The sequence below is a fragment of the Neoarius graeffei genome, chromosome 17 (genome assembly GCF_027579695.1).
Source record: "Neoarius graeffei isolate fNeoGra1 chromosome 17, fNeoGra1.pri, whole genome shotgun sequence".
Classification (NCBI taxonomy): Eukaryota; Metazoa; Chordata; class Actinopteri; order Siluriformes; family Ariidae; genus Neoarius; species Neoarius graeffei.
The window spans coordinates 67397676-67469764 of NC_083585.1; the positions used below are offsets into that span (position 1 = coordinate 67397676).

A 72089-nucleotide genomic window follows, 5' to 3' on the forward strand; every position below is an offset into this window, starting at 1 on the left:
GGACAGCCCGGCGAAGATCAGCGTAGGCCAGCCTGCGGTCGGCGGGGAGCTGTAGTGCGGCCAGCTGCGCCTCTCCCATCAGGAGGGGGAGGAGGCGCGCCGCGCGCTGCTCCATCGGCCACCCCGAGGCTTTGGCGACCTGCTCAAACAATGTGATGAAAGCCTCGGGGTCGTCCTGCGGGCCCATCTTGGTCACGGTGAGGGGAGACGGGCCCGCGGCCGGGGCGCTGGTGGACCCCGCCGCCGCGAGGAGACGCCGGAACGCCTCTCGATCTTCCTGCTGGGCCAGCACCAGGGCTTCGAAGCGGCGCTCCTGCTCCTTTCGGAGCGTGACAAGTGCCTGGTGCTGGCTCTGCTGAGCCGTGGCGAGGGCGTGGACCAAGTCCGCGAACGGGGAGGATTCCATGGGGCTGCTGTGTTGGTGCTCCACCTTTCTCCCGGGTTTCGGCACCACTGTAGCGCGTTTCGAGTGTGGGTGGAGCACAGAGGACGGCAGGACAAAGCTTGGAGGCAGATAAATTATTTATTTTAACAACTTTTCAGTCTAAGTATTTCCTTCCATACACACACACGCATACTTGTCTGGTCCCGGGTTGCGCTCCCTCTCCTCTCTCTCTGCCTCCTTAAATAGGGAGCGGTTACTGGGAAAACACACACAAACAGGTTAATTATCCTCAGGTGTCACGATTCTGCCACTCACCTTCCCCGGCTCCACCCTCCTGTCACAGACCGGCGCTTGACCATGCCCCCGCTGCCACATACTTCTTCACATTTTTATTCAGTATACAATCATCTAGGTGCCTGCCAATTTCCCTGTAAATATCTTGAAAAATAGAAAAGTTATTAAGTGTCAGATATGCGAGGTAGGCAGATGAAAGTGCAGAAGTAATCAGTTTAATAATAACAGTGCCGTTTATTTACAAAGTGCACAAACACACACAAAGGCAAACAGTCCAAGAGGGCAGGCTAAATCCAAATTATCGAACAGACAAAAGGGTCAGGCGAGGTGCAAACAGGATATCAGGGGCAAATCGAAAACTGAAATGAGAAACAGGCACAGGAATCAGGAAATAAAGAACATTGGTAGAAAGGCTCAGTAATGCGTATTGATGTATCGTAATACTTCACACTGATTGTGCATAAGCACAGTTCTTAAATAAGTGCACACATAGTTTCTTAATTGAGTTCAGGTTCACATCGTTAACGGCGCATGTGCTGGAGTCTGCTCAATGCACGCGCAGACCAAGGCACGCCTTCAGTTGCACGTGCCACAGCGAGCAGGACTGGCAGAACCCCCTCCCAAAGACCTCCCTCCAGGAGCAAAAATCCACCATACTTGGCTCCGGTGGAGGTTCGTGCTTAAGCTCAGTACAAGACTTGGACTCTGGACTAGGAGTGGGTTTGAGCTTGGGACTTGACTTGGGCTCTGGGCCTGAATCATGCTCAGACTCCAGACTTGACTTGGGTCCTGGACTTGGCTCGGATCCAGGATTGAAAGTTGACTCAAGCTCCGGGCTGGATTCGAGCTCTGGAGATGACTTCAGCTTTTGGCTGGACCCTGGCTCCTACTCAGGAGATGACTCAGGCTTGACCTCTGGATCTGGCTTGGACTCAGGTCTGGGCTCGAGCTCTGGAGACGACTTGAGTTCTGGCAACAACTTGAGCTCTGGGCTGGACCCTGGCTCCAGCTCAGGAGATGACTCAGGCTTGACCTCTGGATCTGGCTTGGACTCAGATCTGGGCTTGAGCTCTGGAGACGACTTGAGCTCTTGGCTGGACCCTGGTTTCCGCTCAGGAGATGAGACAGGGCTGAGCTCAAGCTCTGGAGATGACTTGAACTCTGGTGATGATTTGAGCTCTGGGCTCAAGCTCTGGAGATGACTTGAACTCTGGTGATGATTTGAACTCTGGGCTCGAGCTCTGGAGACAACTTGAGCTCTGGCGACAACTTGAGCTCTGAGCTGGACCCTGGCTCCCACTCAGGAGATGACTCAGGGCTGGGCTGAAGCTCTGGAGACGACTTGAGCTCTGGTGATGATTTGAGCTCTGGGCTGGACTCAGGCTCCAGCTCAGGAGATGACTCAGGCTTGAGCTCTGGATCGGGCCTGGACTCAGGGCTGGGCTCGAGCTCTGGTGATGACTTGAGCTCTGCAAGCAAGCAAGCTGAAAAGCTAAATAAAGTGGTTTGTTTAAACATCAACTCTCGCCTGCTGTGCTTCTGTGCTCCACCCACATCAGGAACTGTTACACCGTTATTGTACTGTATTGCACAACTGCTTTTTTGTACATTGATTTTAAAGTGCATTTTTATCTATATTATCTATATTTATATATATTGTTTTTCTTAAATTTTTATCTATAGTAATAACTATATATATTGTTTTTTTCTTTTGTGTGTGTGTGTGTGTGTGTGTATATGTGTAATCTTTATCTGTTTTTTACAAGTAAGGTGAGAGAGAAATTACATTTCGATTCTCCTATATGTCCTAGATATATAGTGAATTGACAATAAAGAATTTTTGAATCTTTGAGAGTCACTGAGCTGGAGCAGCTTTCACACACACACGATCACATCCACTTCCTCCAGGTAACACTCACTGTCTGATCTACAGAGGGTGCTGTTCCTCACAAAGTTTCCTCCTAAAAGCTCATTACAGCAACAATAAATGTTCCTGTCTGAGATCCCAAGTGTGTCTTTGGTCTGATTCAGTCTGAGATTCATTCGTTCCTCTCCTACACTTTTCTCTTGTGAAGCGGACCAGTGACAGAGCACGGGAACACCGCAGCAATAACCGGCATCTACTACCGGTTACAGATTTTAAACTAAAAGTGACGGTTACGCTGGGAATTAAAAAGACAGCTCGTGCCACCTCTGTGCAAAAATTTGTGCACCCTGGCATGAAATTAACAAAATGTAATCTGTACAAGTAATCTGTCTTTTTGATTTCATTTATTTGGCAATAAAAGTACAGATATATAAAATACATTAAAAAACAATACATTGCAGAGGATAAACACAAAAAAGCAATAAACTTATTTCCATTGTGGTCCTCTGCTCTGGAAAGAAAAAAGAAAATGACAACCAGCAAAAGGCACATGAACACATTAAAGCTGGACTGCCTTTCAGGTTTTTCAAGTGTAGGTCATAAAAAGAATTTTCCCCGACACCCAATTATTTTTGTTGAGTGACCAAAAGCTACTGAATTCGACTCACAGACTCACAATTTTATTCATTTTTTTTAATCAAATAATTGATGAATTTAAGGCCACGTGGCCCAAAATTCTCCACTATTTTTTCCTGCTTCACCATGACCCAATTCAAGATACTATGTCATGCATCACGTGGTGGGCTTTCCCCGTTCGCACAAGGCATTGTAGGATAATGTCATGGTGTGTGAGTGTGACAGATGTAAGTGCGGATATGTTCAATACTACACAGTGCGATTTGAACATAAAGTGCATGAAGCACAAACAAAGCAAACAGTCCGAATCAACAAGCGAGATAGAAAATGACGAAACAGGCAGGAGGTCAACTGAGGCACGAACAGGATATCGAAGGCAAAACTAGACAAGATCAAGAGACGAGAAACAGGAGTCGAGAAACCAGGAAGTCAATAGGAACAGGAAACAAGGCTCAGTAAGGCACACGAGACGTAGCGTAATACTTTGCATCGTCCTTGCATCAGCGCAGTCCATAAATAGACAAACATAGTTCGTTGATTAAGTGTGCCTTGTTGACGGTGCGACTGCCGGAGCTCGTAAGGAGCGTGCGCAGCCTGAGGCGTGTTTTCAGGTGCACACGCCAAGAAGCGCAGGACTGACAGATACAAATTTGAAACAGGAGAGAAGAATGGAGGACGTGAGTGTGTGAATGAAACGTGAAAGACTGACTACAGTAAGAAAGCGAGAAGAAAAGACGTTATATACAAAGGAAAGGAAACGCAGGACCAAACTAATAAATATGGGCGCTCAGCGAGCACCTCGGTGTGATCAGCTGTTCGTTTAGCGACAGAATGATGGAACTGTCAGTGCATGCTCAAAGGGAAACCTGTAGATGGCAGTAATGCAACACTGTGGATGCCAGCTGCCGTAAAACCCAAAAGAAGAAGAAGGTAAACCTGCGCATGCGCACACGGACTTCCTCTGTCTGCTTGACTGCGCAAAGCGAGCAATTTCATGCACATTATTTGCTTTAAGATATTTTGTGAGATATTACAGAAATAAACATATATCACAATGACCACATTTCAGAGGGAACTAAATTTCACCGAGTTTATGAAATCGAAAAGCCGTCTACTTTTAAGTTCATCAGTAAAACTATTAAAAATATTTTCTTTGTACTTTTGTCTGGTAAATAAAGGTTCACACCAATTAAGAAATTACAGAGTTTTGTTTTTATTGCATTTTGGAAAATATCCCAACTTTTCTGGAAATGAAGTTATGAATGAAACACCATAATTCATCATGATTTAGGTTAATAATTACAAATTAATTATTCAGAATAGAAATGTTGGACAATTACAACCAACAGACTTGATAAAACATTCAGGAGTAAATAATTGTGGAGGTGATGGAGCTGGTTCAATGAATTATCATGCAAAATTGATCACACACACACACACACACACACACACACACGCACACACACACACAAGCCAAACATAATCTCATCTCATCTCATTATCTGTATCCGCTTTATCCTGTTCTACAGGGTCGCAGGCGAGCTGGAGCCTATCCCAGCTGACTACGGGCGAAAGGCGGGGTTCACCCTGGACAAGTCTCCAGGTCATCACAGGGCTGACACATAGACACAGACAACCATTCACACTCACATTCACACCTACGCTCAATTTAGAGTCACCAGTTAACCTAACCTGCATGTCTTTGGACTGTGGGGGAAACCGGAGCACCCGGAGGAAACCCACGCGGACACGGGGAGAACATGCAAACTCCGCACAGAAAGGCCCTCGCCGGCCATGGGGCTCGAACCCGGACCTTCTTGCTGTGAGGCGACAGCGCTAACCACTACACCACCATGCCGCCCTCAAACATAATCTGATTTATTATAATATATTTATTACTTTCAGAGGGTACTGTATATTAAATGGAGACTTGATCAGAAAATGGTTAAAGATATAAAATAATTTTTTTTTTTTACACACAGTAGGATGTGCTTCCACCAGCAGCACAGAAAGACACAGAATTTTGAGGAAGTTTTATTATTTCTGAAGAAGCATTCTTTACCAAAGCACAGATTGTGAGACATTGTACATTTTTCATATCAATAAAATAAATCTCCTAACACTGGAGACAGTTAAATAATCTGTTTGATAAAATTTCTTCATTTCTAGAAAAATCCTACATTCGTTTGCGTTACAGTTTCTCCACACAAATTTATCATTGAAGTTCAGGGAGAAAAAGATCTTTACTTTTTGATCACACAAGAGATCTATTCCTGAAATTACTTTTAATGGTGTTTGAACTGAATATCATCAGTTTTGAAAAAAAATCATGTATGTGGCAAGAGTAAGAATAATTTAAGCTTGTTTAATGGTTTGATCTGGCCCAAGCAATGAGGACAAAAGATACTTTAACCATGTAGCCTATGTAAGTAAGATACATTAACAATCTGGCATCCATTACACCTACACAAAAAAAAAAAAATCTGGGAAAAAAATAAGTATACACCACCATGTTTGAAAAAGGAGTAGGGGTAACAGCTTCATGAAAGTGCACTGATGGTTACCATGAAAAAAAAATGTGTCTACTGCACTGCGTTCCTCCCCCGAGTCGCACACTCATTCGTTTTTTTGTTCTTGGTCTCAGAGCACACGCACGAAACAGACACAGAAGACAGAATCAACGTTTAACATAATTAACAATGCACTTTTTACGGAGACGTTTTAATGTTATTCTTTATTTTTTTATCCAGTTGAATATTTAGTGTACAAATGTATTTTCAGCTCTTAAAAATGACCGCAGTCCAGACCTCAGTGGCCTCATAGCTGGCTACGGCCATGATTTCATGGATACCGCCATTGAAAATATTTTAACCAATCAGAAAAATCCCCCTGATTGTTTCCAACAATTCTGACGTCATTTGGGTGCAAGACACGGAAGCTCTGCATAGCAAGTAAGACGTGAAGCTTACAAACGAGACAACACGGTCAGTAGTCCGCAAAAGAGAAATTCAAAGGGTAAGAAAACACTTTTTATGGCTTCCCTAAGTTTTTATTAAGCGTGATGTTATTTTCAGTTCCTTTGGGCGTAAACGTAATAATTGCTGATGCAGCTAAGCAGCTCGATGTTTGTTGGGTGTCTTGCTTTGATTCAGTGTTCTCAGAAAAGCCTCAGTAATGACTGACTAAAACAACTCTATAAACATTGTTCACTTGTGTGTAACTAATTGATACGGTAATGCTTGTTTATCATGATCCTCATCGTTATTCGTGTCATTGTCCGAAATACTCGAGGAAATCAGTGAAGAAATGTCGCTGGTGCTGTGGTCCATTTTGTCGAATACGGCCGTGTATTATAAGTGACGTCAAACACATGATAATTTTAAGAAACAGGTGAAACAGTTTTTATGGAGTAAATTCCAAACCCAGTTTTGTGTGTGTGTGTGTGTGTGTGTGTGTGTGTGTGTGTGTGTGTGTGTGTGTGTGTGTGTAACTAATTTCTAATCATTTTGGTGCTATTTCTGTAATCTAGTTGTACTCTGTGATAATTACACTTAGCATATTTTTGTTTATGACTTTCATCATTGTTTATAGAATTTTGTCAATTTATTATTGTCTGGTATATTTTATTGTTTCCTGCTGTCATCAAGAGGACCACATTGGAAATAAATGTATTTTATACTTTGTGTTGTCCTCGGTGCTATTTATACTGTATCCTTTACATGGATGAATTTTACCAGATAAATCCATCCCATACCAGCAGCTCGGGGGTTTCTGGCAATATTTCTGCCTTTTCTCGTACAAGTGCATCCTGCTGTAATGTTCAGATGAATCCTGTATAGTAAAGCAGTGTTTGTTTACCCTCTTTCTGCGTTGCTGCGGGAGTTGGACTGTCTACCACGGTAATTACGGTCGGCTAGCCTGGGGAAGTCTCGATGAAGTTTTTCATGAATGAGTCGAGCGCATGCTAAGCATGCTAACGAGTAGTATAACGCAGTTTCAGCCTCGTTTTACAGGTAAAGAGTTCAGGTTTGTCCAAGAGTCAGGTTCACAGCTCATTAATACACTATTTCAGATGTATAGTGAAAAAAATCAACATTCTCACCTTAGCAGACCTTTCGCTTTGCTCCTTCAGTACTGAAGAGCTACACTCAGCCTTGCGCCCAAATGACATCACGCATCGCCCTTCCAACAGGCAACATGGCGGCCTCCTGGTGGCATTAGAGCAGCGATACAAAAACGCTCCCAGCTTTATTACAAATGGTCAAACATGCCTGAAACGTTTCTTACAGGCTCTCAATATTACAAGCTACCAACCCATGCATGCATTTACTTTACATTTTCTATTCCTTTCAGTGAGCAATGAATGCATCTCTCTCTCTCTCTCTCTCTCTCTCTCTCTCTCAGGAACAGGATTCTGAAGTGATTGAATTGATCTGACCATCCATCCATCCATCCATCCATCCATCCATCCGTCCATTATCTGTAGCTGCTTATCCTGTGCAGGGTCGCGGGTAAGCTGGATCCTATCCCAGCTGACTATGGGTGAGAGGCGGGGTTCACCCTGGACAAGTCACCAGATCATCACAGGGTGACACACAGAGACACACAACCGTTCACACTCACATTCACACCTCCAGTCAATTTAGAGCCACCAGTTAACCGAACCTGCATGTCTTTGGACTGTGGGATTGATCTGACCAAACACTGCTATTCCTTTAGACTTTTCCCCCATGTGTACTTTTCTTTTGTCATTTATTTTATTTGTTGTCACATATGACTGGACAATTAAAAAACATCTTTTATATTGAATTTGTTGTAATGTTTGCACATAGTTTACTTACATTATGTTTAAATTTCTGATCCCATTCTGAAACCATAATAATCTAATAAGCTACAAAATGGTCAAGCAGTAAAAATAAAATGATCCAAAAAATGCCCAAGGATAAAATGAAAAAGCAGAAGGGGAAAAGAATGTGTGTGTGTGTGTGTGTGTGTGTGTGTGTGTGTGTGTGTGTGTGTGTGTGTGTGTGAACGATATTCTAAAAATAAAATCTATAAATACCTCTACAGTGGAGGTGTTTTTGATCAAAAAGTTAAAAATTAAAACATAATTTCTCCTCTTATCTCATTTCCTGACTTCTTGTTAACACCCACTGAACACATTATACTAAAATTAAAGTCAGAAATGGCCCTGATGCTCCTGAAGATCTTTCCAACACACTTAGCACTTTTTGACTCTATAGTGTCCAGTTATAGAAGACTTATAAGAAGAATTAATGTTCTAGTCATCCAAACAGTTCATAATGAAATCACTTCATCCTTTTCCACCTTGTTGTTTAATTCACCTCTTCAGGTTTCGACTAGGCGTGGGCCGATCTTAAGTCTCATCATCGTATCATGATTTACACCTAATTATGGCATTCCTTTAGAACAGGACTGGATCCCAGGCGTCCTTCTCCTGATCATCAGCCCTTTTCCAGCTGTTCCATCTGAAACTGTAGTTTTATTTTGCTTTTTGTTGTTTTGTACTGTATATTTGTGTCTGAACAGAGAATCCTGACGATACTGGATCGGTGGCGTTTGTGGTTTTTCCCCGTACGCTAGCGCATGTGTGGAGCTGCACATTAGTGAAGGCCTCACAGGAAACCAGTGTGTGGTGTGTGAGGCCTGAAGTGTGTGCAGTTCCCAGTGTGTAGTGATGGAGAGAGACACGAGCACTCCCTCTGGGATTTAAACTGATCTCTGTTTAATAAAGTTTTGTTTCGACACAGTGTTTGGATCTTGAGTTTATGAAGCATCTTTTATAAACCTGAGTTTGATTAATAGTCGTCATTTGGCCTTTAATGGAAATAGAAAAGTAGCAACACAGAAATGTTCAAATTTTAATGCCCTGGTAATTAAACTTAACACTATTTTATTGTTTTAATTGATTGCATCATCTATTAGTTTTAAAGTACAAGGAACTATGACAAATGAGTTTAAAACATGGGAAAAAAAACCATCACTGACATTAAATCAGGCATCTGAGAGGATAAACAGCCCCAAATCAGAAAAAGCTGATATCGTATGTTGAAATTAAAACTGAAAACAATGATTTGTAAATAATCTTTATATGGATAGGTTCCAAAACCTGCAAAATGAGTCTGTATTTATTTTATATATTATTTTTTGAAGGGGTCTGAATACATTGAGTGCATTTTTTTGAACAGAAAATGGTTCAGGATGCAACATTTAAAAAAATGTTCTTACACGCAGTAGTTTGAGGAAGTTTTATTTCTGAAGAAACAGATTTTGCCAAAGAAAAAACAGAATTTGAGACATTCTAAACTTTCATATCAGTGTAATAAATCTCATAATAGTGCATACATTTAAAATAGTCTGATAACATTTTTTTCTAGAAATATCTTACATTCTGCATTAAGACATTTATTTATGGAACTTATTCATGATTAATCTATAAAACAGATGCACTTTGAAAATAATAATTCATTAGTGCCACAGTTTCTGCACACAAAAGTGTCTTTGTATTTCAGGGATAAATTCAATTTGACACCTCAGTTATAATTTTACTAAACATTTCAACTTTTACCAACATTTCATTTTTTCATCGGATCACAAAACCTCGCAGATGCGTCAGAACCAGTCCCGACCCCAGCGTATAGAGGCCGAGTGAATGTGGTGTGGACTCTGTGGAGGAGCCTCATCGTGTCAGAGACGCTGTAGAAGGACAGAGTTCCTGCACTGTGATCCACATACACTCCTATTCTGGAGGGTGATGGACCTCGGAGATCAGTCTTAATGTTGTTGTGTCGGAAACAGACAGAGGAAGAAAAACAATACAGACTCCAGGACTGACTGTTGAATCCAAACACACACTCATAACCCCGTCCTTTCCTGCTGATCTCTTTATATGAGACTGATATGGACACATAACCCCTCCACTCCACCTCCCAGTAACAGCGTCCACACACACTCTCCTTACACAACACTTGAGGCCAGGAGTCAAATCCCTCTGGATGATCAGAGTATTCCTGTTCTGTCTCACTGTGTGTCACCGCTCTGTTCTTCTCAGACAGAATGAGGTTAGGATGTGCTGTGTTTGGATCCAGAGTCAGATAACAGAAATCTAAAAGAATAAAATATCCACAGGTTAGATGTTAATCACAGGATTTATAAGAAGTGTGTGTGAGACACCTGTCTGTCATGAGGCTCCGAAGTGCGTATGGAGTAGAAGGGGGTGTGGCATACGAAACCACGTGACCGATGACGAACGAGGCCTCTGCTCTCTATAAAATCTGGAGGGCTCCGAACCCATTCCCCTCTGTAGAGACAAGTGAAGCCATCTGGACGCCATCTTACCACTCACATCCCGTGGATTTGGTTTGTGTGTTAAACCGTCGTATCTGATCAAATTTCTCATCTCATTCATCTCATTATCTCTAGCCGCTTTATCCTTCTACAGGGTCGCAGGCAAGCTGGAGCCTATCCCAGCTGACTATGGGCGAAAGGCGGGGTACACCCTGGACAAGTCGCCAGGTCATCACAGGGCTGACACATAGACACAGACAACCATTCACACTCACATTCACACCTACGCTCAATTTAGAGTCACCAGTTAACCTAACCTGCATGTCTTTAGACTGTGGGGGAAACCGGAGCACCCGGAGGAAACCCACGCGGACACGGGGAGAACATGCAAACTCCGCACAGAAAGGCCCTCGCCGGCCACGGGGCTCGAACCCAGGACCTTCTTGCTGTGAGGCGACAGCGCTAACCACTACACCACCGTGCCGCCCTCTGATCAAATTTGCCCCAAGAAAAGTATCTCCTGAGTTTTTCCTTTCATTCCCTCCTCTTATTTTCTCAGCTTCACCCCCCATTCCTTATGTAACCCTGTTGAAATTTGTTCATGAGAATATAAATGAATAAGTTCCTAGTTGAATAAATAGAATTTAAGATTAAAATGTTAAGATTCATTGACCAGCAATGAAGTAATGATGTTGCGGAATGAGAGAAATGCATACTGTATTGGGTAATGTTAATGTTTTAGTGAATACAGCATTTAATATGTTAAATATTTGTTGTGCAATAATATAGGTGAAAATGCTTTAAATATGCCTGTAAGAATAGGAAGAAGGAGTTAAATGTTTTTTTTTTCCCTAACGAAGCGGGTTTTTTCAGTTATTTATTTGAGGTAAACTTTTTTTTCTTTCCAAAAAAAAAATCCTTATTTTATAGTTAAAACGTTTGAGTTTTATATTGTGGTTTGTGTTCGTCAGAATTGTGAATTAACGTGTGTTGGAAGCGGCGCGTGTGTGTGCTGTGTGTATTTTTCTCCTGAGGTATTTTCGGTTGTCATGACGACAGTTTGCCTGAAGTAGCTGTTAGCTAATGGTTTTGCTGACTGACTTCACAATTCATTTTATTTCTGGAACTTTGGTGAATGAGCCAATCACTTTCGAGGTCAGAGGACAAGGAAGTGAGGGGAGAAAAGTGAGAAAAACGGATGGAAAGGAGCGAGACGAGGAGTGGAAAGAGAGTGATGACCGAGCAAGACGTGAGAAGCGTGTTGTTTGATATGGAATGAAACACGAAGTTTTAAGTGATATCTACACCATTTATAGTGAAAGTATTCAACCAGGACTCTTAGAGAAACTTTAATGGTGGTAGTTCTGTCAGTTTGAGTGAAATGCTCATCACAAGAAGACAGAAAGAAGTTTAAGTTAGCTGCTGACTTAGTGGCTAGTATTTTTGCCCGGACTTTGCTAACAAGCTAGCGACCAGCGACCTCAACTGGTAAAGCCGGTGTGGAACGACTGCGAACACAAAGACCCTGACGGAGCCGGCTAGCGCTGCCAAATGGTGGACTTGGCCAAGATCGTCAACTGCGTGAGTCTTCTTTTCATCCACGTGTTTCTTCTCGCCATCTCTCCTCCTACTCCTGCTGCCTTGGAACCTGCGTGTATAAGGCGACATTACAGTTGAGTAAAGCTATCATTTTTTTTTTGTTTTTGCCTGCATGGTGAAGCAGCCATTTTGTTTAAGGTTACAACGCACACGAGCTACATTCAGGCCTGCACCGATTGAACTGGGTATCCGAAATTAGGCTGCTTTATTGCCGGCTATTTTCTTTTCTTGGGCCCTGTTTTTTTTCTTTTCTTTCTCTTTCCCTTTCTTTTTTGATGTGTATGTGAATGCCAATTGAAAAGAGATTTGAAAAGCCTTTAAATGCTGAACTATTTTCTAAGTAAATCTTTCATACTTTGTTCTAAAACAGTTGCACTTACTGACTACTTGCACTTACTGCATACTTTGTTTTCTTTCTCTCCCCCCCCCCCCCCCACCCCAAATCTGTCCCTCTGAGTTACATGGAGTCAACAGGAAATCTTTTGGTGGAGACGGTGGGGACCTCGACTGGCTATCGTAGCCTGCAGGGAATCGGCCATCAGACATTCTGTCGCATGTCCCAGACCCGGTGAAATGTAACTGAATTGTCTTGGCCAGGCCTAAGGGTCCCATCTGCATCTCATCATTGCTGAGGAGTGTGCTCCCATCACCCAATCAAGCATCCAGCCAGAGCAGGTCATGATATATTTTTTACCATATTAACATGCCATTGTGCGTCATGCCTGATGTAAAGACTCTCGTCTCTGCGAGCCTACCACACAGATTTAATACTTGTCATTTTTAGGGCATACCTAACAACGTGTTCCCCCCCCCCCCCCCCCCCCCCATCTGTCCCTCTGAGTTACATGTTGATCCTGGGATTGAGATGCTGGCCTCTTCTGCCCCTCGGACCTGCTTGATCCATCCTGGTGCCCTGTGTCTGGTCGGAGTTTTATCGCCCCACTCCTGTGAAGGACGGCCCCATGAGGACAGTTGAGGGTTATACCTGTTAAAACTGTTAATATTATAGTCAGGCTGTCTGTTGTTGCCCAAATGAGGATGGGTTCCCTTTTGAGTCTGGTTCCTCTCGAGGTTTCTTCCTCATGTCGTCTGAGGGAGTTTTTCCTTGCCACCGTCGCCACAGGCTTGCTCATTGGGGATAGATTAGGGATAAAATTAGCTCATGTTTTAAGTCGTTCAAATTCTGTAAAGCTGCTTTGCGACAATGTTTATTGTTAAAAGCGCTGTACAAATAAACTTGATTTGATTTGATTTGACTACTCAGTTGATATTTTAAGTTAAGTAAGACAAGTAGTAATTTTGTTTAAGCTGAAAAGAGTATTTAAAGGGTAAGTGTTAATTAAAAAGGGAAGTACATTTTAGTTAATGGTAACATGTTAGAACTGATGCTTAAATGCTGATTTAAGTGAAAGACATTTAAATGCATGGTTTAAATGAATAATTCCTATTAACACTGGTTAAAAGTAAGAGTATTTCATTTAAAAAGAGAGTAGTTCTACACACATTAGGTTGACACTAATAAGTTGATAAGTGAAACCCCAAGCTATATATATATATATATTTTAAAGAACACAGGTTAGCCACCTCTCACATTAGTCAGTACACGCTCGAGAGGCGCTACACTTACATATCTTTATAGCGCTTCCCTTCACTGACACTGATTTTTTCCTTTTCCAATCCAGTCTCTGATCATTTTTCTTTTTGAACGCCTCTTTTCCTACTATAATTATTTTAACAGAGATTATTTCAGGTTTTGTCTTATACAGTGTATTTTTCTCTTCCGTATAGTTTGTCTTCCTTTCAATCAATTAATTAATAAATCAAACACAAAGGCTGTACAATACTTCCTTTCTATTTAGGACAGTTATTGAAACAGGATTATTTTCTCATGTTATTTGCCATTTTCACTTCATTCTTCACATGTTTTAACAGTATTTATTGGTCACATTTTAGACACAATTAGCAAAATTGTGACCAATAAATACTGTTAAAACATGTGAGAATGAAGCTTTTTCTTTTTAAGCCCACGCACTGTTCAGCAAATGGGGTAACTTTTAATGTGGTAAACAAATGCAACTTTAATCAGAATTATGAATGATGCATGCTTTGGAAAATAAAATAATTCACGCCTATGCAAGATGAGTTTTGTTAACTGCTTGTGGAGTGTGGGATCAGTCCAGTCGTCATCTCACTGAAGCATTTGGCCAGATGGTGCATCCGGCATCCATACTGTCAGACGCTGTATTTCTTATTACATTTGTTTACCACAGTAAAAGTTACCCCATTTACTAAACACTGTGTCGTCTTACAAAGAAAAAGCATCAAAATTGAATCGTTTGTGTCTAAAATGACAGTGAATGATGTGATTAATAAATACTGTTAAGTCATGACTGTGAGAATGAAGTGAAAATGGCAAATAACATGAGAAAATAATCCTGTTTCAGCAGCTGTCCTAAACAGAAACGAAGTATTGTACAGCCTTTGTGTTGGTATATTCTTCTTCTTTTTCCTCTTCTTTTTTTACTTATTATTAATTAATTAAATGGAAAGAAAGAAGAAATGTACAAAAGAGAAAGATACTGTATAAGAGAAACTGAAATAATCTCTATAAAAATAATTATAGTAGGAAAAGAGCCGTTCAAAAAAATGACCAGAGACTGGACTGGAAAAGAGAAAAAAATAAGAGTGAAGGGAAGCGCTATAAAGATATGTAAGGAATGGGGGGTGAATTTGAGAAAATAAGAGGAGGGAATGAAAGGAAAAAATCAGGACATACTTTTCTTTGGGCAAATTTGATCAGATACGACGGTTTAACACACAAACCAAATCCACGCGATGGGAGTGGTAAGATGGCGTCCAGATGGCTTCACTCGTTTCACGAAAAGATTCATGACTCGGAGTGTCATTCAACAGAGTTCACTAGCGACACCTACTGTTCAGAGAAATGTACAGCATGTTTTAATTCCAACATCACAACAGTGTTCTGAAAGGAAAAGCACAAGAAAGAAAGAAAGAAAGAAAGAAAGAAAGAAAGAAAGAAAGAAAGCACAACTTTTATTCATCACACACTTGTGAAATTTCCTCTCTGCATTTAACCCATCTGAAGCAGTGAACACACGCACGCACACACACACACACACACACACACCCAGAGCAGTGGGCAGCCATGCTAACAGCGCCCAGGGAGCAGTTGGGAGTTCGGTGCCTCGCTCAAGGGCACCTCAGCCCAAGGCCGTCCCATATTAACCTAACCGCATGTCTTTGGACTGTGGGGGGAAACCGGAGCACCCGGAGGAAACCCACGCAGACACGGAGAGAACATGCAAACTCCACACAGAAAGGCCCTCGCCGGCTGCTGGGTTCGAACCCAGAACCTTCTTGCTGTGAGGCAACTGTGCTAACCACTACACCACCGTGACACTTTACATTATTATTTACACAATTTTCCATTTTAAAATAACGTCATAAGTTTTTTTTACATACCTTTTTGTTATTCAGTGTGTACTCTTATTTCTCTCTCACTCACACACACACACACACACACACACACACACACACACACAGTCTCTTTGTATGAATTTATGCTCAGTATAATTGTCTGCACAGCAAAAAGGTTTAGATAAACATGAAGAGGATAACGTGTGTGTGTGTTGGACTCTGAGTCCTGCTGTAGCCATAGTACCGTAACATTTCAGAGAACCTTTATTGATCGAGGATAATGTACATTTAATCCACACATCACGAAAGTCGAGGCAAAAGAAAGAAAAAAAAATCAAATGTTTATGCATTAATAACCAAGTTAATGAATAAAATCTTGCTTTTAGCGGTCCATCTTCACCCACTGCACCTCATCCCCTTTAGATTCTGCAGTTGCTGCCCCCCATCGTGAAAAACAGGCCCTGGGGTCGCTTCACATTCCTGATGGAACCACTCCAAGCAGCTTTCACATTCAGCCATTTTTTTTCTTTTCCTCCCTTTTCCCTCAGCATTCTGTACACACAAAATACTTCAATCTTTAGTGTTGTATCGTGGCGTCTTTTTCTTTTTTGACTTTAACTTTGTCAGTATAATTTTGCATGACTCAAGCTGACATTGTTACTGCTTAGAATTATTAGATTAATTATGATTATTAGAATTATCACCAAACCTAAATGATTTCAATCCTGACGTTAATACTCCTTGTCACATTAATTCTAGGTACTATTCCCCACACGAATTTCATTCTTCTCAAGAACTTCATAATTATCCCACACCCAAACGAAGGTTGGCGAAGGATATAGAAACAGGTTCTGTCCATCCATCCGTCCATCTGGTCACGTTTTCGTTTCCGGGCCATATCTTTAAAACTACTGAAGGTATATTCATGAAACTTTGTATACATATCGAGCAACATGTAAACTGGTGCCTTTTGCTATTTTTGATTTTTGGAAAAAAGTATTTTTCAAAATTTTCCTAAAAATAGGTTTTGACTTAGTTTCTAAGAGCAATGTTAGTTTCCAGAGCATATATCCAAAACTATTCACGATACAGATTTGAAACTTGGTATATGTGTTAACAAGGTGATGTAGATGTGCCTTTTCATATTAAGAAATTTGAGAAATTTTAATTTTTCATGTTTCCATGGAAACAATTTCAGACTTAGTATCTCAGGTTAGTTTAAGGGGTAGGTTTGGTTTTCAGAGCAGAACTTGAAAACTACGAGTGGTATGGTCTTGAAAGTTGGTAGATGTGTTGATTAAGTAATGGATATGTGCCTTTTGATACTAAGAAATGTGAGAAAATTTAATTTTTAGCTCACCTGGACCAAAGGTCTGGTGGGTTTATGTCATGGGCTGCTGAGGTCAGTGTAAAGAGGTAGGGTTGGTTTCCTGCAGCAGAACTTGAAAAACATGACAAATAATATCTTGAAACTTGGTATATAGTTGGTATATAGGGCGGGGGATATAGATGACTCTGTCTTCTTGTTTATCTGACAAGTTGCTCTCTTTCCTTCACTATGGAGCGTCTCAGCTAAATTTGATGAATTTCAAGACATACTCAGTATTTTAGATCATCTACTGAAGATTCATTGCCTTTCAGAAAGCTGGCATTCAACTCATATAGTTTTGTCAACTTTTACTTACCTGGCTTTAATTACATCTCCCAACACTTTAAATATCCCCAGTTTGGGTCAACAGCTCCCCACCCACACTGTAAACAGTGTTGGCAGAGTACTGCTTCCCCTTCCTGAGGCGCCGGACGGTTTGCCAGAATTTCCTCGATGCCGACCGATAGTCCTCCTCTATGGCCTCACCAAACTCCTTCCAGTTCCGAGTTTTTGCCTCCGCAACTGCCCAAGCTGCGACACGCCTGGCCTGCTGATACCTGTGAGCTGCCTCAGGAGTCCCAGAGACCAACATTGTCGGGCGGTGGAAGGAATACTTCGAGGATCTCCTCAATCCCACCATCACGTCTTCCACTGAGGAAGCGGAGGCTGATGACTCAGAGGTGGACTTGTCCATTACACAAGCTGAAGTCACTGAGGTGGTTTGCAATTCCTTGGTGGCAAGGCACCGGGGGTGGATGAGATCCGCCCTGAGTATCTCAAGCCTCTGGATGTTGTGGGGCTGTCTTGGCTGACATGCCTCTGCAACATCACGTGGTGGTTGGGGACAGTGCCTCTGGAGTGGCAGACCGGGGTAGTCGTCCCTCTTTTTAAGAAAGGGGACTGGAGATTGTGCTCCAATTATAGGGGAATCACACTTCTCAGCCTCCCCAGAAAGGTTTACTCCAGGGTAATGGAGAGGAGAATTCAGCCAATTGTCGAGCCTCGGATCCAGGAGGAACAATGCGGTTTTCGTCCTGGTCATGGAACACTGGACCAGCTCTATACCCTTCATAGGGTGCTCGAGGGTTCATGGGAGTTTGCCCAACCAGTCCACAAGTGCTTTGTGGATCTGGAGAAGGCATTCGACCGTGTCCCTTGTGGTATCCTGTGGGGGGTGCTTCGGGAGTATGGGGTTCAGGGCTCTTTGCTAAGGGCTGTCCGGTCCCTGTACGAATGGAGCAGGAGTCTGGTTTGCATTGCCGGCAGTAAGTCAGACCTGTTCCCAGTGTATGTTGGGCTCCAGCAGGGCTGCCCTTTGTCACCGGTTCTGTTCATAATTCTGTTTGGGAACCACAGGATTTCATCTCTGCTTTCTGTGGATGATGTTGTCCTGTTGGCTTCTTCAAACCAGGACCTTCAGCATGCACTGAGGTGGTTTGCAGTCGAGTGTGAAGTGGCTGGGATGAGAATCAGCAGCTCCAAGTCCGAGGCCATGGTTCTCGACCGGAAAAGGGTTGCTTGCCCTCTTCAGGTTGGTGGAGAAGTCCTGCCTCAAGTGGAGGAGTTTAAGTATCTCGGGATCTTGTTCACGAGTGAGGGAAGGATGGAGCGTGAGATCGACAGGCGGATCAGTGCAGCCTCCGCAGTGATGCGGTCGCTTTACCGGTATGTCGTGGTGAAGAAGGAGCTGAGCCAAAAGGCGAAGCTCTCGATTTCCCCGTCAATCTATGTTCCGACTCTCACCTATGGTCATGAGCTTTGGGTAATGACCGAAAGAACAAGATCGCGGATACAAGCGGCTGAAATGAGTTTCCTTTGCAGGGTGGCTGGGCGCTCCCTTAGAGATAGGGTGAGAAGCACAGTCTATGTCTCTCGGCTGTCCTGGGAAGGCCTTGGTGTTCTTCCTGAGGAGCTGGCCGAGGTGTCTGGAGAGAGGTAAGTTTGGGCTTCCATGCTCAGACTGCTGCCTCAGCGACCCGGCCCCGGATAAGTGGAAGAAAATGAGATGAGATTAGATCAGATGGGAACGCTCTAAATTGGACTCTTCATAAATTCCTGAAGTTATAATCTAAGAGATGGCCTTAATACTTCTTCTGGTCAAGATGAATCAGTCTGTGTTGAGCTCCATAATGAAGGCAGTAAGAACATAGTTTGTGGTGTGAGATACAGACACCGAAACAGTTCTTTTCAGCCATTTCTGGATAAGCTTTCAATAATTGATAAAATCCATGAGGAGTCAAAGCTTTGTATTTTTGTGGGCAACCTAAACTTAAATCTGATGAATTCAGACACCCGGATACCTACAGGTGAATTTATCAATACTTTATCTTCCTATTCTTTTCAACCATGTTTATTGACAATATATATTTTAATTCACTTAAATATCCTGTGCAGGGTCGCAGGCAAGCTGGAGCCTATCCCAGCTGACCCTGCACAGGATAAGCGGTTAAGGATAATGGATGGTTGGATGACTTAAATATGCTACATATAGTGGGAATATTTTATAATGACCTAACTAACCATGTCATGGCCATTTCTGTTTTTTGTTTAGTTCACTATGACCTGTGATTTGGAAACGCCTACCTAGGCGCAGGTGTAAGTATTTAGGTCACGCCCGCCTCTTTAATTTAGTTTGGAAGCAATGTCGGGCGGCATGACATGGTTTTGGGGAGATAAAAGATTTTTACCACACATTTTTACCACGAATTTTGAGTTTAATCATTATGTCAGACGCAGAGGAGGAGGAAGATTTGGAAATGGAAAGAAAACTTTTAAGTTTGATTAAGACGCGAAGAGGAAAACTAGGCGCTCTCACAAGAAAGCGGAATGAAATTCATGCTTTAATTGATAGCGGAGAAACCACCACTGTTGTTGAAGAGCACATGAAAGTTTATACTCGTTTTCTGGAGGAGTTTATGGAGCTACAAGTGTCCGTGCAAAGTTTATTGAATGAAGATGAAAGAGAATCTGACCATAGTGACTGGTATGAACCCAAACTGATAAGCTGCAGAGAGTTTATTGATGACATCGAAGCGTGGCTAAGAGGAGGTGACTCGCAAGGCGCCGCTAATAATTTAGACCAGGTGGAAAATGTCTCGCATGCTGCACATCCCCAAAGTGATGACGTAGAGCCCAACGATAGCATCTCACAGGCTGAGCAAAAGGTTGGCCCCAGCAGCAGGCAGCGAGTCCTCTAGTCCATCCTCTGCCAGTAAAAAAAGCAAAGTCTGTTCCGACATGGAAACCAAGGTCAAGCTGGAACGCGCAACTCTGCAAGCGCAGGCTGACACGTTGCAAGAAAAGCACGCGCTTGAACTAGAAGAGGCTAAATTAAAAGCAAAAAGGGAAGAGCTGTCTGTTAAAACAAGTTTGGCCATCGCAAATGCAAAAGCGCAGGTGTTTAAAGAACAAAGTGTAGTGTGCTCTAAATCCTCATCATCTACACAATTCATACCGGCTGGTCCATCTACAAAACCGACAAAAGTTTCACCCGCTCCTGTTCCGCTGTCAACTATTGGACCAATTACGGCAGCTGCTCAACCCACACATGCAAAAAGCAAAGCAAAAACACGTCATCTCCAGCAAAGTACAGGTAGTGATAATGACCAACATGATTTGGCTGAAGCAATGCGCAGGCAAAATGAGATCACTGCAATGTCGATTAAGCAGCAGAGACAGTCTCTTTTACCACCCATACAAATTCCAGTTTTTGATGGCGACTCCCTGCAATTCAGATCCTTTATCAAAGCATTCGAGCAAGGCATTGAGAGCAAGACAGATGACATGCAGGATAAGCTTTATTATTTAGAGCAATTTACTTCTGGGCAGCCCAGAAAACTGGTGCAGAGCTGCATGCACATGAGCCCACAAACAGCTTTTGGAGAGGCTAAAAGACAATTAGAGTGGAACTTTGGAAGCAGAGTAAAAATTACAGCTGCATTTTTGAATAAGGCATTGGATTGGCCAGTCCTGAAAGCAGATGACACTGTGGCATTAAGATCATACACATTCTTCTTAAGAACCAGCTATAACACAATGGAGGAAGCAGGATTTCTGGACGAATTGGAAAACTCCTCTCACATGAAGGTGTTCGTCTCCAAGCTGCCATTCAGACTGCGTGAGGCCTGGAGGATGAAAGTGTGGAGCATCAGAGAGGAAAAAAAAAATGCAGAGTCAAATTTAAAGACCTACTTGACTTCCTGGAAAAACATGTGAGAGCTGCAATGGATCCTGTCTTCTGTGAAAATCAAAACTCAAAAGTAAAAGTCACAACACCACCACCCCCCAAATCAACTGGAAAAGCCAAAGGCAGCAGTTTCGCCACCTCTGTTGCTCAGGTGTCACACCAGAGTGACATGCCCAACCAATCCAGTCAGGATGCTGGAAATGCAGGTGAAAATCAGTGCTTGTTTTGCAGCAAAAGCCACATACTTGACAAGTGCACTGCATTCAGAAAGAAACCAAACAAAGAAAAAATTGAATTTTTAAAGAACAAAGGCATGTGCTTTGGATGCTTGACAAAAGGGCACATGAGCAAGAACTGTCAGGAATGCCTAACCTGCCTCACCTGTAGTAAAAACCACCCAACAGTACTGCACATAGAACCAAAACCTCAGACCACCCCAGCTGACCATGAAACACAAACAGTCACAAACGCACTTGTGTCCTTGGACTCTGAAAGCTATACTGGGGCCGGTTCTAAAGAATGCTCACTGTCTGTTCTGCCAGTCAAAGTAAAAGTAAACAAAAGTAATTGAGACATACGCTTTTTTGGACCCAGGCAGCTCAGCAACATTTTGTACCGAGTCTCTAATGGCCCAGCTGAACGCACCGGGACAAAGAATGGACATACTGCTGAAGACGATGGGGCAAGAGAAGTCTGTGAGTAGCTATAAGATCTCTGGCTTGGAAGTAGCTGCTTTAAAAGACAACAACTTTTTGAGACTACCAGATGTGTACACTCAAAAGTCAATCCCTGTCACCAGAGACAACATACCCAAGACAGAGGACCTCAGAAAATGGCCTTACTTGCAAGAAGTGGAACTCACACCAATTGATGCAAGTATTGGGCTGTTGATTGGTGCAAATGTGCCTAAAGCGCTGGAACCTTGGAAAATCGTCAACAGTGAGGGTAATGGGCCCTACGCTGTCCAGACGTGCCTTGGATGGGTCATCAACGGCCCACTTGGACATGAAGAAGATGGCGATGTTCATGACACAACTTCTGTGCAGGTGAATCGCATCTCTTTAGGAAAGCTGGAAGAAATGTTAATTAGGCAGTATAATCAAGATTTTGTGGAACAGCAATATGATGAACATGCTGAAATGTCTGTGGAGGACAAACAGTTTATGGAAATAATGTCAAGCTCAGCAACACTTACCAATGGTCATTACTACTTGAAGCTGCCATTCCGTGACTCCAATGTAGTGATGCCCAACAACAAACAAGTTGCCCAGCAGAGGGCGCAACACCTGCTGAAAAAGTTCAAGAGGGACCATTCATTTTTTGAGGAGTACAAAAGCTTCATGAATGATGTGAATTTGGAAGGATACTCAGAGATCATACCACAAGATCAGCTGAGCCATGAAGAAGGGGTGGGCGTGGTTTTTGCCACATCATGGTGTCTACCACCCCCACAAGAAGACATTACGCGTGGTGTTCGATTGTGCCTCAACTTTTGCTGGAACCTCATTGAACAAACAGCTGCTCCAAGGGCCCGACTTAACAAACGCCCTGTTAGGTGTGCTCATACGCTTTCGTCAGGGTCCAATAGCCCTAATGACTGACATTAAAGGGATGTTTCATCAAGTCAGAGTAGCTAAAGAGCATGTGAATTACTTGCGCTTTCTATGGTGGCCTGACGGTGACCTTACCAAAGACCTTGCTGAGCACAGGATGTTGGTCCACATCTTCGGAGCGGTGTCCTCCCCCAGCTGTGCTACATATGCCCTGCTAAAAACTGCTGAGGATAATGAACATCTATATCCAGAGGAGGTCATTAACACCATCAGAAAGAATTTTTATGTCGATGATGCCCTCAAGTCAGTTCATTCAGTTGGACAAGCCACCTCTCTCTATCAGCAACTTACTGAGGTATGTGCAAAAAGGAGGGTTCAAATTCAATAAGTGGATATGCAACGACCGCTCTGTTCTCTCTCAGATCCCTGAAGCAGATCGAGCCAGTGGAGTGAAGACGCTTGACCTAAGCCGAGACCAGCTGCCTATGGAAAGGGCCCTTGGGGTCCAGTGGGATGTTGAACAAGACGCCTTCACCTTCAGCATTCTAAACAAGCACAAGCCACTGACAAGGCGTGGAATTCTGTCAAGTGTGAGCTCCATTTATGATCCGCTGGGGTTCTTAAGCCCAGTGATCCTCCCTGCAAAGCAGATTCTGCAGCATCTGTGCAAGATGAAGTTGGCATGGGATGAGGTAATACCACCAGAGATGGCACAAGCATGGCAAAGGTGGGTGGATGATTTAGTTCTGTTACACTCATTCAGTGTCAGAAGATGTTTCACACCTAGTGGTTTCGGAATGATAAAAATGGCACAGCTGCATCACTTTTGTGATGCCAGCGAAGTTGGATTTGGTGCTGTATCATACTTACGGCTAACTAACAGCGAAGAGGAAGTGTGTGTTGCTTTTGTTATAGGCAAAGCAAGGGTGGCGCCACTCAAACAAGTCACCATACCTCGCTTGGAACTGGCTGCAGCCGTCATTGCTGTGCACCTGGACAAGATGCTGTCAAAACAGCTGGAGCTCAACCTCAATGAGTCAGTCTTTTGGTCCGACAGCATGACTGTCCTAAAATACATTGCCAATACCACCACTCACTTTAAAACATACAATGGGGCAAAAAAGTATTTAGTCAGTCACCAATTGTGCAAGTTCTCCCACTTAAACAGATGAGAGAGGCCTGTAATTTTCATCATAAGTATACCCAGTGTTGGGTAAGTTACTTTAAAAATGTAATTCGTTACAGTTACAAGTTACCTTGTTTAAAATGTAATTGTAGTGTAACTTTTTCAATTACTTTTAAAAAGTAATGTAACTAGTTACTTTTGGATTACTTTTTAATTACTTTAAGGTTTTAATGAATATTGACCCATGTTCACCATTTAATTTTTGAAAACCGACAGTGTGAACCTTAAAGCAGTACTAAGCTGAGAGGGAATTGCTGACAAGCAATCACAGGAGGTCCATAAGAGATGCTTGCACCGTGCATGTGATTCTCAGACTCCTGTCATAGGGGCCATACTCTTCTGTTCCTCCCCTAGGCTCTACCGTTTTCACAGTTTGCAGACTACACAAGCAGGTTCAGAAACCACTTCTTTCCCACAGCGGTCACCTTATTGAACTCTTCCCAAAGACCAGTCTTTCGTTCCCCTCTATCCACACCTTACCATCCATATAGTGTTCCTCTTCAATTCACATCTGTATAGCCCTATCTACAGTGGTATAGGATTACCTGTATAATGATTCCATCTGTATTCATCACATTTATTTATACCATGCTATTTTTCATTGCCCTGTGCATTGTACTGCCATAACTACATTGTACATACTCTGCGCATACATGCTCTGTACATATAATCATCTTTACTTACACTAGCTGTAAATAACGGCATTTTGTCTCTAAATACTGCATTATGTGCAGTCTGCACGTGTTGCACTTGATTAGATGCCAAACTGCATTTCATTACTTCATACATGTGCAATGACAATGAAGTGTTCTACTTTAATCTAGTAATAAATAACCAAAGTGAGACTTTTACATCACATTTTATTTTTCTTGTTTTTCTCTTTGCTTGTAAAATGAAACATGGTACAATACAGTCCATCAAGAATTAAGACTGACGATGGGTAGTCAGTCATTGAACATTCAAGAGTCAATGGAATGTTGATTACAAAAAAATACAATAAACAATAAACACATTCAAGTGAATGGTAGTAGCCTAGCACGTAGCTAACTAGGGAAACGACATGTGTGCTTAACCGTTGTTGTGATATATGACATTGAATCAATCGTACATCATTATATTATGTTGCCCACTGGGATTAATAACAACGATGGTATGTAGGTGGGTGTCAGTTGTTCTAGAGCTGGTAGTTCAACATATTTCGTCAGCATAGCCTACCTTGCTGTTAATGTGCTTACAACCTCAAAATGAATGCCTTCTGATCGGAAATAAACCAGTGAGTTGCACTTACCTCTAAATGTTTCCTTAGGTTCTGGGGCGGACCGTAGGGGGGGGGGGGGGGGGGGGGGGTTGAGAGGGCGAACCGGGCCCGTGGGAGGGCCCGGAGATAAGCCCGATATATCGCTTACACTCAGTCCTTCGAGATTACATTCTTCGTGCTCATGCCCGTGCTCATGCCCATGCCCGGGCCCGTGTGAGGGCCCGGGGAGTTATCTGATGCACCCCTTAAAATCATTGCAATGTGTTGCAAATGGTCGAGCGCGCGAGCGTGTACAATGTTGTAAGATAATGTATGTTGCCGTAGCTCAGGGGTTGTGTTAGGGCTTATAGCTTGACACAGTCAGGGTGAGTTATGCCTCATAGTTGCTAAAAACTGAACTCAAGATTCACTCAAGATTTAACAGCTGTAAAATATAGAATAAAATGTTTTGTATAACTGTCCTGCTTTTCACTCTCGCGTTTTGCTTTACAGCATGCAAATTTAATAAGATATTGTCTCCAAGTGTATTTTGGGTAAAATCGTCATCACTCTCCACAACGTCATCAGTCACTTGTCAACAGAGTTGGCTATGCTACAAGCATTTTTACTACGATAGTTAACATGAGTTCATATAAACATAAAAGTGGAGCGGCGAAGCATAGGCGGTTTTAAACGGGGGCCAGAGGGGGCCAGTGCCCCTGTAAAATTGCTCCTGGCCCCTGTTGTGGCCCCTGTGCTGAACAGATAATAAGATTTATTAATTTCGACGTGCGCTGGCTCGAAGATCGGAACTGACATGACGGAGTGTTCTACACGGACTCCTTAAAGCGCTACACGCACACTGTAACCTGCAGCAGAAAGACCAGCAGCAGCACGAATTGTAAACTTCGGACGTGAGTGATAACAGCTGTCACGTCCGAAGTTTTTTGATTGAAAAGCCATCAGATACAGTAGCGTTGACACGTTTCACTGAGCCATATAAAGAAGTATTTTTTGAGCTCTTTAGACTATGCAAAATAGCTGTGGCACTCCCAGTGAGCTCTGCCTCTTGTGAGCGGAGTTTCTCCACTTTGAAACTGGTGAAGACCTACCTCCGATCCACTATTAGTGAGGAGCGTCTAAGCAATCTTGGTGTGCTCAGCACTGAATCCAGAAGGTCCAAGGCTTTGAACCTTGATGCATTTGTAGACCGTTTCTCAAGGAGTCACAATCACAGAATCTTGTTGTTGTAGTGTTTCAGCCTGCTGTGAATGCTATACTGTAGGGTGATTCTGAGACCACTGTATGTGAATTTATTTTTTCTTTCTATTTTTCCCCCCTGCTGTACATAAAGAGTGAGATGACTGTGTGATTTAGATAAAGATAGTGATTGTACATTCAAGTCTCATGCTGTGAAAAAGAAAATTCATTCATGCTGTGAATTTAAAAAGTGTCATTGGACAGATAAAAGGTTCATTGTATGCAAAAATAGAAATCTTATTTTACAAAAAAGAGAAACATGGTTTTAAGATTTATTGAGCACAATTTATTTTATGTTTAGGCTATTGAGACAGAATGTTTATCTCATTGTATTTATGCTCAATGTATTTTGTTTTGGTTTTAAATAAACTAAACAAAACATTTTGAACGCTTAAATATTGCCATGTTTTTTCCTTATATGTGCCCCCCTGAAAAAACACTGGCCCCACCTTGGCCTCCCTAGTAATTTTGGTCTAGAACCGCCACTGCGGCGAAGCGAAAAGAAAGGGAAAAAAGGGAGCAGGGAAAGGCTAAATTACTTAAACTGGACACATATTTAGTTCGTCCTCATGGTCATGGAAATGAACCTGACAATGTTGGTAGCAATTCAGGCCCACCAATACTGCTAGCAGGGAGCCAGACTGACAGGTAGCCTAGAATTTCAAACAATCAGACGATGTTAGCTTTAATGTGCTTATAACGTTGGCTTTAATCTGGTTAGCCCAGCCCCTTAGAGCTTATACGGCACCATTTTTCCTTTCTGAATTATATAGGCTACTTTCCTGATATTAGACGAGTTGCTACATTCATCCACTTTTTTCTCTCTCCGCTGTATAGTGATGTTAGGGACTCAGCAGTTGCGAGCTGCTCCAGGGTAGAGCCAGACCTGGTGCTTGACAGCCCCCCTCCCCACCCGCGCTGGACACTGGAAATGAAAGCAGCCGGTCTCCTCACATTACAGCTGACACGCAGACTGTGGATGGTGAAAACCCTCCTCTAGAGTGTTTTCCGACTGATCGGGCCAATTTTGCTGAAAACATGCACCGCCCTCCTTTTATTTCTGACTCTTCCTGTCACCGTTGCAACCTCTGAGCGCTCATTCGTATGCCCTTCAAATAATGTGCGCAGTATAGGCTATTGATGTTTTATTATGAGCCATGTACAGTATCCTAATGTTTTTTGTTTCTGAGTTACATGTTCATTTGAAGGACTTGATGTACTAAATAACATAGTTGCACCCGGTAGTGTTGAAATTGGTAAACACCGCAGTTGCGGACATTTTGTAGCCTAAAATGATGTTATGATAAGCTTTAATAAAGGGCCCGGTCATTTGCCCCGCCCCCGGCCGGCTCTGACTTGTTCCGCCACTGCTTAGGTTTGACATAGACTGCTTCGACGTGGACAACTTCTTGATGGCCGGCAAACACTGCTTGCATTGGACAGTTAAATTTTAGCCATTTTCAGTGATGTAGATGAAATGCTTCTTAAATTTCCAATGCTTGAAGGCGTCTGACATGACTGCTGCTTGAGCTGAACTGAACCGAACCGCGCGCTTCTTGCTGCTCTAGTGCTCAAGCACAGAAACAGAGTGGCGCTGCTGTTGGCAAACATGATAGGAAAACCCAGGACAGACAAGGAGCCGTGGCGGGAAACGGCAAAATTATGCGCAAAGCAATAAAAATATCCTTGCTCATGTCGCAAAGGTTTTTGTTTTTCAAATGTAACTAAAATTGTAATTCTCAATATTTCTCTTTAATTTAGTTTGGAAGCAATGTCGGGCGGCGTGACATGGTTTTGGGGAGATAAAAGATTTTTAACACACACACACACACACACACACACACACACACACACACACACACTAAATGAACTAAAGTATTGGATGAAGAACATGGAAAATTTTTGTTGGAATTATTAGTTAAAGAAAACCTGGACTATTTTGCGTTGGAATAAACTTGGAACCTCTTTTTTGGAAAACTTGTGCGGAAACTTGAACCGAAACCACACCACCCACGGCCTTTAGTTTGGATTTTGGAAATTAAGAAAGGCCGATACAAACCATTTTCCCAACTTTTTGTCCATTGACTCAATTCACCCTCCCCATTGAATAAGCAAGTTTAGAGAAGAGAGTTCCTATTGTTGCACCCATGAAATGGACAGGAATCCGTCTTCAATTTGGCTACTTTATTTGTCCCCGGTGCTGCGTTATTTTTTTTTTTTTAAAGAGTTTTTCTTTTTCTTGGAGCAGCACGGACTTGCACAGTATCGTGTACACGCACATGTCAATAACAAAAAAAAGAAAATCTCACTGGTTGAACCTTGGCCTGCAACACGGCTGTGCGCAGAGTGATGACATAAGCAAACCATAAATCAAAGTGAAATTATAAAGTGTGTGAATAAATTAAAATGAATAATGAAATTAAAATATACTATTGTACATACTTCAAAAAAATAAATCTATACACTTAAAGGTATGAAATATTTTCTGGTTACAACAACCTCCCCCACTAAAAAAAATGTTGCCTAACATTTTCCTATTCTCTTCTATCCAACTATAACTAACAACATGCATCAACAACAGAACACGTGGTGAAATGTCAGTAAACAGGTCAGCATTCAACAAACTACACGTCACAGGATTAGGGTCTGCCTTCACTATTCAGTGTCTCTGTTTCTCCATCTTTTCATCAATGTCCATGGCAATAATACAAGACTAAGTGTTCATACCCCTTTAGTATTGAAGGGTTAGTAGTCCATAAAACTATTGGTGGGCCCCTCAATCTTCACAAAGGGACAAGGAAATTACCACATATACCCAACATTATGCTTCTACACATTTCAATGCCATACACTCAGCTAATTTACCCGAATACATGCACAATAACATTTATTGCTACAATGTATGCCACACTATTCTCTTCTGTTATCTGGTCAGACAGTAACCCAGCTCTGTTTATTATTGCTCGAATAAATGTTCAGATTTCCTGTTTGTATCTTAACAGTAGTGTGTGTATTTTAATACTGATATGAATACATCACTATGTGTTCAGAATTGTGGTGCCAGGTCTTAATTATTTTGACCTTTAAAAGTAGTAAACAGGCACCCTTGTCAGACATAGTGGCTCCCAACTCGTTAGTTGTCAGGGCATGTTACAACACGCCAACTTCAGACACCCTGGTGCCACTGTCCATCACACGCCAACTTCAGACACCCTGGCGCCACTGTCCATCACACTGTGCTGCGTGGACTATATAAGATGCGCACAAACATCGAGGAAAACACGGCACACAACAGACGGGGACTCCATGCAACACCTGCTTCTCATCAGTGAATATTTGGATCCGTTTCTCTCTTTCTTTCTCGGTTTCATTTCTTTCTTGCTTTCTGTCTTTCTATCGCGGACGTGTCAGGATCCAACGTCCATCATTCGTGCCGTGTGTGCATTCCGTGCGTCCTTGAATGTAAGTTGTTTATTGTTGCGTAGCTACTGTGTTATGTGTGTACTCGCTATCTGTAACTGTTACATGTAGCGGTAATGCTAGCGAGTATTTCTTCTCTTATTCTCTCATCCTGTGTCTGTCTATTTTCTTACGTGTTTGTTCTGTTCTGTTCAGTAGCCATGTAATGATAGCGCTTGTTTTCTCGACCACGGTTTGTTACGGGAGCACATTTCATTATTAGCCATTGCCGTGTTGGGAGTGTAGTGGTGGTATGTACAGTTCATAACCGCGCCACATATTCTAACCTTCTATGCGCAATACAGCGCGGGGCAGCGCTTAAAGGAGCTACGCTCCCCTTCATTCAGCCGACACACTCTGTGTCTTCATGCGGGTGTGACTCGCTGTAAGCAGTTGCACCACGCACCTTGGTAATGATAGCTGCTGTAGGCAGCTATCCTCATCCTCCGTGTACGTTGTACACATTGTACATATTGTGTACATATCGTGTATATAGTCAGTATCTAGTGGGTTGTGTTATTTATTATGGGGTGTAAGTAGCATTCATTGGGCTTTACATTGTTTACTTATATAGTATTCATTTGTGTGTTTTACATTTGTATTACATTGTATATAATTATTATTCATTTGCGTTAATATATATTTAATGCGATGTGTATTTGTATTTATATCATTGTTATTATTTACATTATTGCTTGTGTTTATATTATCGCTCATGTCTTGTTGTATTTGTATTTTATTCTGTTTTCTAGTAAAACCACGGTTTACACGGTTTCTCGTGAGTGGACATCCATTAATTCCTGTTCTAACCGGACAGCCTGTGTAGCTTGCTGTATACCTGATCCAGTGTCCCTCTTATACAGTCCTTTACCCTGTCCATCACCGGACACCCATTTTTATATGGTCCTTCGAGCCGGATACAGCGTTCTACACAGTCAGGATGTCCACTCATGATGGCAGTGCCCGTCCTCGCCGTGAGCACCACCACCCCAGGCACCTGGATGACTACGTGGTGACCCAGGCTCAGCGACGGCTGCCACAGGACGGCGCACACACCCAGGATGATTCTTCCCACGTGGGAGACAGCAGGCCCCGGGAGCCATCACACACTCCCCCTGCTGGGCAGACTCCCCTGGACACGTCAGCAGCTATCCTCCTCGCCCTTCAGCAGATACGGGAGGACAATCGGCAGCTGCAGCGGGATGTGCAGTACCTGTTGCAACAACAACACTATGCATCACCTCCATGCACTCCAGCGAGGGACATCCAGGTTCCAGCCGTCACGCCTGGAACCCCCCCAGCAGTCCTATCATCACCACTGCAGCATGACAGAACATACAGCCCTGCTGACTCAACCAGTGGACATCGCCGCGCCCCGGTGGCAGAGCAGTCGTCACCTCTACCTCGGCCACACATCGCAGGAGCTGAGGCAGCGACGTCCACACCGCCACATGGAGGAGCTCCCCATCTGCCAACACCACTGATGGCAGAGCTGACAGAGCACCTGAGGAGCATGAATCTGCCACGGGGTCACTCATTTACGTCATCCTCACCCTTTCCTGCCACCCCACAGTACTCAGCGCCATTCAGCCCACGGCGCCCTTCGTCCGCTCAGAGACAGCGGACGTCATCACCGGTGTCGGCCGGTCAGAGGGCAGTGGCACCAGATCATCACAGGCTGTCACCTGTCCCACAGCGACTGACATCTCTTCCCCCTCAGGAGCTGACCTACCGCGGGCCCAAGATGAGAATCCCAGCGTTCACCGAGGACGACCCACGGCAGTTCAACAGGATGCAGCTGGCGCTCGACAACGTCCTACCACCCGACGCGACAGAGCGCTTCAAATATCAGATCCTGCTGGACCACCTGAAGCTAGAGGATGCTGTCCTGGTAGCGGATGCTTACTGCCACAGCAGCTATCCCTACAGTGATACGATGGCAGCCCTCACGAAGCTCTTTGGGCAGCCCCGCAAACTGGCACTCAGGCAGATCAACCAGGTCCTGGCTGAGCCCCCTGTCAGGAGCGGTGACCAGAGAGGCTTCAGGAACTTCGCCCTGAAGGTGCAGTCCTTGGTGGGGATGCTGGATAAGATGGGGACCCAGGAACAGCTTGAGCTACGGTGTGGTTCGCATGTGTCTCGGTTGCTGCCCAAGCTGCCTCACGAGCTGCGTACTGCCTTCAGGCGGTACATCGACCCAGACCGTGTGCCTGTCCCCACACTCTTGGACTTCGCCGCATGGTTACAGCACGAGGTTGGTGTGCAGCTGGACGAGACCAACGACCCGCCAAAGGCAACAGCGAGCCAGGCAGAGCGGCAGTGGAGCACCAGAGGCAAGCAGCCGGCAGCCACACGCTCCACCACGGTCCTGCTGGTAGACCCCCCAGCCAAGTCAGCTCAGCAGCCATCAAAGTCAGCTCCACGTACACCCGCCAAGGTGGAGCCTCCAAAGAAGTACTGCCCCTTCTGCAACAGCACGGAGCACTACTTCAACCAGTGCACTGCGTTCAAGAGTATGTCACTGGAACCAAGGCTCCAGTGGATCAAGACCGGGAAGAAGTGCTGGAGGTGTGGACGCGACCATCAAGCGGCTCAGTGCTACCTCAAGGCACGGTGCCCGAAGTGCAATCGCCTGCACCTCGAGGTACTGCATGAGGTGAATGCACAAAGCAGGCCGGAGACTGCGACACTGTCTTCACCCAGCCAGCCATCCACCTACTACCTCGACCCAGCACGGAGAGGTAGTTGTGTGCTGCTGAAGATGGTGAAGGTGCTCCTTCATCACGGGGGCAAGAAGATGGAGACCTACGCCATCCTCGATGACGGGTCAGAGCACACCATGCTCCTCCCCCAAGCAGCGCAGCAGCTTGGCCTCAAAGGACAGAGTGAGAATCTGGCCCTCCGCACCATCCGTCATGACATCAGAACGGTGCCGGGGAGGTCAGTGTCCTTCTCTGTGTCATCCCTCAGTCAACCGCAGCAGCGGTACAAGATACAGCGGGCCTTCACATCACCCGAACTGGGACTGTCCCCTCATTCACACCCAGTTGAGGCTCTCCAAAAGACCTACCGCCACCTCAGAGGGCTGCCTCTTCACTCCTTTACTCAGGCCCGTCCGCTGCTCCTCATTGGGTCTGACTACCCAGACCTCCTCATCCCCATCGAGCCTGTGCACATAGGCCCACCAGGTGGACCCATTGCCCTGAAGACACGCCTTGGGTGGACACTTCAAGGCCCCGCCAAGGCTGTCAAGCATCGGTCTTCCACCTCAGCGTGCCTGTTCATCAGTGCACCGTCACCATCAGTGGAGCTGCTGCAGGACGCCACCGAGCTGCGGAAGTCCCAGTTCTGCGGCCACATCACCGTGACCTCTGACCCTGCGTTGCCTGATGCAGGGAACTTCAGTCAATATCCAGAGCTGCTGGAGGCCACAGTCAGAGCGCGTCACGAGGCGGCCACATCCGCCATCACAGCTGAGGACTACAGGCAAGCGGAGATGGCACTCCTCAGGAAGGCACAGAGTGACTCCTTCCCCGAAGACCTCACCCTGCTCTCAGCGGGGAAGCCAGTCTCCACTGACAGCAGGATCCTCACATTGTCCCCGGAGTACGACGCTGAGACACAGCTGATCCGGGTCGGAGGTCGTCTGCGCAGGTGTGACACGGTTGAGGAGGAGACTCTGCACCCCATCCTGCTTGACCCTCAGCACCCCATCACACAGCTCATCATCCGAGACTTCGACAGCCACCTGGCGCACCCAGGACCAGAGCGAGTGTTTGCTGAGCTGCGCCGGCGGTACTGGATCGTGCGTGGGAGAGCGGCTGTCAAGAAACATCAGCACAGCTGTCCAGAGTGTCAGAAGTGGCGAGGCACACCAGTGATCCCCAGAATGGCTGACTTGCCACCATCAAGTCTGCGCTTGCACAAGCCAGCCTTCTATTCCACTGGAATGGATTGTTTCGGGCCGTACCTCATCAAGATCGGCCAACGCACTGAGAAACGGTGGGGCATCGTTTTCAAGTGCCTGACAACCCATGCAGTGCATCTAGACCTCCTCACCAGCATGGACACTGATGCTTTCTTGATGGCCCTGCGGCGCTTCATCGCACACCAAGGGAAGCCACATGAGCTGCTCTCCGACCAAGGCACCAATTTCAGAGGGGGTCAGTCTGAACTGCAGGAGACGTTCAAAGCCCTCAGCCCAGAGCTACAGTCCCACTTAGCCAGTCAACAGATTGACTTCAAGTTCAATCCTCCACATGCTCCGCACTTCGGTGGTTCCTGGGAACGGGAGATCCGTTCCATCAAAGCTGCCCTACACACTACACTCGATGCACAGACAGTCACTGAGGAGGTGTTGAGGACAGTGCTGATCGAGGTGGAAAGCATCATCAACTCCAAGCCCTTGGGTTACACCTCGTCAGACATCGCAGATCCAGATCCCATCACTCCAAACATGCTGCTGATGGGGCGGCACGACCCCTCCATACCACAAGTGGTCTACACCGACTCCGACATCCTGAGCAGGCGCAGGTGGAGACAGTGCCAGGCCCTTGCGGACCAATTCTGGGCTAAGTTCATCAGGAACTACCTGCCCTCTCTTCAAACCCGCTCCAAGTGGCAACGAGACCGGGAGGACCTCATCGTTGACAGCATCGTGATGATTGCTGACCCTCAACTCCCACATGCCCTGGGGCCTGTGGGCAAGGTCACTGCTGTCATCCCTGGAGCAGATGGCAGGGTACGTACTGCACAGGTGCAGGTCAAGGACCGGACCTACACACGCCCAGTCTCACGCCTGGTGAGACTCCCTTCACTCCCTCAGGGCCCCTCTGCCTGACATCATGGACACAACTTTGTTCCACAAAGTTGGGGGCGGCTGTTCAGAATTGTGGTGCCAGGTCTTAATTATTTTGACCTTTAAAAGTAGTAAACAGGCACCCTTGTCAGACATAGTGGCTCCCAACTCGTTAGTTGTCAGGGCATGTTACAACACGCCAACTTCAGACACCCTGGCGCCACTGTCCATCACACGCCAACTTCAGACACCCTGGCGCCACTGTCCATCACACTGTGCTGCGTGGACTATATAAGATGCGCACAAACATCGAGGAAAACACGGCACACAACAGACGGGGACTCCATGCAACACCTGCTTCTCATCAGTGAATATTTGGATCCGTTTCTCTCTTTCTTTCTCGGTTTCATTTCTTTCTTGCTTTCTGTCTTTCTATCGCGGACGTGTCAGGATCCAACGTCCATCATTCGTGCCGTGTGTGCATTCCGTGCGTCCTTGAATGTAAGTTGTTTATTGTTGCGTAGCTACTGTGTTATGTGTGTACTCGCTATCTGTAACTGTTACATGTAGCGGTAATGCTAGCGAGTATTTCTTCTCTTATTCTCTCATCCTGTGTCTGTCTATTTTCTTACGTGTTTGTTCTGTTCTGTTCAGTAGCCATGTAATGATAGCGCTTGTTTTCTCGACCACGGTTTGTTACGGGAGCACATTTCATTATTAGCCATTGCCGTGTTGGGAGTGTAGTGGTGGTATGTACAGTTCATAACCGCGCCACATATTCTAACCTTCTATGCGCAATACAGCGCGGGGCAGCGCTTAAAGGAGCTACGCTCCCCTTCATTCAGCCGACACACTCTGTGTCTTCATGCGGGTGTGACTCGCTGTAAGCAGTTGCACCACGCACCTTGGTAATGATAGCTGCTGTAGGCAGCTATCCTCATCCTCCGTGTACGTTGTACACATTGTACATATTGTGTACATATCGTGTATATAGTCAGTATCTAGTGGGTTGTGTTATTTATTATGGGGTGTAAGTAGCATTCATTGGGCTTTACATTGTTTACTTATATAGTATTCATTTGTGTGTTTTACATTTGTATTACATTGTATATAATTATTATTCATTTGCGTTAATATATATTTAATGCGATATGTATTTGTATTTATATCATTGTTATTATTTACATTATTGCTTGTGTTTATATTATCGCTCATGTCTTGTTGTATTTGTATTTTATTCTGTTTTCTAGTAAAACCACGGTTTACACGGTTTCTCGTGAGTGGACATCCATTAATTCCTGTTCTAACCGGACAGCCTGTGTAGCTTGCTGTATACCTGATCCAGTGTCCCTCTTATACAGTCCTTTACCCTGTCCATCACCGGACACCCATTTTTATACTATGAACTTAAGCTAACTTATTTTTCTGTAACTTTAACCACTCCAATAAAAAGGATACATGAATGATGATCTGGTTGAGGGATCTCGGCTGACTTCTGGGACCCCCTTCACACTGACAGGGCAGGACTTCAGCAGCTCAAGGGTTGGCTGTCCTAGCTGGGCTGTCTGGCTCTCACTGGTCTCTCTCTTTCTCTGTGTCAGCTTCCCTCTGCTCCTCCTCAGACTCAGCAGCAGATGAACCAGTCTCTCTCTCCACACAGCATCCCTCCTCCAGTTGCTCCTCTTCAGGATTCTCCTTCGGTATGATTACCTCCTCAGGTCTTTCTCCCAATCTTTCCATCCCGGGGCAGAACTCCTCTGCTTCTGGATTGAGGTTAGGGTTGGCTTGTCTTTCTGCTGTCCAAAAATAATACTCCTCATGCTGGAATTTTCTGTGGCTGTCAAGTGAGCATCACTTTCAGCTTTCTTCTTGCTGTAAACTTAGCTTTTTTTCCATTTCCTCGCTCTCTCTCAGATTGGGACCACTGACGTCTGGCTTTTCAACCAGGTAAGGACATGGAAAAAGTAGGTTACGATGTAACACTCGTTTCTTTCCTGTAACTTGCGATGGTTCAACCATATAAACTGGGCTGTCAGGGCCTTTCCTTTCTCTGACGACATAAATTATGTCCTCCCAGTAACTATGCAGCTTCCCTGGACCCCCCCGGGTGTTAGATTTCTTAGCACGACATGATCACCTGGCTCAAGGGTGGAGCTCCATGCTCGCCGATTGTAGTTTCTCTGTCCTCTTCTTCTACACTTCCTCATATTTTCCATCGCAATCATGTAGGCTTCTCGCATAGCTTCTCTCCACTTCTCTGCATAGCCTGTGTGTGATTGGCTTTCCTTTTCTCTCCTTTTTGGGAACATTAAATCAACTGGCAGAGTAGGCTCACAGCCAAAGAGAAGGAAAAATGGGGAGAAACCTGTTGATTCATGTACCGTGGAATTATAGGCATGGACCACCTTATTTAAGTGCTCTTTCCACCTCGACTTCTGAGTCTCTTCCAGTGTGCGCAACATACCCAGTAGCGTCCTGTTGAAGCATTCGGCTGGATTGGCTTGGGGATGGTACAGGGAGGTGCGGGAATGGCGAATAGCACAGTAACTTTGGAGCTTGTGAAAGAGATTGTTTTCAAACTCTTTTCCTTGGTCATGGTGTATCTTAGAGGGGAAACCGAAGCACATGATGAAGTCATCAAACAGTTTTTTTAGCTGCAGTCTTCCCAGACTTATCCTTGGTTGCATAAGCCTGTGCATACTTGGTGAAATTATCCACCACCACGAGGATGTATTCCTCACCTCCCTTACATTTCTCTAAGTGTACATAGTCTGTGGATATCATCTCGAATGGTGCATTAGTCTCAATGGTCTGTATTGGTGTCCTAGTTACTCTGTTTGGTTTCTTTCTTTTTAAGCAGCAACACACCTGAGTAACATAGTGCTCCATTTCCTGTCTCATCTTGGGCCAGAAAAAGCGTTCCCTGGCAAGAGAAACCAGATGATCTACACCTAAGTGTCCCATCTCCTCATGGAGGTGCTTGTAAATAACAGGCTTCAGGGAATCAGGAATGACTAGCTACATCCTGTTTACTGTCTCTCTCCTGAGGATCCTATCTCCATCAACCTGTAGAAGGGGCCACTCTCTGAGGAACCCTCTGACAGCTTCACTCTCTGCCAGCTTGTGTTTGTTTCAGGTAGGGGTGTCTTTTTCAGGACCAAGACTCTGTTTATGACTGGGTCTGCATTTTGGGCCACCCTGATGTCTTCCACTGCAAGAGGCTGAATTGGCTCAGAGACACAGGTCCCTTCTGGTAGCGCATCTGCATTACAGGTAACATCAGAGATCCAGTTAACTTCCCCAGTCTTTTCTCTCTCCAGGGCTTCTCCAATTAAGTCAGTTACTTCTTGTGTGCACTCCTGTGTGCATTCTTGCCTGATTTCTTCTATCTGCTTTGGTCTTCGTGATAAGAAATCTGCATCTCTATTTACTGATCCAGGCCTGTATTTAAGAGTAAACCTGTAATCAGACAGTTCTGCCACCCAGCGATGTCCCATTGCATTGAGTTTTGCTCACTTGGTGACATATGTCAGGTGGTTGTTGTCACTATAGACAGTGAAATGAGGTGCATGAAACAGATAATCACGAAAGTGTTCTGTTACTGCCCATTTTAGTGCCATGAACTCCAATTTACCTGAGTGTAACTTGTAGTTTCTCTCTGCTGCTGATAGTGTTCTGGATCCATATGCTATTACTCTGAGTGCTCCCTCTTGTCGCTGATATAAGACTGTACCCAAGCCCTCTTCTGAGGCATCGACGTGCAAGATGAATGGTTTCTCCATGTTTGGATACGCCATCACAGGTGGGTTTGTCAGTTGATCCACTATCTTTTCAAGAACTTCCCTGTGGATTTCTGTCCACTGGACTGGGTGAGATGGTGGAAGTTGAGTAGATCGGCAGCCAGTTCTTTGTTTCTTTTGACTTTTTTCTTTTGCTCAGATTTGGGCTTTGCTAAAAGCTCATACAAAGGTTTTGCTGTCCTGGAGAAGTCTGGTATATAGGAACTGTAATAGCTGAGGAAACCCATCAGTTTTCTCACCTCACGGACTGTGGCTGGTGTCTCATGTCTGAGGGCCTACACAGCTTCCACCTCCTTGGGATTCATTTTATACCCCTCTGCGGAGATGACTCGACCCACATAACAGACTTCACGTTTGAAAAAGTCACATTTTTATGGTCTTAACTTGATTCCACACTGTTGCTGCAGTACCCGCCTCACATTTTGGATGTGTTGGTCAAAGCTGTGGCTGAACACCAGTACATCATCTAGATATGGGACACAAACCTCATCCCTAAGGTCTCCCAAGCATCCTTCCATGTAGCGCTGAAAAGCTGCTGGCGTGTTCATGAGCCCAAATGGGATTCTGAGCCATTCATAAAGTCCCCATGGTGTTATAAACGTGGTACAGGGTCTGCTTTTCTCACTCATGAAGCCCTGGTGATAGGCCTTTCCCTGGTCTAGGACCACAAACCAGGAGTTGCCCCCCCAGGATTTCCAGGATCTCCTATATTCTGGGAGTAAGATGATGGTCAGACTGTGTTTTTCCATTCAGCAGTCTGTAGTCTATGTACAAGCGAAGACTCCCATCTCTCTTTCGGACACACACTACAGGCGAAGCGTATGAAGAGCAAGATTTCTGTATCCAGCCACGATTGAGTAAGTCCTGTATGTGTGTTTTCACTTCTTGGTAGAGATGTCAAGGAATTGCATTGTATGTTTTCAGGACAGGGATGTTGTCTTGTCGCTGTATGTCCATCTCTAAATCTTTGATGCACCCTGTGTCCCAATAATCTTTTGCAAAAACATCACACTCCTCTCTGAGCATCTGCTGTTGCTGTTGGTCCTCTGACAGATGACTCAGGTCCACAGGTGGATCCCAAGACTCACTTTGTGCGGGTTCACCAAGTTGCTTCACTGGAGGTGCAGTGCTGCTGCTTGATGAGTGAGGTCCCTGTCCCTCCAAAGGCTTTGTTTCCAGGGGGTAGATTGCTTCAACAACATGCAACCAGCCTGGCATAGTGCAGCCACAGAGTGTGATATCCTTGTCAGTTAGGTTTTCAACAGTCACTGTAATTTTTCTGTCATTTCCTTGCAGAAGGTGAATTAACTGCTCTCTAATATTTAGTCCTGTGGGCCATGGCGCCTCCTGATTTGGCTCCAACATAGCATGTGAGCCACTTGTCACCATCTTACTCAGCTGGCTACATTCCACTTCTATGACTTTGTGTTTTGGTATGATAATGGACCGTGTGCCCAGTCTGGCTATATGGGGACTGCTTTCAGACTTTTGTTCCTTTAAAACAGATAAGACAGCTCTTGCAGTTTTGCGCCCTACCCCTAGTGCCAAACAGAGTCTTTGTACCGTGTGACCAGGAGGGGTGCAGTCTCTTGATTCACTGTTTACCAGTGTCAGCTCTTGGATCACATTAAATCCGATGATGGGGCATTCAAGGTCATCACGGGCAACCAGAATTGGGACCAGCACTGGTTTGTCACTCATCCCAGACACTGCATTTTTGGACAGGGTAACTTAAATTCCCATCCATCCTTCAGAAGGAATATCTGTTCCATTGGCTGCTGAAAGGTCCAGTTCTCCCTCCTCAAGCAGCTCCTTCGCTGGTCTCACCTCAACATCTGGCAGATATTTTCTTTTCCAATCCGCTCCCACAACTGACATTTGTGAACTGGTGTCCCACAGCACTGCAGTCTCAACATCACCAAGGGAGGCTCGAACCAGACATCTCTTCTCTACCAGCTTAGCAGTTTGTTGTTGCTTACCAGTGAGAGGTGCTTTCAGGTTGAATTGGTCCACTTTGTTTGTCGTTTCTACAGGATGTACCCAGATTTCAATCCTACTCGAAGTGGCTGAGATCTTTTTAGGCCGACAGCCTGCCACCCAATGTTCAGTGCTGCCACATTTATAACAGTGACTACATCTTCCCTCAGGATTGGACACCTGACACTGCTGACATCGTTTGGTATCCGCTGCCCCTGACTGGGGACAACGGTTCTGACTTGGTTGCCCACCAACTCTCATTGTCTTAGGTCTTGGAGTCTGACTGAGGCTTGCAATCTGAGCAGTGAGGTTCTGGATAGCTTCGTATATCGTTAGCCTAATAGTATAATTGCCCAAGTCATTTTTTTGGCCAAATTGTGATATCTGCCTAACTTTACTCTCCTACCACTGCTGCATCACCCTGCCTTATTGCCTATGTCCTCAGCCTATCAGAACACATTTTAGAGTCCAAAATCACTATCTGCCTTAGTAATCTCTTTGACTTAGGCATTTTTGACGCTTGTTTTCCGAAAACATTCAAATATCTCGTCTCGTCTCATCTTCTTCCGCTTATCCGGGACCGGGTCATGGAGGCAGCAGTCTAAGCATGGAAGCCCAAACTTCCCTTTCCCCAGACACCTCGTCCAGCTCCTCGGGAAGAACACCGAGGCATTCCCAGGCCAGCCGAGAGACATAGTCCCTCCAGCATGTCCTGGATCTTCCCCGGGACCTCCTCCCGGGGGGACATGCCTGGAAAACCTCCCCAGGGAGGCGTCCAGGAGGCATCCGAAAAAGATGCCCGAGCCACCTCAGCTGGTTCCTCTCGATGTGGAGGAGCAGCGGCTCTACTCCGAGCTCCTCCTGAATGACTGTGCTTCTCACCCTATCTCTAAGGGAGCGCCCAGCCACCCTGCGAAGGAAACTCATTTCAGCCACTTGTATCCACGATCTTGTTCTTTCTGTCATTACCCAAAGCTCATGACCATAGGTGAGAGTCGGAACGTAGATCGACCGATAAATTGAGAGCTTCGCCTTTTGGCTTAGCTCCTTCTTCACCATGATGGACCGGTAAAGTGACCGCATTACTGCGGAGGCTGCACCGATCCGCCTGTCGATCTCACGCTCCATCCTTCCCTCACTCGTGAACAAGATCCCGAGATACTTAAACTCCTCCACTTGAGGCAGGACTTCTCCACCAACCTGGAGAGGGCAAGCCACCCTTTTCTGGTCGAGAACCATGGCCTCGGACTTGGAGGTGCTGATTCTCATCCCAGCCGCTTCACACTTGACTGCAAACCGCCCCAGTGCATGCTGAAGGTCCTGGTTTGAAGAAGCCAACAGGACAACATCATCCGCAAAAAGCAGAGATGAAATCCTGTGGTTCCCACACAGAATTCCTTCCGGCCCCTGGCTGCGCCTAGAAATTCTGTCCATAAAAATTATGAACAGAACCGGTGACAAAGGGCAGCCTTGCCGGAGTCCAACATGCACTGGGAACAGGTCTGACTAACTGCCGGCAATGCGAACCAGACTCCTGCTCCGTTCGTACAGGGACCGGACAGCCCTTAGCAAAGAGCCCCGAACCCCATACTCCCGAAGCACCCCCCAGAGAATATCACGGGGGACACGGTCGAATGCCTTCTCCAGATCCACAAAGCACATTTGGACTGGTTGGGCAAACTCCCATGAACCCTCGAGCACCCTATGAAGGGTATAGAGCTGGTCCAGTGTTCCATGACCAGGACGAAAACCGCATTGTTCCTCCTGGATCCAAGGTTCGACTATTGGTCGAATTCTCCTCTCCAGTACCCTGGAGTAAACTTTCCCTGGGAGGCTGAGAAGTGTGATTCCCCTATAATTGGAGCACACTCTCCTTTCCCCTTTCTTAAAAAGAGGGACCACCACCCCAGTCTGCCACTCCAGAGGCACTGTCCCCGACCGCCACGCGATGTTGCAGAGGCGTGTCAACCAAGACAGCCCCACAACATCCAGAGACTTGAGATACTCAGGGCGGATCTCATCCACCCCCGGTGCCTTGCCACCGAGGAGCTTGCAAACCACCTCAGTGACTTCGGCTTGGGTAATGGACGAGTCCACCTCTGAGTCATCAGCCTCAGTCTCCTCAGTGGAAGACATGACGGTGGGATTGAGGAGATCCTCAAAGTATTCCTTCCACCGCCCGACAATGTCCCCAGTCGAGGTCAACAGCTCCCCACCCACACTGTAAACAGTGTTGGCAGAGTACTGCTTCCCCCTCCTGAGGCGCCGGACGGTTTGCCAGAATTTCTTCGAGGCCAACCGATAGTCCTTCTTCATGGCCTCCCCGAACTCCTCCCAGTTCCGAGTTTTTGCCTCCGCAACTGCCCGAGCTGCAGCACGCCTGGCCTGCCGATACCCGTCGGCTGCCTCAGGAGTCCCGGAGATCAACATGGCCCGATAGGATTCCTTCTTCAGCTTGACGGCATCCCTTACTTCCGGTGTCCACCACCGGGTTCGGGGATTGCCACCACGACAGGCACCGGAGACCTTGTGGCCACAGCTCCGAACAGCTGCGTCCACAATGGAGGTAGAGAACATGGTCCACTCAGACTCAATGTCCCCTGCCTCCCTCGGAAGCTGGGAAAAGCTCTCCCGGAGGTGCGAGTTAAAGACCTCCCCAACAGAGTGCTCGGCCAGACGTTCCCAGCAGACCCTCACCATACGTTTGGGCCTGCCAGGTCTGTCCAGCTTCCTCCTCCGCCAGTGGATCCAACTCACCACCAGGTGGTGATCAGTTGACAGCTCAGCCCCTCTCTTCACCCGAGTGTCCAAGACATAGGGCCGGAGATCAGATGAAACGACTACAAAGTCAATCATCGACCTCCGACCTAAGGTGTCCTGGTGCCACGTGCACTTATGGACACCCCTATGCTCGAACATGGTGTTCGTTATGGACAAACCGTGACTAGCACAGAAGTCCAATAACAAAACACCACTCAGGTTCAGATCGGGGAGGCCGTTCCTCCCAACCACGCCCCTCCAGGTGTCACTGTCGTCACCCATGTGAGCATTGAAGTCCCCCAGTAGCACAATGGAGTCCCCAGTCTGAGCACCCCTCAGTATCTCTCCCAGGGACTCCAAGAAGGCCAGATACTCTATACTGCTATTTGGCCCGTAGGCACAAACAACAGCAAGAGCCCTCTCTCCAATCTGAAGGCGCAGAGAGGTGACCCTCTCGTTCACTGGGGTAAACTCCAACACATGGCGGCTGAGCTGGGGAGCTATAAGCAAGCCCACACCAGCCCGCCACCGCTCACCACGGGCGACTCCAGAGAAGTGGAAAGTCCAGCCCCTCTCGAGGAGCTGGGTTCCAGAGCCCAAGCTGTACATGGAGGTGAGCCCGACTATCTCTAGCCGGTACCTCTCAACCTCCCGCACAAGCTCAGGCTCTTTCCCCCCCAGCGAACTGACATTCCATTTCCCAACAGCCAGCCACTGTGTCCGGGGATCAGGTCGTCGAGGCCCCTGCCTTTGACTGCCACCCAATCCACACTGCACCAAACCCCACATTCAAATATGACTTAGGCAATTATGCTATTAGTCTAATGATATGGCTTTGTTAGCTTGGTCCACTTTTTCCATCAGCGTGTCATGTTTGCATGTTTCGTTCTCTTTATTCTTGTTTTTTTGGTTGTGTGTATAACATTCCTTTTCAGTGTCCTCATTTCCCTCATTCACTGCTGCCACTTTTATCATCCTTGTCTTTGATGTGGTTGGCAACTTGTTCTTTCTCTCCACTTCCAGGGCGTATGCAGCTGTCATTTTCTCCAGAAGGACTTCATCGGGTGGCACAGTGGTGTAGTGGTTAGCACGGTCGCCTCACAGCAAGAAGGTTCTGGGTTCGAACCCAGCGGCCATCGAGGGCCTTTCTGTGTGGAGTTTGCATGTTCTCCCTGTATCTGTGTGGGTTTCCTCTGGGTGCTCCAGTTTCCCCCACACTCCAAAGACATGTGGTTAGGTTAATATGGGATGGCCTTAGGCTGAGGTGCCCTTGAGCGAGGCACCTAACTCCCAACTGCTCCCCGGGCGCTGTTAGCATGGCTGCCCACTGCTCTGGGTATGTGTATGTGTTTACTGCTTCAGATGGGTTAACTGCAGAGAGTAAATTTCACATATGTGTGATGAATAAAGCTGTGCTTTCATTCTTTTTTATTGTTGGGTCCTGTAAGTATGGCTTTAAGTCTGTTCAAATGGGGTCATCATGGAGACCACTGATTACTGTTTGGAGGAACTGATTTTGGATCAGCTCTGAGCTGTACTTTAATCCAAACTCAACTCTTTCTGAAGCAAAGATGATTTGCTGTCTCAGGTCCATGGCTCACATCAGAAACTGGATTGGCATTTCCCTAGATTCCTGAACTGTGCGAGTGAGGGAGTGATGCAGCTCTGTAGCATCTTTCTCAATATAATGAGTCCTTAAAATCTGTCTCAGACCTTGTAGTGTCAAATCAGCCCTACTCTCAAGGTAACTTTTCAGCTTTGTTCCTGGGACTATGGCTTGGATGACCGCTTCCACAACTTCCCCCTCATCATATGCTTTCCTCAGCGCCCTTTGGATGTGTCTTTCCGAGCTGGCATATCCCAATTTGCCCTTCTGATTAGGTTCTCCTATTTGTCCCACTATCTTAAACTCTCTTCAGTAGAGTGGGTGGACAAATGTGGGGTTTATTACAGGGACAGTGACTGATTCTGTGCACTTTGGGGCAGAAATGTGCTCAATTTCTTCATCAGGGTTACTGGGTGCAGTATCGCCTTCCCCCAGCAGGTGGTCCTGGTGCCCTGTTTGTTCATCATCCGATCCGTCATTACTATCATTCCTCGCTTTTAAATCATCAATTTTGTCCATGATCTTCAATAATAAGGACATTTCTTCATCCTCTAGTGAAGTAACCTCCTCACTCTCTAACCACTGAAGGATAATCCTCCTCAGCTTGCGAGGTAAGTCTCTGTCACTCCCTGTCACAGTCACACTGAATGCCGCACAAACATCATTTAACTCCCATGCTGACAGCATTAGTAGCTTTTCTTCTATCTCCTCCAGTACACTCTCCCAAGTAGGTGACATTTGTCTTGTACTGGCCATGACAGAAACCCCCCCTTTTTTCTTTTTACCTTCACTGTCACTTCTGTGTGGCGCACCGCACTGTGGTCTTACAGCGTTAGCATACTAGCATTAGAGTCCTTGCTCCATGATAAAAAGGGGCTCTTAAACCAGGCGGGAACACCAAATTTATGTTGCACCCATGAAATGGACAGGAATCCGTCTTCGATTTGGCAAATTCCGCATCCCCGGTGCTGTGTTTTTTATTTATTTTTTATTTATTTTTTTTTTAAAGAGTTTTTCTTTTTCTTGAAGCAGCATGGACTCGCACAGTATCGTGTACATGCCCATGTCAATAACAACAAACAAACCTCACAGGTTCAACCTTGACCTGCAACATGGCTGTGCGCAGAGTGATAACGTAAGTGAACTATAAATCAAAGCAAAATTATAAAGTGTGTGAATAAATTAAAATGAATAATGAAGTTAAAATATACTATTGTACATACTTTAAAAAATCTATACACTTAAAGGTATGAAATATTTCCTGGTTGCAACACTATGGCAGGCGGCACAGTGGTGTAGTGGTTAGCGCTGTCACCTCACAGCAAGAAGGTTCTGGGTTCAAGCCCAGTGGCTAATGGGGGCCTTTCTGTGTGGAGTTTGCATGTTCTCCCTGTGTCTGTGTGGGTTTCCCTCACAGTCCAAAGACATGCAGGTTCGGCTAATTGGTGGCTCTAAATTGACCGTAGGTGTGAGTGTGAATGGTTGTCTGTCTCTGTCAGCCCTGCGATGACCTGGTGACTTGTCCAGGGTGTACCCCGCCACTCACCCATAGTCAGCTGGGATAGGCTTCAGCTTGCCTGCGACCCTGCACAGGATAAGCATTTATGGATAATGGATGGATTTCATATGGTTCAATGAAGATGTATTCATTTATGATTTTCAACAAATTGACTGCTCTAGCCAGTCCGATGGTGAGCCTGATATTTACCGTATGACATTCTCCAGCTTTCTTGAAAACTCTGAAATTATTAACGCTCATGTTCCTCTGAAAAACCATGTCAAGGAAGGAAATCAAACTCAAATCTGAACCTTGGATTTCCCTTCAGTCTTAGAACATCAATCAATTACAAAATCAAATTATATAGAAAATCTATCAAGATGAGAAATCAGTGCCTGTGTGCTAAGTACAAAGTGTAGAGAAATAAGCTAAACCATTTGCCTTGCATAAGTAAAAAAGAAATATTATGAAAATTATTTTATAATCAACAAGTCTAATATAAAAATGCTTGTAATGGGTTCAAGCAAATTGTAACTATGAAACCTCAGGCCCACTCAACCATATCCAAAACTGTTACTTCATCCAACAAGGTTCCATCAGATACAAAGGATCTAGCAAATGACTTCAATGTTTATTTTGCAAACAGTGGTAAAAGTATCAGCCAAGCAATACCAAAGGTCAACAAAGCATTTTCAGATTTTCTTGCTTCTCCGACAGGCAACAACTTTCTTCTTAGTCCTTCATGGACACAAGAAATTCAAGACATTTTTCTCGGGCTCAAGTCTGGAAAGTCTTGTGGCCCCTTTAGTATTTCTGTAACACTGTTCAAGATATTAAACTCAATAATCTCAAAGCCTGTGGAGATCCAATATCACTTCTCCTTTACTTCTGGTACTGATCCTGATTCTTTTAAACTTGCTCGTGTTAGACCTGTGTGTCAGTTTTTATCAAATATTAGAAAAACTCATGTAAAATAGACTGAAGACATGTCTAGAGAAGTTTGATTTAATATATTCTGGTCAGTTTGGTTTCCGTGCCAACCGTTCTATAGAACATGCACTTTTACTAATCACTGATAAAATCCAAAGAGCAATTGAAGATGGCAAATTTTCTTGTGGTATCGTTCTTTGTCTGAGTAAAGCCTTTGATGATCATGATGATCATGATATTTTGTAAGCAAAGTTATATTCTTAAGGCATCCGTGGGATTTTCCATGATTGGTTTGCCTCATATCTATCAAATACACATCAGTTTGTTTCAATAGGTAATATTTCATCCAGCTCTTTACCAATTTCATATGGAGTACCACAGGGTTTGCTTCATGGCCCCCTTCTATTTCTCTTATACATAAATGATTCTATGAACTGCTCCAATATATTTGATTTTCATCTTTTTGCAGGTGACTCAAATTTATTCCTGGCAGATTCATCTTTAGATTCTCTAGAAGCCAGGGTAAATTCTGAATTAGTCAATATCATCGCATGGCTTTGGGCAAATAAACTCTCTCTGAATGTCGACAAAACAAATTTTGTTCTTTTTTAATCCACCCCAAAAGAAATTGAGCAGAACCATTTCCTGAAAATTAATTATAAGCCGATTAAACAGAAGAACCACATCAGGTATCTTGGAGTAGTTTTCGACTCTCACCTCATCAGGAGGAAACACATCCACCAGTAGAGCAAGAAAATCTCCAGAGGCTTTGAAATTATTGCTGAGCTTCATAACTATGTTTCTCAAAGTATTCTATCTCAGCTGTACTACTCTCTTATTTATTCTTTTTTAATATATGGTGTTTCAGTTTGGGAGAATACTTATGAGACTACCCTTTGACCAATAACTGGACTCCAGAAGAAAGCTGTCAGAATTATTAATTTAACTTCTTTTAATGAACACACACCTCCTATTTTTAAAAAGCTGGAGATGATGAAATTCTCTGATTTTATAGATTACTCAAACAGTATTTTTACATTTAAATTTCATTCTAGTTTATTTGCTGCCTGCCTTTGATAACTTTTTGACACTTTTAGCATCAAGGCACAAGTATAAAACTTGACTGGCTTCGAGATCTTCATTTTGTGTTCCTTCAGCCAGAACTAACGATGGCAAGTTTAATATTCGCTTCAAAGCTGCTGCTCTCTGGAACAGTATTGATGAATCTTTCAAGAATCTTAGCTTCAGCAATTTCAAGCATTCTATTAAAATTACTATTATCACTTCAGATTAGCATTCCTTTCTCTTTTCCTCACACTGTCATTTCATTTTCCTCTCTTTCTTATTGTTTTTTGTTTTTATTGAAATATTGTATTTTATCATTGTGCTTCTGTGCGACTAGCTTTCTTATTTATAACAATAATCCATTATTTTTTCTGCCTCATAAGATTAGATTACTAGTTATTTCTAGGCAGCATTTTGTCCTTCGCATGGATTAGATTTCTATGTGTGTAACTCAATTTCTGTGTGTGATATAAATAAACTATTATTGATACAACACAGAGAATGTGTGGGTCGAAAGAAAGAAAGGCCATCATGCGGGCGGTCCTCCTCGGAGTTGAAGAGTGTGTGTGTGTGTGTGTGAGTGTGTGTGTGTGTGTGTGTGTGTGTGTGTGTGTGTGTGTGTGTGTGTGTGTGTGTTTTTTACACCTACACTGCAGGAAATCTTCTCTGCTCTTTGGTTTTGAGGGTAAAATCATCTGAACTGCTGCAGCTGTGGAGACACAGAGACAAAATGGAGACTGAAAAATGACACGAAAACAGTTTAAAGCATGAAAATGAAAAATTAGATTCCTCACTGCCCTCAGTCAGACACGATTTAGAGATCGGCCAGAATGTCATCACACTGTGCAGCATTTGAATGTAAGAATCATGAGAAGAAGCAAAAAACTTTTCCCAGCTGAAGCTCTGACAATGTGTGTGTTTTTACTTTCTGATGGATTTTATGGAGGAATTAAGGCCTCGGTTCTGATCTAATGTTCATCATATTTGTTATGTGTAAAGTTCAATAAGATTAGTTTGTGGATTTGTGATTAAGGTCCTGTTTATCTGGGAAATGTATTTGTAATTTGCACGTCATTTCTGAGGCTAATACTAATGCTTTGTGATTTGATGCAGTTTTGTTCCTGCTTCCTTCTTATTTCTGTGATATGAATTTTATGGCTCTCTTTACTGTGATACAGAACAAATGTTTGTTTGTTTACCTTGTGGACGGATTTTGTTGAATTCCTCCTCACAGATTTCCTTGACTCGTTTTTTCAGATCTGAGAGAGATTTCCTCACTCCATCAAACGAGAGATGTTGATTGACAGTGAAGCTGGGTGAGTCGTCACATCCAGGAGAAACACAGAGAGACGGGAAACTCTACAGAGAGGAAACACAGAATAGAGATGGAGAAAAGTGTAGGAGAGGAACGAATGAATCTCAGACTGAATCAGACCAAAGACACACTTGGGATCTCAGACAGGAACATTTATTGTTGCTGTAATGAGCTTTTGGGAGGAAACTTTGTGAGGAACAGCGCCCTCTGTAGATCAGACAGTGAGTGTTACCTGGAGGAAGTGGATGTGATCGTGTGTGTGTGAAAGCTGCTCCAGTTCAGTGACTCTCCTCTGAAGATCAGCAATCTCCTGCTCCAGTTGCTTCAGGAGTCGTTCAGCTCGACTCAGGTCAGCTTTCTCCTGAGCTCTGATCAGCTCCGTCACCTCCGAGCGCTTTTTCACCATGGAGCTGATCATCTCAGTAAAGATCCTCTCACTGTCACCTACTGCTGCCTGATAATGCATCTGTTAGAATACACACACACACACACACACACACACACACACACACACACACACACACGTGTTGGATGTCTAGAGGGAGACGCTTTCAAGATAAACCCTTTGTGTGTGTTTTCACTCCTCACCTTAATAGTGTCCACAGTCTGTTTCAGCTCCTGCACCTCCTTCTGCTTCTCCTGGATCCTCTGCTGGGATTTCATCTGCTCCTCCTTTAGCTCATTCTGAGACCAAATAAAAATATATTTAAATACATTTAATCATCTTCTACAGAATTATAGTAATAAAACTAAAAATAATAAAATTATAAATGTAATCCAATGAAAATCAGAAACATTGCCTCTAGAACTAACTAAAATAAAATAAAAAAGAGACCCAAAATAAAGTCGCTTCTATGTTCGTATTGATTCGGCACTTATTAAATGATGAGTTCTGGTTTTGTGTGAAAATGGCAGCAATAACAATGTTATTTGTGTTACACAAACATTCACATCATTCAGCAATATTCTCTGTCCTGAAATACACCATGAATCCACCGACATTCAGAAAGATCAAGTTCTTACTTTATTACCTCTCCACCATTAAATGGGTTCTGAAATAACTAAAGGTTGTGATAAAGACCAGGCCTGAACACTAGCTGTTGTCAGTAAACACAGTGCCACACGACACAGACACACAGCTCAAGGCTCAGTCCTGAACTCGGGTTCGTGTCTGTGGGGAGATTTACATGCTACATGGCTGGGTGGGTTTTCTTCCGGTTCTCTGGTTTCCTTTCAAATAGAAAAAAACCCAAATAATTTAAATGCCAACACTAATCACAACAATGAAGAGCCTGAACACAGTCCTGTGAGCTCTTTAGCTGGAAAATGCTGTAAGAAGGTTGTTGGGTGTTTAAAGTAATCGGACTGCTCGAACCTGTTTAACACTTCTTTAGAAAAAGACACTTTGGCTGGGGGAAAAAAATTCACTTCACTACGAGCGACAGTAAAACAACCAATCAAATCAACTGAACAGAAATTAGATCAGAAATATTATTTGTATAAACAGAAATTGAAAATAATTATGTCCAGTTTTCACCTGTTTTTCATTTCTTTCTTTTTCAGCTGCAACAGTATCATGCCCACTGTGCTGCTCAATTGCACACAAATAACAGATGACGCTTTGGTCAGTACGACAGAAGATCTTGAACAGTTCATGGTGCTGAGAGCAGATCTTCTTTTGGAGCTCTGCAAAGGTTTCAACTAACTGGTGCTTCTGAAAGGCAGGAGACTGATAGTGAGGTTTAAGATGTTCTTCACAATAAGAGGCCTGACACACCAGACAGGACTTGACAGCTTTGTATTTTCTCCCAGTGGAGGAATCACACTCCACATCTCCAGGTCCAGTGTAACAGTGAGCAGAAGAATCAGCTTGGAGTTCAATCTTCTTCAGTTCCACTGCCTTAGCCAAATGCTCGTTCGTGCGTAGAACAAGCCTTGAGGAGAAAGTCTCTTTACACTGGGGGCAGCTGTAGACGCCGTTCGCATCCTCCTGATCCCAGCGGTCATTAATACACACCTTACAGAAACTGCGACCACAGGGAATCGTTACAGGATCCTTCAGGAGATACAGACACAATGGACAGCTGAAGCGATTTCCAGAAATTTTGGCTTTTTCCATTTTCCTGCACTCACACTCTGTGTGTGTGAGAGAGAGAGACTGAGTTTTGTTCTCTCTGAAATGAACTTCCTGGTTCTGTGCGCATTTAATATGACAGAAAGAGTGGGTGTGGCTTTAACAAGTGGGTGTGGCTCTAAATAATGGGTGTGGCTTTTCATAAAAATTAAATACTGTTTTTCCTCTAACCAAGAACAAATCTACAAAAAAGTCAGATATAACAACGCAATAAATAATATCTAAATTAACACTTAATTAATTTAAAGGTTAATAAATGGGTAATGAAAATGGATCAGACTGATAAAATGGAAACATCACATATTTTAAAAATCTATCATGCATTAATGGTAAGACTTCAATATTACGACTACTACGCCTCATGGCCCGACAAGGGCAAAAGTACAAAATTATGAAATGAGTTTCTGGTGATGCTTGGCTCTCTTCTGTTATCTCTCCTCCTGTCACTATCAATCTCACCATGTCAGTTTTTCCATTCTTATATCTTGCCATGAGTAAAGAACACGTCCATGCTGTAGGATATCTTTCAGTGTGTCCTTGAATTGAAGAAAAGGACGGCCAGGCTTCCTGGAGCCTTCTGCCAGCTCACCGTATAGAAGTGCTTTAACTGGACGTTCATCTGGCATGCAAGTAACATCACCCATCCAGCGCAATCTGTTTCTGATAAGGATGATCTGGATGTCTGTGGCTTTAGCATGATCCAACACTTCATTTGTGACATAGTGATCCCATTTGATCTTAAGAATGGATCTAAGGTGTCGTTACTGGATGATTCTCAGAAGCTTGATGTGATGGTGGTTTTGGGTCCAGTTCTTGCTCCCAGACATCATTAGAGGAATGACACACTGATTAAACACTTTAAGCTTGGTTTCTGTTGTCAATTCTCAACAATCAAAGTCTCTGTCTCTAAGCCTTCCCAGAGCACACAAACCAGTTTGTGTGCTCTGCAAATTAGATTAAGAGATCTTGTTCTTTCAGCTGCTCCCATTAGGATATTTGATTTAGCATGATATTTTTTTGTTTGTTTGTTTCATTGCTTAAACACACTAGAAGCACTTCCTGATGCAACCCTCCTCAGTCTATCCAGGATCAGAACCAGCACTAAGTATGCTCTGGCTTTTACCTAATCTGCATGTCTTTGTCTTTGGTGATATAACTGCCAAGATATTTGAAGCGGTCTACTCTAACTTATTCCCATCTCTGTAGAAATAAGCTTGTTCACAAACACTCATGGTTTCTGTTTTCTTGATGTTTATCTGATGACCCATCTTCTTTGACAGAGTGCTGAACGCAGATAAAAGGCGCTCTAGCATCATGACAAAATATGGTAATGTCATCAGCATACTGGGCTTCTCTTATGTATGTAATGGGCACCTTGGTCTTTGATTTAAGATGCAGAAGGTCAAACAAGTCAACATCATATCTAAAACTGATGCTCTCCAATGAATTGATGGTCTTGAAGGTGAGGTAGAACATGACAGCAGCATATGTTCATAAAAGAGTGGGAGCACGTTTGCAGCCTTGTTCAGCCACTAGTGTAATCCACTGGCTTAGAAAGTTCTCAGTTGATGTACAATCTAACATGCACATCAGAATATAGTTTCGTGATGATACTGAAAAATTTGGTGGGACATCCAAGCTTGCCCAAGGTCTTGAAAAGAAGCTCTCAATTTACACAGTCAAAGGCTTTGGTTAAGTCTATAAAAGTGATGAGCAGGATTCTGCCACTGTTTTCTTCATTTTTCCATTATGTGACACAAGATAAACATCCCTTTAATTGTACTTCTGCTGCCTCTGTAGCCTGATGGAGATTCAGGGCAAACTATCTGTGCTAGATGCTGAAAGTGCTGTAGTAAAATGTCATCAAAAGAGCTTTCCTACCAGACGAAGCAGAGATATGCCATGGTAGTTACCACAGTGATTTCGAGCACCTTTCTTGAACAATATATGTCAAGTCAAGTTTGTATAGCGCTTTTAACAATAGACACTGTCATAAAGCAGCTGTACAGAATCTGAATGACCCAAGACATGAGCTAATTTTATCCCTAATCCATCCCCAGTGAGCAAGCCCGTGGCGACGGTGGCAAGGAAAAACTCCTCCAGACGACACGAGGAAGAAACCTCGAGAGGAACCAGACCCAAAAGGGAACCAATCCTCACCTGGACAACAACAGATAACATGACTATAACATTAACAGTTTTAACATGAAGTCAGTTTTGTTGATGTTATATCTTTTCATTAATGGAAACTTGAGTGCAAAACTGTTCATGACAACCGCAGTCCTAAAGTTAGCAAGCCAACTGTAGTCCTCAGTCACAAAAGCATTACTGTAAGTGTCCAGAGTGTCTTCCAAGTGTGACTTTCAACTGTCCATATGGGGCCGTCCTCCACAGGAGCTATGTGATGAGACTCCAACCAGACATAGGGCACCAGGGTGGATCAGGCAGGTCCGAGGAGCAGAAGAGGTTCAGCATCTCGATCTCAGGATTGACATGTGTAAGAGACCCTACGTGTGGGTGGAGCACAGAGGACGGCAGGACAGAGATCAGGTTTTATAAATTGGCTTTATTGCCACACTTTTCAGTCTAACAATAATGTTCACAGACACACACACAACCAGCGTCTGGTTCAGGGTTGAGCTCCTTCTGCTCTCGCTCTCCCTCCTGATATAGGGCGCAGTCACTGGGAAGACACACAAACAGGTTAATTGCTCTCAGGTGACGTGATTCTGCCACTTACCTTCCCTGACTCCGCCCTCCTGTCACAGACCGGCGCTTGACCATGCCCCCGCTGCCACATACCCCCACCGCCCGACTCAGGCCGGGCGGCCGTCCGGCCTGCAGCCGACTCCCCCCCCCCCCCCCTTGACGGGAGAGGAAGTCCGCCACGACCATCTGCGCCCCCGGCCTGTGGACCACCTTGAAATTAAAGGGTTGGAGCACCAGATACCAACGGGTGATCCGCGCGTTGGCATCTTTCATGCGGTGGAGCCACTAGAGGGGCGCGTGGTCCGAACAGAGGGTGAAAGGGCGCCCCAGCAGGTAGTACCGGAGGGCAAGAACCGCCCACTTGATGGCCAGACACTCTTTCTCTATGGTGCTGTAGCGCCCCTCACGCACCGACAGCTTCCTGCTGATATACAGGACAGGGCGGTCCTCCCCCTCCACCTCCTGGGACAAAACCGCCCCCAGCCCTCTGTCCGACGCATCGGTCTGCAACATAAAAGGGAGAGAAAAGTCAGGGGAGTGTAGAAGTGGCCCCCCACACAGTGCAGCCTTTACCTCTGAGAAAGCCCGCTGGCACTGCTCCGTCCACTGGACCGGATCTGGTGCCCCCTTTTTAGTGAGATCAGTCAGCGGGCTGGTGACGTCCGAATAATTAGGTATAAACCTGCGATAATAGCCAGCCAGCCCCAGGAACTGTCTCACCCCCTTTTTGGACTTGGGCCTCGGGCAGGCCGCAATTGCTGCCGTCTTATTAATTTGGGGACGCACCTGCCCGTTGCCCAAGTGGAAGCCCAGATACCGTACTTCCACCCGCCCAATCGCACACTTCTTTGGGTTGGCTGTGAGCCCCGCTCGCCTCAGCGACCTAAGGACGGCCCTCAGATGTTCGAGGTGCCGCTGCCAGTCATTGCTATAGATGATTATGTCATCTAAATATGCTGCTGCATATGTGGCGTGAGGGCGGAGGACTCTGTCCATCAGCCGCTGAAACGTTGCGGGGGCCCCAAACAGCCCAAACGGAAGGGTGACGAATTGGTGTAAACCAAACGGTGTGGAAAAGGCCGTTTTTTCTCGGGATAGTGGAGTCAAGGGGATCTGCCAATATCCCTTCGTCAAATCCAGTGTCGAATAAAAGCGAGCAGTGCCGAGTCGATCGAGCAACTCATCAATACGAGGCATTGGGTACGCATCGAATTTAGACACCGCGTTGACTTTTCTATAGTCCACACAGAACCGGACCGACCCGTCGGCCTTGGGTACCAAGACCACCGGGCTGCTCCAGTCACTGTAGGACTCCTCGACGAAGCCCATTTCGAGCATGGTCTGAAGTTCTTCCCGAACCACCTTTTTTTTGTGTTCGGGTAGCCTGTAAGGGCGGCTACGCACTACCACCCCCGGGGGCGTCTCTATGTGGTGCTCTATGAGGTTAGTGCGACCGGGCAGGGGCGAGAACACATCCGAAAACTCGGTCTGCAACTGGGCGACCTCCGTGAGTTGGGTCGGGGAGAGGTGGTCTCCACAGGGGACCGGAGAGGTACGTGATGCCACTGTCCCTTTTTGAACCTCCGGCCCCAGCTCCGCCTTCTCTGGAACTACCGACACCAACGCCACGGGGACCTCCTCTTTCCAGAGTTTAAGCAGGTTGAGGTGGTAAATCTGTAGCGCCCCACCCCTGTCCATTCACCTCACCTCATAGTCGACGTCCCCGACTCGCCGTGTGACCTCAAAGGGTCCTTGCCACTTGGCGATCAATTTGGAGCTCGACGTGGGCAACAGTACGAGTACCTTATCTCCCGGAGTGAACTCTCTAAGGCGCGTACCCTTGTTGTACAGGCGGGCTTGCCGTTCCTGGGCCTGCCGCAAATTCTCCTGAGTTAGGTGGGTGAGCGTGTGGAGTTTTGCACGCAGGTCCATAACGTACTGAATTTCGTTCTTACTTTGTGAAGGTCCCTCCTCCCAATTTTCCCGCAGCACGTCCAGGATGCCGCGCGGCTTACGCCCATATAATAATTCAAACGGGGAGAACCCCGTGGAGGCTTGGGGGACCTCTCGCACTGAGAACAGCAAGGGTTCGAGCCACTTATCCCAGTTACGTGCGTCCTCATGAATTTTTTAATAATATTTTTGAGGGTGCAGTTGAATCGTTCCACTAAACCGTCCGTTTGTGGGTGATACACGCTGGTGCGGATCGGCTTAATCCCCAATAACCCATACAGTTCGCGCAGTGTTCGTGACATAAACGTAGTGCCTTGATCAGTCAGAATCTCTTTCGGGATTCCAACTCGGGAGATGACGCGGAAGAGTGCCTCTGCAATACTGCGTGCTGAGATATTGCGCAGAGGCACTGCTTCCGGGTATCGCGTTGCATAGTCCACCAGAACTAATATAAAGCGGTACCCTCGTGCTGACCGATCTAATGGCCCGACGAGATCCATCCCAATTCTCTCAAACGGGGTCTCGATTAACGGTAGAGGGCGCAAAGGCGCTTTTGGAATGGCCGCTGGGTTTACTAACTGGCATTCGCGGCATGCCGTACACCACCTACGGACATCGCCGCGAATCCCCGGCCAATAGAAACGGGCCATTATTCGGGCTAGTGTTTTATCCTGCCCCAAGTGTCCGGCCATGGGATTAAAGTGAGCCGCCTGGAATACCAATTCCCGGCGGCTCTTCGGAATTAAAAGCTGTGTGATGCGCTCTTTAGTTTGAGTGTCCTGCGTCACTCGGTATAATCTATCCTTCATAATCGCGAAGTAGGGGAAGGACGGGGTGGCGTTCGGCTGGAGCGTTTGACCATCGATTACTCTCACTTGGTCAAACGCATGCCGCAGAGTCTCGTCTCGCGACTGCTCTAATGGGAAATCCGTGAGGGATTCCCCAATAGAGAGAGGAGGAGCCGGCGGCTCCTCACTCTGACGCGGAGATGACGTAGACGGCTCTGTGACAGCTGCTCCCGCCAAAGCGACACCGGGACCTCCCCCTGTCAAATGGCAGGACCCACTCTCGACTAGGCGTGTCATTAAACCCCGAAATCCCGGCCAATCAGTCCCCAAAATTAGAGAGTGGGTAAGGCGAGGATTAACCGCCGCCTTCACTATAAATTTTTCCCCTCTGAAAATAATGTGGACCGACACCAAAGGGTAGCTGTGAACATCCCCGTGCACACATAACACCTTCACCCCTTGTGCTCCCCCCAGTGCCTCGTTTTGAACCAGGCTTTGGCGAATTGAGGTCTGATTACAACCAGAATCCACCAACGCCTGATATGTAGCCCCTTGGATACTCACCGGTATGCAATACGCTCCGGCCCGATCGAGGGCGGCCTCTGGCGCTTCAGGGATCCGAACCACCGCGCCCACTTCCATGGCCGTGCACTGCTGTTGAAGGTGGCCCGGCTCCCCGCAGCGCCAGCAAACCGGCCCGGGCTTTCCCTCTGCACCGGTGATCTGGGGCTCACTCACCTGAGGTGGGGGAGAGACAGACACAGAAGGGAGAAACGGGAGGGCACCGCGGGTGCGGCGGGCCGGCTGGGGGGGTGCCGGCCCCCGCCTCCGCGGAGGGGGAATGGGGCGAGGACAGGACACAGGAGGAGGGGGAGAGAGAGAGAGAGAAGAGGAGAGAAGAGAAGATGCCATCTGCTGTCCTGCCGCCGGGACAGCCGCCAGATGATCCTCCGCCAGCTCGACTGCCTGATCCAGCGACGCCGGGCGGTGGCACTGGACCCACTCCGCGGTTCTGGCTGGTAAGCGGGCGATGAACTGTTCCAGTACCACCTGGTCGACGATTCCCTCGGCGTCGCGATCGTTGGCCCTCAGCCACCGCCAGCAGGCGTCCCGGAGCTGCTGGCCGAACGCGAACGGCCGGCCGACTTCCTCCAGTCGCAGCGCGCGGAAGCGCTGGCGCTGTTGCTCCGGTGTGTGCCCCACGCGCTGGAGGACGGCCCGGCGGAGGTCCGCGTAGGCCAGCCGGCGGTCGGCGGGGAGCTGTAGCGCGGCCAGCTGTGCCTCTCCCGTGAGCAGGGGGAGGAGGCGCACCGCGCGCTGCTCCATCGGCCACCCCGAGGCTTCGGCGACCTGTTCAAACAACGTGATGAACGCCTCGGGGTCGTCCTGCGGGCCCATCTTGGTGACAATGAGGGGAGACGGGCCCGCGGCCGGAGCGCTGGTGGACCCCGCCGACACGAGGAGATGCCGGAACGCCTCGCGATCTTCCTGCTGGGCCAGCACCAGGGCTTCGAAGCGCTGCTCCTGCTCCTTTCGGAGCGTGATGAGTGCCTGGTGCTGGCTTTGCTGAGCCGTGGCGAGGGCGTGGACCAGATCGGCGAACGGGGAGGATTCCATGGGGCTGCTGGTTTGGTGCTACACTTTCCCGGGTTTCGGCACCACTGTAAGAGACCCTACGTGTGGGTGGAGCACAGAGGACGGCAGGACAGAGATCAGGTTTTATAAATTGGCTTTATTGCCACACTTTTCAGTCTAACAATAATGTTCACAGACACACACACAACCAGCGTCTGGTTCAGGGTTGAGCTCCTTCTGCTCTCGCTCTCCCTCCTGATATAGGGCGCAGTCACTGGGAAGACACACAAACAGGTTAATTGCTCTCAGGTGACGTGATTCTGCCACTTACCTTCCCTGACTCCGCCCTCCTGTCACAGACCGGCGCTTGACCACGCCCCCGCTGCCACAACATGTAACTCAGAGGGACAGATGGGTGGGGGGGGGAAGAGAGAGAACACACAGGTTGTTAGGTATGCCCAATGTCACCTGAATAAGTAGGAACAGTATACATATTGCACTGAGTACAAGCAGGGACTCCAGCAAAACTAACTATGACAGCATAGCTAAAAGGGGAGAGCCAGAAGGTAACACAGGCATGAGGGAGCCCCGGGACATAAAGCAGCAGCCACTACACCATCAACAAACTCGAACGAGCAAGCGAGTGGGGGACTGACAGCATCCATACATCCCAGTTTACCAAAACACTCTATGTCTGAGGACCCTCCAGATCTACACCTTTACCTCATAAGCACCGTTAACAAAAGGCTTGACTAAACAGATGTTTTCAGCCTAGACTTAAATGCTGAGACTGTGTCTGATCTGAATATGCAGATAATAGCATTGATCAAGTCTGATTGTAGTTTTTCTGTTCTCCAGAACAGGCTAAAGATGGTGAACAGAAAAGATATCAGAGAATTGCCACCAAAGGTGAGAACCTCGGGCATTATGCCATCTGGTGCTGGGCTCTTTCAGAGTTTGGTGTTCTTGATAGCTGTATTCAACTCTTCTATAGTGATGAGCTCATCAAACGCTTAAATAGTTGGATGCATGTTGACTTCATCATGTATGTCCCAATCAACATCTGTGGGTTGGGTGAGCAGTTCACCAAAGTGCTTGACCCACCTTTCTCTGATATTTATTTATTTAGCCTTTATTTTTCCAGGAAGGTCCCAGTAAAATACAATATCTTTTCCACCAGGGAGTCCTGGCTCTGGCCCTGATATCATCTGAAGATGGGAAAAGCTCGCCACTTTATGTTCTTACAGGATGGAGCATTTTGCAATTGGGACCATACACAGTTGTAAGTGTTGCGTAGTGTCTGCTTTGTCTGCTTTTTGCTGAAAACATTTGTTTTTAAGCTTTCTGATTCTTGTTCTGAGTGCTTTCTTGTCTCCATTGAATTTCTTATCTTTAAGAAGTCTTTGAATCTCATACTGATTGTCAAGACATTCTTCTTCTTCAACAAGTTTGGTATTATTTTTCTCGGAATGATGGTGTTTCAACTGTATGATCACTATCACATGAAGAATTATGACCATGAAGAACACTTGAACATGAGCAGAGTGTTACATGCACTGAAAATATATCTGAAAAAAGCACAATGTGAAATGATATGATGAATGATGGTTCATGTAGTTCCTGCTAAAGGTAACAGTCATGTCTTTGATTTTGTCAGTGTTGAGGGCAAGATTGAGTTTTGCGCCAGGTTGTCAGTTGCTCCACCTGAGAGTCTGTATGCTGATTCATCACCATTACTGATGAGACCTACTACTGTGGTGTGGTTGTTGTTGAATCTGGCACAGCAGTCATGAGTTAGCAGAGTGAACAATAGGGGACTCAGGACTCAGCCTTTTCCTCTGAAACCTCTTGATGTTTCAAATGCTTTTAATAGAAATGGCTAACAGTTTGTATTCATGCATTTATCCAGAAAAGTTCAAATACGTAGGGAGATATAATGAACAGACAGAGTACGATGCAGGTGCTGCAGCTGGTCCCTTCCAGTTTAGGTGAGAAAAGTGACATGGAGAATAGACTATTTAGACACTGACACACATGGGAATGGCTGTTGCTAAAAATTGTCCTGCAGCCAGCCAGCAGGGGCACTAGACCTATTGTCACTTCAGTTTTTAGAGACAATATGCTGTGCATGTTTTCTACAGTTGATGGAAGAAATCAACAAAACTAAACAAAGTTCATATCAGACTTTTGAAGGCATTGAGACTCTCAGATCATGAATAATAATCTTGTTCCTCTTCTAGTTACCTTTAAGAAAGAAAAGAATAAAAGGGTAACCCATAAACAAGAAGCTAGCCCTAGTAACAGAGGACGTAAAGGGAACGTTAGAATTTGGTTCTCTAAAGGTTAGGTTATAACCAAACCAAAAACTACCATTTAAAGAATGTTCCCTTTGGTTACAGCAAAAACCAAACAAAGGCTAACGTTCCTTGAACTTTTAGGGAACCACTCATATGAAACGTTAGCCAGTAGTTGCACTGCTACTACCACACAACGTTATGCTTGGCTGTTTTTTGGTTGTTCTGAGAACCAGTGCTGACAGTTTTTGTTTCCTTGATATTTTACACTAGGCCAGCCTAGTGTGACATTATTCATTAATTTTTCCTGTTCATTTTTATGGTCGGGCTAAATTGGACCAAAGTGCAAATAGAGTAAAATACAAAAAGGTATGATATTTGTTTTAAATTCAGTGAAATGGAGACATACACAAAAGTAGGTCTAACTTACAAAGAGTGCAAAGAGTACCATACAAAGTGAATTATATTGCAAGTTGCAAACTTGTTTAAAGACAACATTATTGGTGCTGGATTTGGTGGACCCCTTGCATTTGTGGCCTTAAAAAACAATATTTCAAATTATATCCCGCAGTACAACAGTTTTTTCCCCCTAATGATTTGGTATGTTCTCTCCTTTTTCTCTTGGCTATGAAAAACTGTGTGCATATCACTGTATTAGTGCAGCCTTCATTCATTGTTTCTCCATTCATTGTTTTTATAGCACATTAATTGAACCAAAGCTGAAATAGAAAGAGGCTACAATAAAATAAGTACAGATGTCTCAAGTTGTTTTAAGTTCAGTGAAATGCAGACACACACAAGTAGGCCAAGAGCCTAATTACTTGATAATGACAGCCATTGTTAGGCTACTGCTATTCAGATTCCACACATTAAATGGCTGATTAGCTGGCCATTGCATTTTATCTTTTGCAAACTGGTTTAAAGACAACATTTATTGATGCTGAGTTTTGTGGACCCATTGTATTTGTGGCCTTAAAAAACAAATAGAAAGAGTAAAGTACGCTACAATAAAATAAGCAGGGGTTAAATTGGGCTGGGGCTGTCCGGGGCTGAGCCCCGGCACATAAGCTCGGAGCGGATGGCATATGATCATGCACACATCATTCATTTCATTTTTTATCCTGCAGTACAACAGTTTTTTCCCCTAATGACTTGGTATGTTCTCTCCTTGTTTCTCTTGGCTATGAAAAACTGAGCATATCACTGTATTAGTGCAGCCCACAGACCTAAAGTAAACTATACTGGCAGTCGGTCACGTGGTACCAGAATCTGCGGCCGCCATTTTTGGCTACCCCAGACTTTACTCCAGACTTCGCACAGCAAACTGCTATTGCTGTGTAGCCTATAAAAAATCGGCATGCAATGTGAAAATCCCTCTGAAAATAAATAAAATACTGTTAAACAACTCACAGCTGAGTTAGTCTGGGGTAAGATGGCGTCCAGTTTCCACCTCGTGTTTAGAACAGGCGCTGCCAGTCTAGTTCATTTTAGGTCTGTGGTGCAGCCTTCATTCATTGTTTCTCCATTCATTGTTTTTATAGCACATTAATTGAACCAAAGCTGAAATAGAAAGAGTAAAGTACGCTACAATAAAATAAGCAGGGGTTAAATTGGGCTGGGGCTGTCCGGGGCTGAGCCCCGGCACATAAGCTCGGAGCGGATGGCATATGATCATGCACACATCAAAAGCAACAAACCCTTTTCACGATTTTCAGTTCTGAATAATTAAATATCGTTTTATTAATCAATAAACCCATGACTTTTATGAGATAGATCATAGTTTTCCTGATAACAAGACGACCTGTCAAAGCTATTTAGAACAGAACTTGCGATCAGAGATTCTGGTTTCTGGAACACTGCGTGGGTTGCCAATTCTGCTTTTTATAAGCGACTTTGGGGTTTCTTTTTTGTGAGCTCGCTTTAAAAAAAAAATCAGAAGTCGTGGTTTGCGGGTTTTTGGGCTTGTGTTTCAGCGTTGTGACTTGTTTTAATTTTCTCCATACACCGTCTCCCCTTTTACCTGCATACGATCCTAATCCATCAGAGGTGCTTGAACGAACTGTCTGTGCATTTGGCGAGTTCAATTTCCATAGTCCCCAGTTATCGACAGAAATTAGCCAGGGGGAAGGGGGAGATGTCAGTTAAAGTTAGCTACTGAGATTGACCAAAAGTTGAACATAATCATTATCATATTTTTTATTATTAAAAACAAAATATCAAATAATACTGAAGAGGGGAAAAATAATACTGATCTAAATATGTTGTGTTTTTATTTTTAGACAGTATGTGTTTAGCAAAACTTTTGCTGCATTCAAATGATTGTGCTTCTATTTTGCTGCTATAATATGCTCATCTTATGTATGTTCTAGACAATACAAAAAGCACCACATGCCAAATAAATAATTGAATACATAATAATAACAATAATAATAAATTCTTCCAATGTTATAGTGTTGTTTGTATTTGGTTGCATTCACTGCATGAATATATTTGATTGACAATTTGACTGACAGTGTTTTGGCATATTTAACATTTATCCTACAAAATAAATCAACTGTTTTGGTTTAAGATTGTGCAAGCCTTCAAATTTTCTCACTGAACATTTCTCCTTCACATTTTTCACCTGTAGGCATGTGACAAAATTTAACATGATATTGCTCAACCTACCTCTGTAAAGTCAGCTAACAACTTATTAAAATGCACCAGAATTCAGCAAATAACATGTATGATAATAAAAAACTTCTGGGGGAGGACCCCCAGACCCCCCACTAATCATTTCCTTCAAACCAATGTACAACAACCTGTACAATCTGTTACACTGGCCAACCAATCTACATTCAAACTGCCATAATGTGTAGGGGGGCACTACAAGACACACATAGGCCTACAACACACAGATAAGGTGTATATCTCTGTGCAATATGATATGGTTATCAAATTAGAGGGTTATTTTCCAAAAAGTATATTGGGGCAGGGCGGCGGGGGCAGGGGCGGGTACGAGGCAGAGCCCCCCCACATAACCAATCCCAATTTAACCCCTGAAAATAAGTATATATGTCGCAAGTTGTATTAAGTCAAGTAGACTACAATAAAAAATACAATGTAGATGTCTCAATAAGTATTCCAAACTGAGTTTTAAATTCACACAAAAAACTAGACCAAGAGCAATTAAGCTTAGCCTACTTGCTAATGACAGCCATTCAGAGGCACATGAAATGGCTGGGCTATTAAAGCCATTGTGTGTGCATTCTGGCTTTTGGAAACTGGTTCAACCAGTTTTTGTTTTTGTAACTGACAAAGCTGCTACAGCAACACTTTGCAAATTCAATAGATTGCCATATAACTCATGAGTTAACGTACACAACGGCATATTATTGTAGCAGTGGACTGAAATTATTAATCTACAAAATATGCGGTATGCCTTTAAGACTGCCTCGCGTGTGTGTGATGTCACGTCCTGTAATAGTTATGGTTAGAGATATTGGTGGGACATGGCGATTCATTTCCGCCAGTTCGTTCATGTCGGTCAGTTCAGCAAAGAAATTCGTTCGTTCAGTTCGTTCACTCGTTCATTTTGATGACGTCACACCAAAGCGGCACAACAATGGCTGTCGTCCGAAGTTTAGTTCATCTTGAGTGAACGAGAGGCGGCAGAGGTGCCATCCACAATAGATTTTCATACATTACAATGTGCTTGAGAAAAAGATGGAAGAAAAACATTATCCTAGCATTATCTGAAAAAGACTACATAAACAAAGCTCTGAAAGTTAATTAAATGTAGATGAGAATAAAGCTGTTTTTATATTTATTATATTTATTAAATTTATTTTAGTAGAGCCATGGTCTGCCGGCTATGCAGTTGTTCTCTCAAACCCATTAAGCAAAAAAAAAAAAAATTGCTTATTTAACAGCAACACTCATTTCAGAGAATAAACAACTTTACAAGTGATCGTATTCAGCGAACAGTAGCCTGCGATGTCTCTCTGCTGCATTCATGATCATTCATTGTTTGGCCTGGTCATGGACATGGAAACGGTTGTTATGCACGAACATTCGATTGACGTCACGTCTAGCGAGACCTTTTCCAGCTGTTCGAGGCTGTTCGTTCATTCGCGAACTGCTGAGCTCGTTCGCTGTGAACTGAAATGGATTGCTGAGTGAGAGCTCTAAATTGTAAACTAAAGACCTGGCATGTGTCAAAGCTCTGATAATAGGGCTCAGATAGCCCTTAAAGAAGTAAAGTGGTGCTGCTCTGCACAGATCAAAATGCAAGTTGGACGCCCTTCTGCTACTGAACAGATCCTGCTGATTCGCCAACGACCGAGATTCAGCGACCGCCCTGCTGCCAGCGAGCAGAGACTGCTGATTCGTGAACGACCGAGAATGAGAGGCAGCGCGAACTAGTTCTAGTCGTTCACTTCGAAGACTCGTTCAAAAAGAACGGTTCATTCGTGAACGACACACCACTAGTTAGAGAGTTCATTGGAAATGAGAGGACAACTGGATGTTTACGTTTTTGCAGAGTTTTTTCCCCCCTGTACACTAAACGAAAAGTCTAATGGCACAGCAATTCAGCATGCATCTATTTGAAAACGTTTCACCTTACGCCTACAGCAAGATCAGCTGAAGGTATGTCGATAGTACAGCCATTTATTTAGCATGTTAGCTACCATGATGCCATCCTTTATGGAAAGAATCAAACTCTGCACTACAGTGAATTGTTATTACTAGAGTAATGCTGTAGTGCAGAACAGAATTACTACAGTGTTAGTGCAGTAAATGCTATAGTTTGGATAAAAATAAACGGCATACTGCAACGGCTCTGTACTTTAATGCAGAGGGCAATTTCGTGGACAGGAAACACTGCCGTCCTGCCGCAAGAAAAAAATGTATTGTTTTCGCATAAGGGATATCTGCCTCTATATTTACTAGAATAAATGGTTGTTGTTGCAAACTTTATGCGGTAGGCTATGTGGGTAGAAAATAGAAATGTATTTTTAGAATGTGGTAGTTTTATATCATGAGAGGGTTCTATGGAAGTCATTTGTTAACATTTTACTATCTAAACGTTTGTATCGCAACGACCGCCCTCAGTTTGAAATGAACATAGACTGCTGATTGGCCACCAGGTTGCCTGACGTGGTGGGGGTGTGGCTGTGAAGACATGGATAATTGGGCTGATCGCAATGAACAGAATCAGTTGCTGCTATCTTCAGATGCAGAGAGCACCTTTTGCTTCAACAGCTTCTACTCTGACAACAAAGCTTTGGATTCTACTTGACTACACGACTGGGGCCCTGTCCACATGGCAACGGATTCAGGTGACTCCGATACAATTGCTTATCGTTTAGGCCTGGCGTCCACACGGCACCGGTGTTTTGGGTGCCCAAAACGCAATCTTTTTGAGAACGGGTTCCAGAGTGGAAAGATCTGGCAACGTTGCCGTTGTGAAGTCGTCTGGATGAGTAGAACGGATTTGTTTACGATGACGTCACAACCACATGACTGTGAGTGCTTCACGCCGGGTAGAAGTGTAACGAATATCACCAGGAAAAAGCCTTACAGAGCACTAGTGAGAGTGAAACACGAGCTTGGATATTATTATTATTATTATTATTATTATTATTATGTTCAGTGTTAGTTCACAGTAGTAATGCAAGAAGCAGAATAGTGACAGTAATTGCAAAAACATGCAATTGTATAAACACTGCAGCTCTACAGCAAAATATTCATTTATGAAATGGTCTGATTCTTAACACCAGTAGTGCCAATGATCTTCTCATTGCGATGCGATGCGAGTTGTCAACAAATCCTATAACTTGGTTCATGAAACACGCTTACAAAATATTTTCACTGTGAATATTTATTGTGTAATGGTGCAAAGTGAGAGAGAGAGAGAGAGAGAGAGAGAGAATAGCCCTTAGGACAGAGTCAATCCCGCCAGCAAAAACAGAGAAAAAAAGAAGCGATCTCACCTCTTCAGATGTGGGTTTAAGTCCTACAATACATTCCTCAAAAAGGGCGTAGAGGAGCAAATTAATCCATCAACGTGTACCATTCAATTTATTCCGGACCATTAAAGACGCCGCCTTCCGCGTAGAATCATAGGTCATCCTCGCCGCCATTTTGGAGAGGTCAAAGCGGAGAATAAAGATTAGCTGCGTTTAACTGTACCAACAGGTTTGCCGTCCAAACAAGATCACATGGGATTATCTTTCACAGGTGAGACTGGAAAAATACTTTTCATTGTATTTGGTCATTATAACGTAATTTTACAAACAGATTTTCCTGACTTTGTGGCTAATATGTGTCCTTACTACTTCTATTGTTCTGGTGTCTCCGAAGGGACCGTCTTACAGCGCCCCTAGAGGTGTGGCATGTGTATTGCATCGTTTTCAGCAAGCATTGCGTTGCCATATGGACCTGATATTTTACTGATTGTTGCCCATTTGGACGCGATATATTTTTAAATAACATCTCGCTGCCGTTGTCGTGTGGATGTAGCCTGGGATTCACTCTTGAAAAGGTAAGATTCATTTTATTGTGGTTAAAGGCTAGTTTATATACACTGTCTCAGGCTGGAGCTTCACTGGATGTGGTGTGCTACGCTTAGTCAAGTTGAGTCAAAATACATGAAGTTGAAAAATAATGGGCTATTTTTAGAATGTTCTCTGTGCTGCCTTTTCTGGTGTAGCTAATTCCATTGATTATAGTTAAGACTTTTAATATTATAGTAATAATACTATAATAGCTACTATAAAAGCTAATTCCATTGATTATAGTTAAGTCGTTGACTTAATGCATCCATTGTAGTCCCAGCCGCAGACACAAGTTGCCAACAAGTAATTGCAGAATATTATATATATATATATATATATATATATATATATATATATATATATATATATATATATATATATATATATATATATATATAAAATATTCTGCAACAGACCATTCTTTTGTTACACATTTGTTTTGCTTTCCTGCTCGATTGAATGCAATACTACTGTCATGTTTGTCTCACACATTCTTACCTCATCCCCAGTTTTAATCCTGTGTGTATTTTTGTCAAGTGCAAGTATGATTGTAAACTGAAACACTGTGCTTAAATTTATGTTGTTGTTGTAATGTTGTATTTAAATTTTCCCCGCTTTTCATTGCAGCAGGTACACACTGTTTGCATGGTATTGCACTGCAGCCAATGAGTTCAAAGAGGTTGGCCAGACAGATCTACACAAAGGAATGGAAGAGGGTGCGGCGAGAGGTGTTGAATGTGCAAGCACTGGTGCGTGCCCAGCTGGATGCAGGAGATGCAGCAAACAGGGCAGAGGAGTCTGCGCGAGATGCAGCAAGGACAGGACAGGCTCTGCAAGAAGCAGAGCAACAACATAATGGACCTCAACACATGCCAGAGATACAACCGGCGGAGATTGAAGAACAGCCTGAGTTCATGGCAGAGCCAACAAGTTCGGTCAGCAGCTCGGAGCAGGACAGCAGCAGTCCCTCAACCCATGTCAGTCCAGCACCCAGCCGTCGGACATTAGAAGAGTCGTACATTGAGGAACAAACATCATCCGACCCAGTTGAGGGTACATTTGCTTTGAATTTTATATTTACTATCTGATTACAAGTTCTTAACCAAGAAAGCAAACACTAACAATTTTCTTTTCAAGAACTTTAGGAATGACCCATGGCGAAGAGGAGGGGGCTTCAGGCATGGCTGCCGTAATAAGGCGTAAGTACTTCATACACACTTGTTGATGTTCCCACAGGTGTATTGGGTATAAAACTAAAATGAATTTCATCTCAATTCTACCTGTAGTCCTGGAGGAACGAAAGAGGCTCCTATTGAGGACAACGGATGACACAAAAAGAAGTAAGTACTATATACACACATTTTCACATATGACAAGTATATTATGTTCAAAAACTAAAATGAATTCTATCACAAATGTACCTAGCCATGGAAGAGCACATGGGGCGAATGACTAGGAGAATGGAGGCTATGGAGAGGAGGATGGAGGCTATGGAAAGGAGGATGGAGGGTATGGAGAGGAAGTCAGAGACATTGGAGGCTGCTGTGGTCTCGAACCCGCCTCAGCCTCCTCTGCAGGAAGATGTGCTGTTGGGCCTATGCAGCACAGTGGAGGAGCTAGACAGGAGTCTGGCTCAACCAGAAAGAAGGAACCAAATGGTAATTAATTGGACATAATTATATATGAAATAAATTGTCATTGGTAATGTATTGATTTGGCTAATGAAAGTAGACCACATAAGCTCTCCAAATTCATTTTCATTGTATACTTATGTTTTTCTTTTTTTTGTTTGTTTTTTTGTAGAAACGTTTCCTTGAAAGCCTGGGAGGGGCGAATCCGGGGGCAGCCATTCGTCGCATTCTATGCCAGGTGGCTACCAACAATGTCCTGGCGCAGTACAGCCTGAGGGGGAGGAGAGCAAAAAAGCCTTTCCAGAACTTAACCCTTTGCAAAATTATAACGGGTAAGTGTTCATACATTTTTCAAATCAGTGTTATGCCAAGTTTGACTGAGATTTAAATGTGTAACTTTTTTTTTTTACTTCTATTTGTAGAGGCCTGCATGCAGAACTTCCCTGGCAAGAAGGTAGCTGATATTGAGGAGTGTATTGGGCATGCACTGAAGTTTGCACCACACAGACGGTAAATTAAACTTAAGTCTTTTATCAATCGCTGAATATTCACAATAATTAAATGAAACGTTGGCACTAAGTTGGTGTTAAACGTTTTGTTTCTTATTCTTTTTAGGTCAGCTTGTCCTCAAGATTGAAGACGTACACCAACTTCTATGCACACGCACCTGTTTTTGGCATTTTCTAAAATTTTTCTTATTTTTTGCCTTTATTGTATTTTATTAAGAAATAGTTTTCATAATTGTCTATAGTTGTCAGATGTTTTATAATGTATAATAATGTTTCACTGTGTTGCTGATGTCCTTACCAATGTTGTATTCTTGATATTTTTTTTCTATTAAACTTTCTAGTCCTGCAACATTTTCCTGGTCATTCATCACTGCTTAAATGTTCTGAAGTAAATAGTTGTCATGCAACCAAAACTTTTACAATGAATTACATACTACAGAAATATGACAACATTATGGTGAGGGAAAGAACATTGGGGGAACACTGAGGGAACCAAACATGTAACCAACGAGGTTACTAGAATGTTGTAGGGGAACCTTGTGGGAACCAACACATAATAAACAAGGTTGGGGGAACATCAGGAGCACGTCTAGGGAACCAAACATGTAACCAACAAGGTTATGGGAACGATATGGAAACGTTGAGGGAACAAACATGACATGAACAAGGATAAAGGGACGGTGTGAGAACGGTGAGGGAACCAAATGGGAACCACATGAGTAACGTTCTGGGAACCAAAGTTAAACTTTCCTGCCAACCAAGTGACAACCTAAACAGAACCAAAAATGACTTTCAGGGAACGTAGCCGGAACCAAACTGGAACCAAAGGCTCGTGTTCCAGGAACGTTCTGGGAACCAAAAATTGTTAGTAGGGCTGGAGGTTGTCTCTCTCACTCTCTCTCTCACACACACACACACACACACACACACACACACACACACACACACACACACACACACACACACAAAAAAAATGGAATCCAGAGCTGTAGCAGAGATTCTTTGGAAACTAATTCTGTCCCCAGCAATTTGGTTTGGTTTGGTTTTGAATCGAGCCTGTGACTGATAATCTAAAAATCACAAGAAACCCACAAAATGCAGACAATTAATTTTTTTTCTGAACAGAATTTTTCAGGTATTTCTTGTCAAGCACTCTCTGTGAATTGTCTCTCTTGAATACCTTTCTGCTTTGTCTGCTTTTTGCAGAAAACATTTGTCGTTAAGCTTTCTGATTCCTTCTCTGATCGCTTTCTTGTCTCTACTGAATTTCTTATCTTTAACAAATCTCTGAATGCCCTCATCTTGATTGTCAAACCAGTCTTCACGCTTCCTTTTCAACTTCCCAAGCACGTTTGGTGGCATTTTGTAGGAATGATGGTGTTTCCACTGTATGATCACTATCACATGAAGAATTTTGAGCATGAAGAACACTTGAATACACAGTGGTGCCTCAAGAACTTAAAAATTTATCTAAGTGAAAAAAGCACAAGGTGAAATTATTTGGTACTATACACTGTTGTGATTTACAAAACACAAAAGCACACATTTCATAGAAAATACCTAATGAGCAGAGACTGGTACGGAATATGATACACTTCATTTTTTTCTTTACATACCTTGCACCGACTGGTATGAAGTATGTTAAACTCCCATTTTTGTACACAGTGAAGGTCTGGAAATGGGTGGTGAATGTATGGCAATGTACAATTATTCTGTGACCTTTACCGAAAGATGGTATGTCTTCTGTACTTGATGTTGCCAGAGCCTGGACATCTAACTTCTCTCAAAGCACAGATGTCTATGTCAGCCTTTGTAAGCTCTTTGCAAATGATTGCAGTAGCACGGCCTGGTCAGATGCTGGTATCACTATCATTAGTCATTCAAATGTTCCAGGCTGCCAGCTTTAGAAGTTGTCTTTCCCTTTTCCCCCTTTTGCTGTTTTTCTGTATTGCCATTGGTTACCCTGGATGTGGTCACATCATATGGACTTGGCATATTTTCCAACACTGCCATATATCGTGGGGTATCGGTTACCTCAAATGCAGTAGCATTGTCTGTAACTCTTAAATTACTCTTTTCATAAAATGTAAGGCTGTGCCTGAGATGCAGACACTAAATAGCACAAAACAGAGTCCCTTGGAGAGGAGCCGCTGCACCTTACGTCTCCATTCTAGACCAGCATGCAACAGAGTCTAGACACTGTGCGTTACAAGAATTACAAATATTACATTTACCTATGATGCTCCTGTACCTTTATTCCAGACTGCATGAGGGAAAACAGACGGAAAGGGTGGGAGGGATCATTCGTAATGTTGAGGGCTCTGTGAATGCAGCATTAGTGGAAATCTCAGTAAAGATGGAAGAGGGGCACCAATAATCTTTTCAGCTGTTGTTCTTCCCTTCTGCTCTTCCCAAACCATGAAGTGATACA

At 44.6% G+C, this 72089-nt stretch overlaps 2 protein-coding genes across 2 annotated transcripts; one reads left to right on the forward strand and one right to left on the reverse strand.

Annotated features, from left to right (window-relative positions):
* Positions 1–9549: 9549 nt before the first annotated feature.
* On the reverse strand, positions 9550–51689 carry LOC132864469 (tripartite motif-containing protein 16-like). The gene is made up of 6 exons (XM_060897887.1): positions 51064–51689; positions 50115–50210; positions 49759–49992; positions 49411–49570; positions 48861–48920; positions 9550–10308 (listed from the first exon to the last, which is right to left on the reverse strand). Exons 1-6 carry the CDS (start codon positions 51643–51645, stop codon positions 9779–9781), a joined length of 1662 nt encoding a protein of 553 aa, XP_060753870.1. The 5' UTR covers positions 51646–51689; the 3' UTR covers positions 9550–9778.
* Positions 51690–68183: 16494 nt separating this feature from the next.
* Positions 68184–69951, forward strand: LOC132901275 (uncharacterized). Its single transcript, XM_060943588.1, has 7 exons — positions 68184–68571; positions 68664–68717; positions 68805–68858; positions 68944–69176; positions 69322–69481; positions 69572–69659; positions 69765–69951. Exons 1-7 carry the CDS (start codon positions 68184–68186, stop codon positions 69784–69786), a joined length of 999 nt encoding a protein of 332 aa, XP_060799571.1. The 3' UTR covers positions 69787–69951.
* The last annotated feature ends 2138 nt before the right edge of the window (positions 69952–72089 follow it).

Coding starts and splice junctions, on each gene's coding strand:
- LOC132901275 (XM_060943588.1), top strand. CDS start 68,184: ATGAGTTCAAAGAGGTTGGCCAGACAGATCTACACAAAGGAATGGAAG. Junction 68,572..68,663: donor ATCATCCGACCCAGTTGAGG/GTACATTTGCTT, acceptor CAAGAACTTTAG/GAATGACCCATGGCGAAGAG. Junction 68,718..68,804: donor CATGGCTGCCGTAATAAGGC/GTAAGTACTTCA, acceptor TTCTACCTGTAG/TCCTGGAGGAACGAAAGAGG.
- LOC132864469 (XM_060897887.1), bottom strand. CDS start 51,645: ATGGAAAAAGCCAAAATTTCTGGAAATCGCTTCAGCTGTCCATTGTGT. Junction 50,211..51,063: donor AAGAAAGAAATGAAAAACAG/GTGAAAACTGGA, acceptor ATTTGGTCTCAG/AATGAGCTAAAGGAGGAGCA. Junction 10,309..48,860: donor CAGAGAAGATTTCCTGCAGT/GTAGGTGTAAAA, acceptor TTATTCTTTTAG/ATTTCTGTTATCTGACTCTG.